The following is a 72,089-nucleotide window of genomic DNA, read 5'->3' as shown; positions in this document are numbered from 1 at the left end:
GCCGATATACCTCTTATGAATGTTCTTTAGTTTCACGAGTCTGTTCAAGGTCTTCCACCTACCCGTCCACCACTATTCCACTCGACTTTCAGTAAATTGTGCTTCTTCGGACGTGTCCTTGTTTGTTCGGATGTCTTTGTGTGCGTGTGTTATTCTTGCTAGCAATCTTGACAGCGCCTCGAAAAGCATATGGTAAAAACCAAGTATGACACCTCATTTGCCATCAGGGAAAGCGTGCAGTCACTTAATTCAGTGGGTAACCCACAGAGCTCGGCATTTTGACTCACGCTAACTCACGATCACAATCATCTGATAAAGTGTGCGCCCATTTCAGTCGCACGCGTAATCAGCGGTGGCTGCTATGGCGTCCGTCATCTCGTACTCACAGGAAACTAATTGCAGCGCCGGTGCGATACTGTACTTACTCAGCCGAGGATCGCTGGTTACCGCAGGCTAAGACGCTTCTAGAAAAAAACGGTGACACTGGTGACTGCAGTCACGCGTTGGCGTTATTATAAAGCGTGATCATGGGGCATTACGAGTGCATTCGTGCGATAGCGATAACAACACACGTGCCACCCCGCAGCGCCAGCTGCTGACGCTGTATCATCTCTGATATGTATTTATTTATTTATTTATTTATTGTCAGTGCCCACCAACAGCTGAAGCCTACACGGTGGTGCGCTCTAATTGACAGAACACCAATACAGTAAATACAACAGATAAAACAGAAAAGCGCTAAGCAACATTAGACGCACAAACAAGAATAGACAGCAGTTCTAAAAACCTTAAAATTAGAAAAAATATCAACATCATTATTTTGTAAGTCATTGTAAAAACACTGCATTCGAACAATCGGAGAGGATATATAAGGGAAACCAGGGTAAAATGTAGAAGGAAACCTAGTTAGCCTTGGAGGGACGTAAAAGCAAACTTCAGACAAAAGTCCAGGAGCATCCATTGTTCCATGAACAAGCTTGTGAAAAAATATCATATCACGCAGCTGTCGTCTGTTACTTAGGGGCATCATGCTCAGCTTAGATAGAATATTGTTAGAGCTGAAGTACCACGTCCGACTCACAAATCTGTCGTAAACAATTCTAACAAGTCTCTTTTGTATAGTTTCCAAATGGTCCGACGATGATTTCGATAAGCTGTTCCAAACTACAGAAGGAAACTCCAATTTGCTTCTCACAAGGCTATAATACAGACTAAGAAGTGAATGCATATTCTTGAATCCCTTAGAGATACGAGAAATAAACCCCAGAGACCTCATACTGGCAGAGTACACATACGAAACATGGTGATTGAACTTCAATGCACTATCGAAAAAGATACCAAGATCACGGATAACCTCAACCCTCTCTATAGACAAGTTATCAAGAACATAATTAAATTGTGCTGCTCGGGTCTTCTTCCGTGTAAACGATACGATTTTAGTCTTGGACACGTTCAGACACAATGCGTTAACTTTACACCAGTTCTTAATCTCTACTGCATCCTCTTGCAGCAATAAACTATCCTGCATAGTTGAGACGGAACGAAATATTTTTACATCGTCCGCAAATAAGAGTACACGAGACCGCTTAACAACATTTACAAGGTCATTAACAAACACTAAGAACAGGAGCGGTCCTAAGTTACTACCCTGAGGTACGCCAGAGACAGAAATGAATGGATCAGATGACGCAGTGCCAACTCGTACAATGTTACCTCGGTCCGAAACATAGCTCTTCAATAACGCGCAGTACTCTTCACATAAACCATACAGTTGTAATTTCGAAAGAAGTAACTCATGATTAACTTTATCAAACGCCTTGGTAAGGTCGAAATAAATTGCTCACTTGTCCACTTGCTCACGGTTACAAATGAACGGGACCGTATAGCTCATAAACGTACACAGATTCGATTCCACAGATCGATTTCTCATAAATCCACATTGCTCAATTTTTCTACAAAAGTAGTTATAGAAACGTTCATAGAGAATAATCTCAAATACTTTCGAGAACGCACAAAGTAAAGACACTGGACGATAATTGTTAACAATACAAGGATCGCCAGACTTGAAAACAGGTACAACAATTGCTGATTTCCAAGTGATGGGATAGTGACCAGAACACAATGAAATATTGAAAATATGTGTAAGACTCGGTAACAGTAAATCCGTGCAACCCTTGACGATGAAGCTGAGAATACTGTCAACTCCTGACGTAGTTTTCGGTTTAAGTTTCTTAATTGCGCGTCGAACCTCATCATCATCAACTTCCTTCGAAGGAAGGCAGTCATTACATTGTATAACTGAAGGCTGCACAGATACAGTTGAAGAAGAAAAACAAGAGCTGAAATGGGCAGCAAATAAATTGCTCACACTGCGGGCATCAGATACTAGACCACCCTGTTCTCTCAGTGTAATGTTATCCTGATGATTGTGCTTCTTGTGCTGCTTAACATATTTGCAGAAGTCACGAGGGTTATGTTCGGTTCATTCCAAATACAAAGCCTTATCTCTTGCAAAGAGCCTCTTAGACAACGCCACACTGAACTTGTCATACCAGTACTGTGTTAGGTTCTTTCTAAACATACGGTGATAATGAAGTTCCAAAGAAAACCAAGCAGGATATTGCTGTGATTGTTGTGATATGGTACAGGAGTGGTTTGTGAGAGAAAAAAAACACTTCATTTTTAGGGGAGAGAGGGTATGTTATCATAAATAGCGACAGTCTGTTGGTTGTAAAGTCTGGCGTAGAGGGGCTACAATAAAAGCGGGCTTCCAGTCCTTTGCACAGGAACAAAAAAAAAGAGAAAGTAAAAGAAGAAAACGACGATAATAATAATAGTAACAATAATAATTGGTGGGTCTTTTACTATTATTAGTAGTAGGGGTTTACGTCACGAGGCAGCTGAGATCATGAGCGGCGCCACAGTGGTCGGTCTGAAGATTGCTTTTGCCCACCCGAGGATGTCCGAGGATGGGAGGAGGGGAGGTGTGATGAAGGCTCACCACACGGCACTTCGTATGTAACGTCCCTCGCGGAAGACGGCGTTTCTAACCAATTTGTACCCAACTACAAAGTTTCTCGGCCGGATTCGACCCCGCGATCTTGTGATCATACGCGAACACGCTACACCGATGAGCCGCCGAGGCCGTTGATGACCAAACGTGCGCAATGTAGAACGACGTTTCATGTAGCAAACTACAAAGACATTGGAGGGTTTAGTGCATCATACGCTATCGCCCTTGCGTACGTAAGGGATAGCGTTGGCCGTTTTGGGCACGCGAAATACATAAAGAGAGTTTCGCGTAGTGCACAGAACCATCATGCTGTCCCTTACGTACGCAAAGACGATAGCCAACGATGCACTATAACTTGTGCCACGACTTTGTCGCCGGCTCCGGAAATGCTGCGCTTCAAACGCTCAATAGTGATTTGCATTCCGCAAGGGACATGCAGGGGAGTTTGTGCACACGCAAACTAGTGTTCTGGCAACAGGACAAATTGTGATTTGCTTGAAGGTCTGGTGAAAGCCGTTATAATAAAAACGTGAGGCTACATAACAATGTAGATCTAACGAAGAACCAATTGTACAATTGTACCCCCAGTACAACAAATGCGCATCGGCATCGATACGGGATACAATGCAGAAGAATAGACCATGCCACAAAAGGATTTAAAAAAAAAGAAAATAAAGTAAGCCCGAGCTGTTTCAGTTTCAAGCAAAGAGCACCGGCCTTCAAAGCGTCGCAGCTTGTGATGGCGCACTCACGAAATCATTACATGAAGCGCGCCATCACGTAGTCCGGTTGTATTGAGATTGCTTTTTTCGCACCGCCGTGGGGCGCCGCAGTGTGATCGTAATACTCGAACCAGCGAGATACGATGACAGCTGGGCGCAACCGTAAGAACTTCCCACCTCATTCATGTTCCATCAACCTTGTTTAAGATAATCGCAAGTGCCTTGCCAAAATGATTACAACCACGTTAGACTCTTCGCTTCGGTGATTGTGAGTGTGGATATCGCGATTTATCGCACTCATGAGTTTTTTTTTTTTTTTTTTTGCCGAGGTCTGGTAACCCATAGCAGCGCCACTGGCGTGCGACCCCTGTATTCGCCACTGCAATAGAACTTTGTGAGCGCTAACCTTTCAATCCTTTAAGCACATCCAACGACCATGGTTCCCGCTGCGGATTTCAGCCCACACGTTCCTATTACTTTTCTTTCTTTTCGGAGATGTACGTGTGTTTTATAGCCAGTGGCACGAATTCCTGCACAAGGGCACATACCGTACGAGCGACACCCCCACGGAATATTCTAGTGGAAGAAAAAACGAAAACACTGCTCACATAGGCCAAGTTCCGACCTGTGTTATTTTGAGCATTCACACGGTGCGGAATATCGGGAGTGGCGAACTGCACATTTAGCAGACGACGCTTAGCAGACGACACCGCCAGCATGTTTTCCTGTCGTCTGCTACGGAATATATTGTGGCTGTGTAGCAAGATGTTCCCCACTGTTAGCGGTGTACATTTAGGCACGACGTTGAGCGCTCACGATCACGTGACAGCAGAAAGTTATACCGCTTCTCGCATCTTCCGCTTCTGGGGGAATGTTACTCGCACGAATACACGGATAAGTGAGTGAGGTGACTTGCCTGGCCTCGGTTGTTCCCTGGGACTGCTCATCGTCGGCAGTAATTTTCCTAGAAATTCACTGCTGGAGGGGAGTGCCAAGCTTTCAAGGGGGGGGGGGGGGGCGTATGCTTGGTGAAGGTTTCATTTACGGAATTTTTCTTAGACACGGAAAGAATCGTGGCATAATGGTGATATATATGTACAGCTTTCCCGTTTTATTTGTACGTGTTAGAACACAGTACATTAGAATACATATTCATTATGAACGGCATTTCAACATTAAGATGCATAATGACACGATCGACAAAGAAAAAGTACTGGCACCCTGTCTCACGAAGCTCAATGAATACGTAGCAACCAACGGTGAAAACCTTAGACGAAAAAAAGCAGAATACCTCGCTCGATTGAGTTGGGCGCAAATGGTTCTTGATGATCTACATTGAGTTTGCGTACCAGCACACATTTTTGCTAGTATATGCGCACAATATATGCAATGAAACAGTCCTTTTCAAATGATTTTGGACAAATGCACGGTACGATCATCTGCATGGCTGTGGTCCTACAGCCCAAGTTTGACAGTACAGGATGTAATTTGCTGCGCCGGGCTCACTACAAGCTAGAACGTGCTGGTGCCCGAGCTGGTTGAGGTCACCTGAGAAATTTCGGGGGGAGGGTGTTGCAAAAATGCAGGGAGGGTGGACACCACCCTGAGGGGGGGCGTAGGGAAATCCCTGAATTCGTCGGCACTTGAAATGGTCATCGAACCCGGTTACTCACACGGTTATTCACTCTGGAAACTGGTAATTGAGAGGAACTATACTTCATATTACAATGTCAGTAGCTTGAACTCGTCAAAAAAGGTCAATGCAGAGAAATCTGAATCGTCCTCTCACAGGTCGCGACGTTCCGCTCTTCAGGTCCTGAAGAAGTCGTCAGGGAATAACAGAAGAAATACGACTCCTCGCTGCTGTCCGATTGCTAAATAAATGTTGCTCTCTCTCTCTCTTTGAAGGAACGCGTTAAAATTACAGCCGTGATATTACTGCAGAGCTTCTGAACTACCTGCGGTATACCTCAGCAGCCTCTGACAGTGTGGACGGCGGAAACCCTCCGATACCACATCGCTTGTCTCTGACTACCCCGGGAACTTGACTGCCCACTAAGAAATTACCTATTAATGATAGCATTAGAGTCCTCGCTACGAAAGAATCGCGGCGTGGTCTGTCTGTAGCCAAGCCGCGGTGCGCAAGCGCGGTGAGTGGAGAGGGATGGAGGGAAGGATAGGGCGCGTGGAGAACACGACACGCGACGCGTCGGCAGTGCAGCTGTAGTGGTCGACAAGTTCAGACGTGTTTGCGTGGGCGTGCCATGGGTCATGAAAGCTGTGCGGAGGAGCGGCGGCGAAAGAAGCCTGAGGCTGCGAGGCGGCGCCGCCAAGTTGAATCGGAGGAAGCCCGAAAGGCTCGTTTGCCTGCGGATGCTGTCTTGCGTTAGCGTTGTGCACGGTCGTGTGAAGGGTTGTGTAGCGTGGTGAAGGGGAGTCCCCAAAGGGTTTTCAAGTTTTAATGAACGCACTTCTGTTAAATCCACCAATGGCCGATCAATCATGATTTTTATTACCCTCAGGGCAGAATCATTATTGAGGGGAGCAGGACATGTGAAAAAAAATTACAGAAACCACGTAGACGAACCCCTGACCTTGTTGGCGCAACCTCAAGGAACCTAACCCCAACTATCCCAACACTACCCCAACATCACGAAGACTCGTGTGTACCTTTTGTAGGAATCCATAAGGCAAGCTCGACTCTGTTCAGAACCTCTGACCTCTGACCACGATTCAGAACCATGACGACAAACAGACCTTTCTCCCCGCTTCGAACTTTGTCAACGTCTTCTGATTGTGTGACTGTGCGTGTGACTTTTCAGTTTCAGTTTTGTTTTCTGCCGTTCCTTTCCTTATCTCCCTTGTTTTCTCCTTTCCTTTTCTTCTCTTTCTTTTCCTTTTCTGCCCTCTTCTTTAGTCCCCTTTTCTCCTTTCTTCCCCTTTCCTTTCCTTTTTCTTTACCTTTTCTTTTTCTCCTTTTCCTTCCTGTTCCCCTTTTCTCCTTTCTTCTTCCCCTTTCCTTTTCTTCTTTTCCTTTCCCTTTTGTCTCCTTTTCTTGCCTTCTTCCCTTCTTTTCCTTTTTCTTTGAAATAGCAAGCCGACATCCTCTGGCTGATCTTTCCTTTTCTTTAACTATTTACCATTTTTTCTTCTTGTTCCTTCCCCTTTTCTCCCTTTTCTTCGCATTTTCTTCTCTTCTTTTCCTTCCTGTTTGCCTTTTTTCCTTTCTTCCCTTTCCCTTTTCTTCTTCTTGTTCCTTCCCCTTTTCTCCCTTTTCTTCGCATTTTCTTTTCTTCTTTTCCTTCCTGTTTGCCTTTTTTTCCTTTCTTCCCTTTCCCTTTTCTTCTTTTCCTTTCCTTTTCTTGCCTTCTTCCCTTCTTTTCGTTTTTCTTTGGAATACCAAGCCGACATCCTCTGGCTGACCTTTCCTTTTCTTTAACTATTTACCATTTTTTCTTCTTGTCCTTCCCCTTTTCTCCCTTTTCTTCGCATTTTCTTTTCTTCTTCTTTTCCTTCCTGTTTGCCTTTTCTCCTTTCTTCCCTTTCCCTTTTCTTCTTTTCATTTCCTTTTCGTCTCTTTTTCTTGCCTTCTTGCCTTCTTTTCCTTTTTCGTTGGAATAGCAAGCCGACCTTTCCTTTCTTTTTCTTAATAAACATATTCCCCTCCCCCTGACGACAAAACAGGTGACACGAAGACAACGTTAAAGTGCCACTACGGACTAAATCTCGTGTCTTCAGAATCCTACCAAAGTCCTGTTACTAAGATCTTCTCGTCTCACTTTACATTCCTGCAAAATATTTTGGCTCTACGTATTGCGAAAGCTAGAGTAAAGTAATTTTTTATTTTTGAGAACTGTGACGTCATAACATGAGAGAAACGATGTGGCAGGGAACAACACAGAAGGGACAAATACATACAAAGCATCAAATTGCCTAAGGAATTAACGATGAAGGAAGAAAGTCACTGAAAAGCTTAACCAGCTGTAGGACTCGAACCCACAGCTTCTGGATTACCGGTCCAGGGCTCTAGGACATCAGTTATCTCATGTTCAACAGTTGGGGCTTGCGTCGACCCGTCTTATAAATGTGTGTATGGGTGAGCAAAAATGTAAGAGTGAAAGCAGAATAAGTGAGGAGAAAGTGGCAGAATTGTCCCTTCAGATGACGCTCCCTTGGAAGTCGCTGGGGGTGGTGTGTTAGCTTAGCTCGAGTGGTAGAGCCTTGGACCGCCAATCCAGAAGACGTGGGTTCCTACAGTCCTACAGTTGGCTAACCTTTTCAGTGACTTTCTTCTTTCATCGTTTGTGAAGCCATGTTATGCTCCGACGGAGCGTCCGGCCCTCACCTGGCATCGTTGTTGCCCTTCGCGTCTTCCGGAGGGCTCACTTTTTGCACTCCGCCGCGTGACGTACCCAACCGACCGCTCCGACCTTGGAGAAAACTTGAGAACACAAGAAGGGAGAAGCCACCTCTCCCATTTCCTCCTCTTTCGATCAGCGTCACGTGACCCCCCCCCCAGACCCTTCTCTCCTGCTACCATTTCCCGTACTGCTAAAGTATCCCACTGCGAAAATCTTATCATTTCTTATCTTTTCATTACTGCTGGTGTGAAACAGGCCCCGCACACCCCTAGCACCGGGCCTGCTCCCTAGTTGTACTGTATTAACTCTGAAGTGAGAATAATGTAAATGGCAATGTTGTGAAGACCAGTAGGGCCTCAGACAAAAACGCAGACATCTTCGTCGGGACAAAAGTTTGTCCTGACGAAGACAGTGCCACTGTCGAAACGTCGACCATTCTCTTTTTTTAATCTATGTGCTAAATTACCCATTAAATAAATTAGTCTTTGTTAACGTTCCTGTAATCCTGTTCTGTAGTCCACGTCTTATTATTTCACTTTCATTCAACTTCGTAGCCGTCTGATATAATAGCCGTCTGACGGGACATGGAGCGATTCATTGTACCGTTTTACCTTTGTTTGACAAAGCACGTGTGCTGCCCTCTCCCCTTGTACATATTCCCCTCTCATTCTTTGGAATTGTCTTGCATCACCATAAAATTCCATTCCTGTTGAAGGCAGCGCTGCTGTCGAAACGTCGAATACCCCTCATAGTTTTTAATAACGGCCCCTTTATACTTTGTCGTGTAAAAGCACTGTCTCCGCTTCTCATCCTTATTGAATATCTTTATTACCTGGAAGGGTGACTGAGCACTCCTCAATGCCACAGTGCAAGAAAGTGAATTATAAATTCATTAGAGAGACATTAAAGAAACAAGTAAATGACACTAAACGTGTTTGAAATTGTGGCATTGAGGAGTGCTCAGTCACCCTACCCTCACAGGTATGTATCGCTCGCTGAGCGACCCCTGGTTTGCCAATTCCGAACGATGCGCAGCTATCCGGAGCTGACGAGCCGCAAACACGGCGAAACACGTGTCCTCTGGTGCTGTCGCATTGTTCCATGAGTATCTGTTTTTCTGCGTGCAGCCATAGAAGCCATCTTAACCTGCAATTTTGAATTTGAAACACGTCCAGTGTCATTTACCTGTTTCTTTAGTGGCTTTTTTCCTCATTATAATTCACTGGCTTGCACTGTGGCATCGAGGAGTGCTCGGTCACCCTCCCATGTGGATATTGCTAGCTGAGCGACCCCTCTTTCGCCGATTCCGAGCGATGCGCAGCTACCCAGAGCTGACGAGCCGCAAACACGGCGAAACACGTGTCCTCAGGTGATGTCGCATCGCTCCATGACTATCTGTTTCTCTGCGTGCAGCCATAGAAGCCATCTTAATATGTAATTTTGAATTTCAAACGCGTCTAGTGTCATCTACTTGTTTCTTTAATGGCTTTTTTCCCTGCATTAAAAAGCTGAAAAGATATGTTCGCATTTAGCTGAGGCACACGCAGAACCGACGATAGAGAACGTCTGAGTTCAAGGGGATCGCGAAGTGTGCAACACGTATCGGTTAGGACACTCAAGAAGGACATGTAAGAAGGACACAGGTGCGGGTCCTGACAGAGAAATTGAACTGATAAATCAGTCTACTATTGAACTACCCAGAACCGACGTGGAGGAAGTCCCAGTTAAAGGGGATTGCGACATGTGCCCCATGTACCACCTAGAGCATGTAACAAGGACACAGTGTGGGTCTTGATAGAAAAACTGGATTGATATATGAAAGAGTCTACTACTGAAGCACCAAATTTAGACCGCCCAGAACAGACTTGGAGAACGTGTTAGCTCAAGTGGACTGCCAAGTGTTGCACATGTACGTACCATAACATGCGGCAAGGACAATGTGTAGGTCCTGGCGGAAGAATTGAACTAATGAATGGAAGTGTCTACTTTTGGGGCACTCACAACCGACTTAGAGGACATATTAGCTCAAGAGGATGCCAAGTGTTGCACACGTAGTACATAGAACATGTTGCAAGGACGCAGTGTGGATCCTAGCAGAAGAACTGGGCTCATTAATGGATGTGTCTACTTTTGGAGCACTCAGACCCGACGTGGGGAACGTGTTAGCTCGAGGGGATTGTCAAGTGTTCATATAGAGCATGCACTAAGAACACGGTGTGGATCCTAGCGGAAGAATTTGACTGATGAATGGAAATGTCTACTTTTGGACCTCTCGGAACCGACGAGAAGAACCTGTTAGCTTAAGGGGACTGTCTAGAGTTGCGCTCGATGCACCTAGTACATGCAGCAATAAGGACACGGCGTGGATCCTTGCAGAATAGATAGATACGATTGATAGATTTGACGCGACTTTCGTTCCTACTTTTCTTCCAATGGGAGGCAGTGAACAAGTGCCCGCTCGTGGAACCCAGCCCTCCCCTTCCGCATTGTTCCGGTTTCATTCTGTCTACCAACGTCATGACGGCATTTCTCTGGCATAGGTTTTGTGGTGGAAATAAAGAGGAGGAAGGCATCTGCCAACCGTCCTCATCGACATCACTGATATCACCCTCAATTACGCGCTCAGTCGTTCGCTCGATCACTCGAAGATATGCCACCCTGATGCAGGAGCCTCTCTTTCGTTCTCATTTTGGTGCCGAAACCCGAGAACCCCGTCGGATTGGAAGAAAAGGACACCTCACGATCCTGGCGCACCTGCTATCTATTGGATGGAATGACCTGGACAACAACAACCTGGAACCATCCGTGCTGTCGTAATTCCTGAAGAGGTCAGCCACATTGTTCGTCCTCCTTAATTCATTGACCCAGAAGAGACCGATACCTCTTGCGACGTCCTGCTTACGGATCCGGATGGTGACATAAACATATCTACCCAACCAGGCCAAAATTTCAGAACTTCCGGCATTATTTACTGTCGCCAGTCATGAAATATCGACGCGGATGACTGCCTCATGAATTCATCACCAAATGACCATCGAGATCATTACCTTCTGTCTGAATTCGCATGCCTTCATCAAATTGTTTCACCATTTCTGTCGCCGGGAGTGTGTTGTGGATATAAAGAGAAGGAAGCCGTCTGGCCAACACTTCACTCATCGACATCACTGATATCACTGTCAATCACGCGCTCAGTCATTCGCTCGATCACAAAAAGATATGCCACCCTGATGCAGGAGCCTTTCTTTCGTTCACAGTCTATTGGACTGATAGTGGAAGTGTCTACTTTTGGAGGATTCAGAACGGACGTGGCGAACATCTTAGCCCAAGGGGACTGTGTTGTGCACGTAGCACCTAGAACATCCAGCAATAAGGACACAGTATGGATACTAGCCGAAGAATTGGACTGATGAATACAAGTGTCTACTTTTTCGAGTACTCTACGAATCGAGTTGGAGAACGTGTTAGCTCAAGGGGATGCTACGTGTTGCACACGTAGGACTTAGAACATCTAGCAAGGACACTGTGGATCCCAGCGGAAGCATTGAACTGATGAATGCAACTGTCTACTTTTGGAGCACTCAGATTCGACTTGGAGAACGTGTTAGGTCAAGAAGATGCCAAGTGTTGCACACGTAGTACCTAGAAGATGTAGCAAGGACACGGCCGGTCTGGATCATGGCGGAAGAACTGTACTCATTAATGGAAGTGTCTACTTTTTCGAGTACTCGAGGCATCGAGTTGGTGAACGTGTTAGCTCAAGGGGATGTCAAGTGCTGGACACGTAGTACATAGAAGATGTAGCAAGGACACGGCCGGTGTGGATCATGGCGGAAGAACTGTACTGATGAATGGAAGTTTCTAGTTGTGGAGCACTCGGAACCGACGTGGAGAACGTGTTAGCTCAAGAGAACTGCCAAGTGTTGCACACATAGGACTTAGGACATGCAACAAGGACACTATGTGGATAGCAGCGGAAGCATTGGACTTATGAATACAAGTGTCTACTTTTTGAGTACTCAGAACCGACGTGGAGAGCGTGTTAGCTCAAGGGGATGCCACGTGGTGCACACGTACGACTTCAAACATGCAGCAAAGCCAGTGAAATACATATACAGGAGGAAAAAGTAGTTCAGGAGCATGTACAACATTGCTTACAAGTCCCAGACTTTGCCACACTACCACTGCACAGCTGTTTCGCTCTCATTGGGCCTCATCAGCATTGCATAGGCGAGCAGCGCTTGAGTAGGTATCGCAAGAAGGCCACGTGAAACGTCAAGTCCACCCGTAGGAGTGAAAAACTCACCACCGAAAGCCCAGTGGAAAGCCAGTGAAGCACATATACAGGAGGAAAAAGGTAGTCGAAACTCATTGACTGCAAGTACGACATGTGCTTACAGGTCACAAACGTCTCCACACCAGCACTGCACAGCTGTTTTGGCCTCCTTGTGCCTCTTCAGTAGTGCGCTGGTGGACAGCATTTCAGTGGGTGTCGTCAGAACGTGAAGTGGAACGTGGTATCCTCCCGTCAGAGCGTGAGATTCACCACTAAAAGCCCAGTGAAAAGCCAGTGTAATATATAGAGAGAACGAAAAGGCAGTCGAAGCTCTTCGGCTGCATGTGCCGTATTGCTTTCAAGTCGAACACGCAGCCACAGCCGTACTGGACATCTGTTTCGGCCTTCCTGGGCCTCTTCAGTCGTGTACTGGTGGACAACTTTTAAGAGGGTGCCATCAGAAGGTAAAGTGGAACGTGATGTCTTCCCGTTAGGGTGAGGAGAGTGTCACCACTGAAATCCCAGCGCAAAGCCAGTGAACTGCATTCATAAAGGGAAAGGTAGTCGAAGCTCTTGGGCTGTACATGCAACGTGTTTTTTCAAGTCCCAAAAGTCGCCACACCAGCAGTACACAGCGGTTTTGGCGTTCGTGGGCCTCTTCAGCTGTGCATAAGGCGGCAACGTTTGAGTGGTTGGCGTCAGAAGGTCTCGTGATATGTGATTTCCCCTCCTCAGGGTGACGAAAGATTCAACGCTGAAAGCCCAGTGCAAACCCAGTGATTTACATAGCTTTTTGGGTGTACTTGGAACATGTTTTTCAAGTCCCAGACGTCGCCACACCAGCACTGCCCAAGCAGAACGCGAATATTGGACCCATATGGACTGTCAAATTACCAGTGTTAGTCCAGTATGGGCTGCCGATATGGCACCAATATAAGGAGTGCAACCAGGCTCCATACTGGACCAACATTGGCTGCCCATACTGGCAATCCTATTTTGCCCATATTGCGCCAATATTTCCGTGATGACTCCAACAGAGTCCGTGTAACAATAAAGCATTATCTGGTTTAATATATCAACCACTGATATTACTTCTCTCTTTTTGCTTTGCACGTTGCGTAGCATGACAAAAGCAACATTGCATCGTCCCTAAAATCGAAGAACAGGAGCTACGTCCGTCTCGCTGAAGGACCCAGGCAGTCCCACGGAAGTGCCAATGACATCCCTAGACGACAGAACCAATGGTGTCGTCTACTGTGTAAGCCTTACCTTTTCACGCTCTTCGGTTATATCGCTTAAAAACGACAATGATTAATCCAGATGGCACTGGGATTGAATTGTATATCACGTGGATTATTTCAGATAGCACCTGGACTAAATCAGATGGCACTTGGACTTGTATGGGCGGGAAAACCTGTAGGTAAAGGATGAGGAATGCGCTGATGATTTATAAGCTGAAACACTTATAGTAATGTAGTAATAGTGATGCAACTGTAGAGTAGATTCGTCTTCACTACAGGACACATTTAAAATACTTGAATATTGGTTAGCAGGAGAGATTTCTCGTTACCTTTTGATTTGAACAAATATATGCGGGTTGCATTTCGGGGTGTCCATCAGTCAGCAGTTCCTCTGTATAGTATTTGCAAAATAAAGTACGTTCGGAAAGAAAAAAATGCTTGCAAGCGAACATAGCTTGTGAAGGACCGATACGTCGTTGTGTCGCGATTTGTTAGTTCGATGAAGAAACCTGCACTTCAGCATAATGGCATAATGCGATTGTGAAGAAGACAGCAGCACTGTAACAGATTAATTTTGAGTGTTGAGCACGGAGTGCAGAAGAAAAAAAGTATTCGAAGTAGGGCACATTACAGAAAAATTACTTTGATAGAAAAACGTTGTTCTCAGTACAATCCTCAACAGTATGTACAGCATAATAAAACCCTGATTGTGAAGGGGCTCATTATTTCATTCCCCACGGAGCGATAGGTAGCGATGAAACTTTGTCTTTCTTTCTTCTTTTTCCTTATTTTAAGGAATAGCAAGTCGACCTATATGCCGGACTAACCTTTCCTCCCTCTCCTTTTTTTTTCAGAGTTGTTGTTGTTGACCACTGATCTCGATTGTAAAAGGCTGGATCGCGGATAGGGAGCGCGAGCGTGAAGAAACCGGCCGCCATCTTACGGTGCTCACAACAGTCGCCGCAGCGATCATGGCAACTTCTTGCAATTACGGTCGTACCAACCGTACTGGCAAGGTTACAGGGCCTAAATTTATACAGGTGAGTCACTCTTCATCAAGGAATAAATAGGCGTTCATTCTGTATATTTAGTTGACCATTATGAAGTGTTTTTTTGTCCAAAACGAGCACTGGATGCAGGTTCCTTGATCGCTCTTCCGACGTTCAATCGAGCACACTTGCATTTTACCCGGCGGCAAATACAGTTTGAGTGCATAATATGCTTAAAAGAACATGTTACACTACACAGGTAGTGTTGTCATCAATATGTGCGAACACTCGAGCGCTTTTTTGCATGCATTGCTAGCATGGTACACCGTGTTCTCTGCGGAAGCAAGTGCCACATTCATTTCTTTGAATTACCTTCGCGCACAAGTTCGGTATTACGTCATAATGAGACCAAGATTGTCACCTTTTTTCATGTATTGGTATTGTTTTGTGCCTTGGTTTGATTTGTGACAAAGAATCCTACGTAACGGTGGTGTGGCGCGACTTGAATAACGCCTTTGTGTCTGAGCTGTATCGTCAGCTTGTTACGATAGTAATAATCTGTAGCGTGTCGTGCTATTTGTAGCAGTTTTTAAGGCAAAAGTGGTCTCTCAATACAGGTTTCGTCGTGAGGGCTACCCAGTGAATAATCTGTGTAGTGTGATACGGCTGGGTGTACAGGTAAGTATCACTTTCCTCATCCACTGGTCTCTACTTTACAGGTAGGAACAACCTCAGTGCACGCACTGTGGTTAGCCTCTCTCAGTTTTGCATATTTTCTTACATGTTCACATAAGAAACACACCTTACACTTTAGGCTCCTTAACCCAGCAATATAATAATTAGAGATTATAATTCTTTTTAGAAGAGTTCCCCATATTCTTTTTAGAATAGTTTTTAATCTTTTTAATTATTAGAAGATACAGGGATTGTAAACCATGTTTTAAACTGATGTTTTAACATTTGTCCAATGCATTTATTAAACAACATATTCATTTTTAACTGGTTGCACCCAAACCAATGTTCTGATGTATTATTTCCTTTGTTGTCGATGCACCATAAAAATTGGAATAATCATCATCAATGCAGGTTACTTCACAGCTGCCTCGACATACTCAAGAAATGGGTGCAGAACCTGCGTAATGCCGACAAACTTTGACTACCACAGCATCTCCAGAAAGTAAAGGAATATGTGTCACATGTGATTTTTAAAGGCATTCACAGTATATAATACCTTGTATGAACTGTTGTAGATCTAAGCAGCTTCTACAGTACACTCTCAGAAATTAAAACTTGTCAGGGAACTGTGATAATTGTTTCAGTTAATAGGCATGCACATATACGCTATAAGAAGACAATTATTTATTGAGAATGCACTTCTCTGGCTACTCATGTTGTTTACATCTACTGTTGATCACATTCATTTATCACATATTATATTCTTATATACTATTATTATATTATCACATATTCGATCACATTAAATTTAAAATTTAGCATATATGAGAAAATATCAGTGGGGAAGTTGCTATTCATTGCTCATTCCAACCTAAAATTGAGTGCTACAAATTTAGAGAGCGTACCTGACCATTGTCATTCCTAAAATATATATTGCCATTGTAGCAAGGTCACAAAACAATAAATGTAGCCTTTTGCGACCTCCCTGCACGTTCATTGTATCCTGAAATGCATAAGTGCAAGAAATAAATCTTGAACTTGAATAAACTTGATGTTGTATAAACTTGACATAAAATGTTGAATAATATAATGAATGATGTAAAATATTGAATAAACTTGAACTCGTATATTCTCTTTACTCATCATCAGTGATCTTCATTACAAAAGCATATCGTGTTAGACTTTTTTGTTTGCGTTTCACAGACTGGGTACACGAGGGCCAAAATGACAAAATCACAACTGTTTCAACCTCCAAATAGTCCTGTTGCAATTTGAAGACCATACGTGGAGCTGCATTGTTTGGAACATGCTCCACATAACAAGCATGACAAAGTCAGCACTGGATAGCAGGACCCCGTCCCCAAGCAGCTTTTCTCACGCTGAAGTTGTATTCAACAAAAGCATGTGAGTGCTGGAGAAGGACATTCAGTTTGGCACAACCGCGCCTGCAAATAATCAGAACAAATAAAGGAAGAAGCGAACAAACATAGAAGGGCTGTACTTCAAAAAGAGATAAGTCCTGTGTCTCAAGGAGGTGTTACCACTTTCTAAGTAACTTAATTGATTAAGCTTACATCACTACCTGATTAACTGTCCTAACGAGCGTGATCTAATTGCGTGAAGTATTTAGGGCTGCTTCGGTGTGTCCATATTTGCGAGGCAAAGCACCGCTGTCGTTTACTAAAAGACTGTTTCTGCGGCAATGCTTGATATAAATCATACTAAACCCATACACGACTAAGACAACGGCTGTGATTCTACAGTACGATCTCTTTCTGCCATGCGAGTATATATCATCCCGGACCGTTCTTTATGGAACAATTTTTGTCCAGAACGCAGCACGGGATATTACATACATGGTTGTTGTTAACCTCACATCGTTTCTTATTGAAATATTGGCTGGGAAACGTACTGTAGTACAATCCCCAGCGCTGCACTGCCGTGACGGTCTAGTTTCGGAATGCAAAACATAACGTAATTAAGAATCGAACGACAGGACACCCGTGAAACACTGTTAGGATACATCAGTATACTGGCACCTTACAAAATTGTGTGATGACAAACAACGATCAACGCCTGCAGCGCAATAAATACTCACAATCTCCGTTGCCTCCCATTGTTTTCAATGGGCGCACACTGCGTTTTAGGGCCTCCCAACATGGCGGCCCGAATGCACGCCTCTCCCCCACGAGCCCCTCTCCCATGCGCGATCCAGCCTTTATACATAGAGATCAGTGTTGTTGACTGTCGCGCGCGCTGTAGAGGGCGATGGTATTCCTCTACATGAGCCCCGACCGGCGATGATGGTATGCCACGGAGAGGCGATGACGGTGGCCTACCTCCATGGCCGCGCCGGTGGAACTGAGGCACGTGCTCCAAGCGCGTGGCCATCGTTGTCGTCGTTGTCGTCGTCCAGCGTCCGCTACAGGGGTCCCCCGGCCGTCAGATGCGTTGCGGACGCATCGCAAGAGCAGGAGTCCAGGTAACGCGTCTGGGAAAAGTTGCAGTTGAGGGCGACCGTGGTAGACGTGCAGACGGGGTGACGTGTGGTCTAACAGGGGCACGGCACACGTTGGCGGCATTTCACAGAGGATGAAGACGGGAACAGCGATCCGTCAGGTAGAGACGAGCGAGAGAGAGTGAGGCGCTCGGTGGCGAGGTCCTGGGGTGCCGCGACCGGCACCGGAGCCGAAGCTCGAGAGTCCCAGGTGAAGTGAGTGAGGTGCCGAGACGGGCTGAAGCGTGCCAAGGCGTCGGCTGCCGCGACTGCCGCAACCGGCAGGTGAGCGCAAGGCTCGAGTGTCGCGGCCGGCAGTGAGAAGCGTGAGAAGAGGAGTGAAGAGTACCGAGATGCGGTAGGAGTGAAGGCGGGCCGTGTGTGCCGGAGGTAGTGCTGCTCGATGGTGTCGTCACAAATTTGGGATGGTGAAGGGCCGAATTGCTCCGGACGTGATGTTCTTCGTCCGGGTCACCAAATGTAGAGGACGATGGTCTTCCTCTACATGAGCCCAAACCGGCGATGATGGTATGCCACGGAGAGGCGATGACGGTGGCCTATCTCCATGTCCTCGCCGGTGGAACTGAGAAGCGGGTGCTCTACGCGCGTGGCCATCGTTGTCGTCGTCCAGCGTCCGCTACACCCTGTGTCGATAAAGAGATTAGGCGAACCTGAACAGGGGAAACCTCATAGGGGTTGCTGATTATGACATGGTCGTTATAATCTAGCAGGTCGTGGGTTGGACTTGGACCGTCGCTCGAGAAACCTGAGAATGTGCCCTCGTTCGCAATGCAGTGTTCGTGACACTGCGTTTGGAGGCGGCTGTTGACGGCTATTCATATATTCTATTTTCAGTGAAATGAATACAAATGAACATTCATCACGCCATTGCAAACTTATGCTATGCTGTAAATGGGGATTGACACACTTTGTGTTCTGTTCACTCGGTCCTACATCGTTTCCTTCAGTCTCCCGGATTTCTGTCACCGTATTCTTTGTACGTGCCCACGTGCGCCTTCAGGCTATAGTAGTTTTCCCAAGGTCCGGACAGCGCAAACGAATGTCCATGGAGGCAGACGGTTAGTGACCCGTGCCATAGCCTTCTAGATATGGAAGTATACTGGTGGCTATATGCCCGTTCGCTTTACGAAATGCTGCTCAAATTCAAACTGTGCACGTTTCTTGTAAAAGTGACATAAAATCCCCTTTGTAGAAGACTTCCACTGATGTTAACATTGCCTTGAGCTTAGCTTGCCTGCTCCTACTATGTTCATCAAGACTTCCACCACTCGTGCTCTCAGATGGTGAGGTGAAACGCGAACTGTAGTCTGCATTCGCCTTGGATTATGGCTGCCATTTACCGTACTACAATACGCATATGATGCAAAAAAAACCTGGCCGGCCATAATATATGCTTAATATAATAATAAGAACATTTATTCACAACTCTCGTGGATGGAAGTTGGGACAAAAAAAAAAAAAAAACCTAAAGGACTTCACAAGGGCGCCAACCCCCGGCAGCATTATAAATACACCAATAATAAACACATTTAGAAACCTATGTACAAATCATAGGGTACAACTCAAAAAGAACAGACCGAAAGGCACAAAAAACGACATTCCGCAATTATACGAGCAATATACCCTACCCTACCAATACCCCCATTTACCATGATACCAATATACCCTAGTATAGTGTCCAAACCAGTTCATTATTAATCAAGATAGATAGTAATCAAACAATTCCGCTTTCGGTAATAAACATAGCGCGTAGATGCTATGAACAGCTTGACTGCATTATATTGTAATGTTTGGTGGCTGTATGATGTTCTAAACTGTGGTATCACGTCATCATCAATCAATTGTGGTATTGGGTGACGATAATTGTACGTGTGGCTTTTAGAATGTAGATCGATCATAGTTAGAAAATCTGTGATGTTTTTACGGCTCCTATGTTATATGAACATAGTGAGAGTCTGTAGTTGTACAAGTTGTGGATTTTATTTATTTTGTGCTTTTCAAATAGGCCCCTAGTTGAGCATAATGTACATTCTCTAAAGTGCGCAGGAATTTCTTCTGAAGCGTTAAAAGGTAGGTTCGACAGAGATATAAAACATTGTTACATATATTATGAGAATGTATGGCACCCCACTGCGTAGTATATCACATTCCTGAAAGAGCACATTTATAGATCTATAGCAATAATATGTGCAGGTTTGAGAACATCCTGTGAATATCCAAATATCCCGAAGTTGCGTCTCTGGGACGTTCGTGGAATGTGGAAAAAGTGGGACAGACCATAGTCGCCAGGACATACATGCGACGTCTACGGGCTCTCTGCAATGATCCATGGGATAGATATCCAAACATCCAATTTGGGATATCAGGTGGACATCTCCTGGATGTCTATGGTTTACCGGGGTCTTCCACTACCAATTGCCTGGGTTCGCACTGTGGGACACCATGACCACCACTGAAGTTCTACCTTATTCAGGCGAATGGACTGACTGCATCTTTCATTCGAATGGTATCTGCGACTGCTCTCTCTCTCTCTTTCTCTGTTAAGGGCAACCTCCATGGAGCGAATTTTTTGCAACGAAGTTTGCGCGGCAGACTGGCACGCGCGTCCGCCGCCAGTTTTTCGCCGTCAACAGCTCCATGGAGCGAAAAACCAGCGGACGGCTCATGCTGTGATGTCACTGTTGCCAGGGTATAAGGTGAAAGTTTAGTGAAATCAGTTGCTCGAAAAATTGTATTTAATGTCACAAATTTTGCAACTAAATGCAACAACTGTCTGAAAAGGTGCGCCCAGTAACGTATCGAAAGGCATATTCACTACTGCGAAAGGAAAACATGTTTCTTGGCAGAGTGCCTCACGTTCTAACAATGCAGATGGCGAAACAGCGAGCAGACGACAGCACCCAGTTGCAAGAAGAGGACGATGACGATGATTCACGAGAGCAGACGACCACGTGCAGACGATCTGGCGTAGATTCGTAGCGGAAGAGCACTTTGATTGGTTCATCTGCAGTTGACGCTTCCGGAATCGCGGACGCTGGGCGAAAATATCTGGCATGGGCAGATCGGCGGCGGACGCTCGCGCAGGGCGTCCGACGCTGAGCGAAGTTCGCAGCTTTTTCGCTGTACATTCGCTGCATGGAGGTTGCCCTTTATCCAGTTGGAGAGGAAGCGCAGCTACCGATGTGAAAGATGTTTGGTAGGCCAAGGTTCCCAATAACGTTACGATTAGCCTTGGCACGGGAGCTCGCGGCGATCCTTGGTCAGGTTGCGCATTAATTGTGCGTTATGGAATAGGGCCGAGACTAGGGCCCCCAAACCTTGGAGCGGCCTGTCCATCTGAATATCTTGTACTACTGTACTCTCGTACAAACCCCATCCGGCAGGGCCTGGAGCGTCAGAAGAACTTTGCTCCCCACTCCAGGTTCGCCTTGACCTCCGATGTGAGCGTAACCATGCTCTCGTAAGAACCCTGATCCAGAGCTTGGTTTACGAGAGGTTTTAGAGACATTAGGTGACTATGTGAAAGAGCTTTGATAGCGCGCATGCAGCAAAAACGGTTTTCATCCTTCCCTTTCCAGTGATCCAGATGCTGAACTGACTGCACCCCACTGACGTACCCTGTCGGCAACAAAAGTATCATGCAGCATCGAGCTAGGGTCACAATAAATAGGGATACAGAGTATCGCATTCCTTTTCTTCGCCGGAGCCGCCGTTCGGTGTCCGCGATTGGGCCGATCGTGTCACGTGGTTTCTCCTTCGAAGAACGCGCCGTTCATGTTGGGTCACCACCACGCAAAACCGATTTCCTGGGTTGCGAGCTGGATCGACTGCGCATTCTTCTTCACCTGAGAAGGGGGAGATGGGCGTCCCATTGCTAGGCGACGCAGCCGCGCCTGATACAAAATGTCGGACTCGCTGGTCGTCGGCGTGGCTGAGTGTCGCTACTCTGCTCCCTGTTTAGTGACTCTACATCGAGCTGCTGCAGCGTGCCGCTTAGGGTCGTCATCTTGGATCGGGAGCCCATCGAGTGTCTTCCAATGTCCACTCCTAGGATGTCATTAAAGTGCCACTACCAACTATGCGAACATAATCTCGTGCCTTCAAAATCCTATCAGTTATGTTGCTGAAAAATTCTTGTCACACTTTACATTCCTGCAAAATATTTTGGCACTACGTGAGCCGAAAGCTAGAGAAAATGGTTATTATTAAGGACTCTGACGTCATGCTAGGCTCTAACGGAGCGCCTGGCTCTCATCTGGCAACGTTGTTGCACTTCGCGTCCTCCGGAGGGCGCACTTTCTGCACTCAGAGGAGCCCCACGTGACACATCCTCCGACCGCCCCGACCATCGTGAAAACACAAAGGAGGGAGAAAACATCTCTCACATCTGTCAATCAGCGTCGCGTGACTTCCCCATGTGAACCTCCCCAGACGCCGGCGTCGTTGCTAGGAGACAAGTGCCCTCTCCAAAACATGACATCATTGCAATTCGTGGGCATTTATGATTACTGCACCCGCTCCTCGTGTCATCGAAACTTGTGGAGGCTCAGCAGATCTTGAAAAGCTGACGGAAATGCACAGGATTCGTACAGGATTGAAATTGTGCCTATAGAATCCTTGAGGCACCGATTTTTTTCATGGACTAAATAAGATTAACTCTGTTTTCCAGAGTCCGGAGCAGTATTTAACAAATTGTAATGGATTCAACGACAGATGCTCGTGACACAAAAGGTAATTTTCGGGAGTGTGGTTATAAGTTGAAAGATGAAAGTCACTGAAAGAGTGAGCCAGCTGTAGGACTCGAACCCACATCTTCAAAATTTGAGGCTTTGTTCGTATTTGTCCTTTCTATGTTCTTCCAGCCTTGCAACATCTGTTCTCTCATGTTGGTTAGAAGTTGTTACATCTTGCAGAATATACACATATATTTTTAAGTTCTTCGGGTTTATTTATTTATTAATTTCATCAGTTTTGTAGACGTAGGGCAAAAATAAGTAAAAATAGATGAGCGTTTGACCAGATAATAATGAAAGAAAGGGGAATAATTTATTCATCGAAATAAACCCGGATTGGCAGTTTAGAGCCTGCGTGGTGTCATAATGCATGGCATCTACAGTGTATTGAGGCAGACGTATACAAAACGTCCGGCGGACATTTCTACATGCGTTTCAGACATACACCCAGGATATCCTCCGCAATGTGATCTTGACAAGCATTTGATTCGTACGTCTTTTCAGCGTATACTGGACATATCCGGATATCTTATGGACACATTAAATATCCTAATCAAATCATCCTCTGGACGTCTAAAGGACATCTGTGCTTTATTGGGCCCTGAACTCGGTCCAGGACGTATATCCCCCTGCCCCTCACTCCTTCCTGCTGTCCTTTCTCCACCTGTGTTGAGGTTGAGGACACCCAACAGAAAAGAATCGGCAGCACTTGTACAGCTCCTGTCCCAAGTGTGTTGTGCTCACTCACTAGGCCACAGGTCCGTGATCTGCTGGTCCTCCGGCTGGTGTGTGTTTGTGCTGTGGCTGAACTCTGCAGGAGAGAAGTTGCATTTCCTCATGCCCATGAAGGTCCACTTACAGCAACCCTGGAGGTTTGTGCTCTACCTCAAGTTTATAGCACAGAGACACTCGTCTGTGTGTGTCCACTTGTATTGCCCCAGGTCTGGACTGTGGCTAAATTCTGTCAGACAGAGGTAGCACTAGCAGGGTACCTTGCTCTGTGTCTACTTGTGACACCGCAATTTCGTGCTCTCGATGAACTCTGCAGGACAGAGATCGCACTTATAGGGCTTCTTACACAAGTGTGCCCACTTGTGGCGTGACAGGCTCTTGCTACTGCTGAATTTTGCGGTACAGAGATCGCACTTATAGGGCTTCTCACCTGTGTGTCTTCGCTTGTGGCGCGAGAGGTCAGACCTCTGGGTGAACTCTGCAGTACAGAGATCACACTTATAGGGCTTCTCGCCCATGTGTTTTCGCTTGTGATACAATAGTCTCGTGCCCTGGCTGAACTCTGCAGGACAGAGATTACACTTGTAGGGCTTTTCGCCCGTGTGCGTCCGCCTGTGGTGTGTGAGGAGTACCCTACAGCTGAACTCTGCAGCACAGAGATCGCACTTATGGGGTCTCTCGCCTGTGTGTGTCCGCTTGTGGCTCAACAGGTACGAGCTACGGCTGAACTCTGCAGGACAGAGATCACACTTACTCTGTATTCACGCGAGTCAGTTTTCTGCCGGCTGACGCTCAGGCGTCAGGAAACGTCACCGCTCTCTGGTGCCACGTGACCGGCGCTCTTCGCCACAACACCACTTTCTGATCTCCAGAGCGGCAGTTGGAGGCAGCCGGATATCTTGTGCTCCAGGCACAGATTCTGACGACCGGCGGCGTCTGCTGTCGGCTGCAGGAGGAGGTGACGCAACGGATACTTATCGCGCTTGCTTTTTATTTCATCGGGATTGTTCTGCATGTGTCCCATACAACGGCATTCACTGTACTATGGCAAATTCTGAATTGGAACGCCAACGATGCTTGGCTTTACTGCGAAAGTGGTGCAATGACACACCAGCGCAGCAGCTTCGGAACAATTATGCAATATATAGAGAGATACCTACAATGTAGTGTTGCATAGTAAGCTTTTTCTCTACGTGAGACGAAACAGACACGGAATACAAGCATGAATTTTATAAACGCGGATATTTCTTTCGCTGGACAGACGTTGACTACACATAATCGTTCGCATGCACGTTTCCAATACATGTATAAAAACATAATAATTGGAAGCTACTCGTCCTACCGAAAGGAAAATAAATTAATTTAATTAATTATTGACTACCTGTAGTTCGACACCACAGCTTCATCGCCAGTCCATCACTTGTCGGCACGCTGTCGCGCCTATATTGATGCTCAGCATCGTGATATGCTTCATTAGTGGAAAATAAAACCGAATGTGACAGCGTCTATTCTCAAAATACTCCGACAGGCGTTTGGGTCGTCCACATGGAGATTTGGATTAATGCTGTTTTACATTCTATAGCGCTTCTTCGGAATCTATCCTTTGGCCCATATCCTGTCCCGTTTCTCACGTGAATGCACTCTGAATCATCCACAAGGAGCCCAAGCGCAATAAGTTTTTTCTTTCATTGGTCCATCCTACGCTAGACACAGACGATATGCAATCACGAATACAGAAGGGATCGGAAAACTGACAGCCGCCGGGAAAATGACTCGTGTGAATGCTAGAGAATGAGCGGGGGTCTTCAGACGCGTAGTGACCTCGTTTATCTCGGATATCCTCTCACTCCTTCCCGACTTGCTGCCGGCAGAAAACTGACTCGTGTGGATACAGGGTTATAGGGCTTTTCGCCTGTGTGTTCTCGCATGTGATGTGACAGACTCTTCATGTGGCTGAACTCCAATGCGCAGACAATGGCTTCTTTCCCGTGTGTGTTCGCCTGTGAGACCGCAGGTCCGCCCTCTCGCTGAACTCTGCAGGACAGAGATCACACTTATGGGGCTTGTCCCCCATGTGCGTCCCCTTGTGGCGCAACAGCATCGAGCTGCGGCTGAACTCCGCAGGGCAGACGTCACACTTGTATGGCTTCTCTCCCGTGTGTGTTCTCCTGTGACGCTGTAAGTCGTACCTCTTGTTGAACTCTGCAGGACAGAGATCGCACTTATGGGGCTTCTCGCCCGTGTGTGTCCGCTTGTGGACATACAGGCTAGAGCTATGACTGAACTCTGCGGGACAGAGGTCACACTTATAGGCCTTCTCGCCTGTATGTTTTTGCTTGTGATACTTCAGCATCGCGCTTCGCCTGAACTGTGCAGGACAGAAGGTGCACTGGTATAGCCCCTCACTCATGTGTGCTTTCTTGTGATTGCGCAGCTTGTACCTCTTGTTGAACTCAAAACCACAGAGATCACACCTGAAGCTCTTCTTGCCCACGAGCGTGCGCTTGGGACGCTGCAGGCACATACTGTGGCTGGACTCTGCAGGGCTGAGATTGCACTCGTGTGCGCTCGATGCGCATGCAGGTGCACTTACGTTCGACTTCTGCGAGCCTAGTCCCGTGCAATGTCTTGCGTGCACTCGCAGAGTTGATGCATGACGGAATGTCACTGAACACTTGTCGCAGGTAAGTGTCTTTGTTTTGTGAGTTTTGGCATGAACCTCCAAGTGGCCAGTGTCGATGCATGCGTCTAAACAAATGTTGGACTTATAAAGCCTGTCTTTCTCATGTCCGAACGTCGATGACTTGCTTGCCACTTGAGTCTCGCTCTGGTCTGAAGATTGCTCTGTGGGTCGACCGTCAGTGGTGACTAATGCATCGTTTTGGCACTGTGGTTCAACTCTTGTTGTGCCGATCTCGAACTGTGCACTTGAAGAGGAGAGACCTGAAGATGCGTGATCGCAGGTGCCTCTGAACTCGTCCTTGATGTGAAGTCCATCGCTGCTTTCTTTTGCTCCTGAAATTGCAGAATGTGGACATTGAGAGCGCAGACAGTTTTGTAGTCGACTGACATAAGCATAACGTTTGCTCACGGAGCTAAGGCACAATATTGCACAAAAATATAGGGCCATATCAGAGGCCACATTATTTACGAGAGAGCGAAACCAAACAGTCATCTACCATTCATCCCACCTTCTCCCACCAAAGAACGGCAGTATCGTCAAAAACTTGTTTTTTCTTGCATTGTGCAGGGCCCAGTTTTTAAACTCTGTCAGCTGAGCCCCAAGACTTGGCCCAATCGTGTGATTTTTGAGTGGGTGGGCAATCGCTGCTGTATGCCGGCAACAGTTCGGCTGCCTGTGAGCATGGTTTGAAACGGGGTTTCACTTCCCCTATTCGCAGGTTTGATGCTAGGTGGTGGTTACCTTGCTGCTTTGCCTCGTGCGAAACAGTGTTTGCCGACTGAGATTCTGACGAGACCATCCACTCTTAACAAACAAACAATACCCACGAGAGTGCCCAAGGCAGGGCTCCCTCGGGATCCTTTAAAAATGTATTCAATATATCATGCCACACAAGGGACATTTACCTACCGCTATACATGAGTAACGCTCCTATAGCAATATACACGGTCAAGGAAGGCAGTGCAGCATCTAATATTTCTCAGCAACAAAAGTGCTCCTCGTGTTTAAGATGTTAATAAAAACACGTTGATCAACGTGTCCGCCTCTCCATCGGAGACATTTCCTCCGCCAAGGACAAACAAAAATTTGCACACTGGCACTTGATGTATGTGGAATGGGTCACGATGGTTGAGTGGGTGTTGAGGAAACAATAATTTTATTGACTTCACTTGCATGACTCTATCTAGAGGGAGTTGCGGAGATGCAGGCTGCCCGGGAGAACCGCAGTGTCACTCCCAAATTTTTCATCAAAGGAATCACTGAATCACTGCTGCACGTACATGTGTGCTGTGGCTGAACTCTGCGGGACAGAGGTTGCACCTCGCACGCCCACGTAGGTCCCCCTTGTGGTAGCCCTGGAGGTTTGTGCTCTCGCTCAAGCTCGCAGGAACTGAGATTGAACTTGTAGGGCTTCTCGTCCGTGTGTGTCCGCTCGTGACACTGCAATTCCATGCTGTGCGTGAACTCTGCAGAACAGGGGTTAGGGCTTATCGCCTGCGTGTTTTTGCTTGTGACGCCGCAGCGTCCTGATATGACTAACTGTGCAGGACAGATTGCACTTGTGTCGCTTCTCGCCCATATGTGTGTGTGCACCTGTGGCGCAACATGATCCCACTACAGCTGAACTACAGACACCGCACTTGTAGGGCTTCTCACCTGTGTGTTTTCGCTTGTAGCGAGTCAGGCTGCCCTTCAGGGTGAACTCTGCGGTGCAGAGATCGCACTTGTGGGGCTTCTCGCCCACACGTTCTTGCTTGTCACATGACAGGCTTGCGCTCTGGCTCAGCTCTGCAACACAGGGGTCGCACTTACCGGGATTCTCGCCAGTGTGTTTTCGCTTGTGATACGACAGCCTCTCACCCTGGCCGAACTCAGCAAGACAGAGGTCGCACTTGTATGGCTTCTCGTCCATGTGTGTCCGCCTGTCACGCCGCAGGCCTGCCCTTGTGCTGAACTCTGCAGGACAGAGGTCGCACTTGTGCGGCTTTTCTCCCATGTGTGTGTGCTTCTGATGTGACAGTGCCGTCCTGTGGTTGAACACTGCAGGGCAGAGATTGCACTTGTATGGCTTCTCGCCTGTGTGTGTCCGCCTGTGGCGCGCGAAATTCGCGCTACAGCTGAACTCTGCAAGACAGAGGTCGCACTTGAAGGGCTTCTCACCAGTGTGTTTACGCCTGTGGCACGACAGGCTAAAACTCTGGGTGAACTCCGCTGTACAGAGATCACACTTATAGGACTTCTCGCCCATGTGTTTTCGCTTGTGATACAACAGGCTCGCACTGAAGCTGAACTCTGCAATACAGATATCCCACTTGTAGGGCTTCTCACCCGTGTGTTTTCGCTTGTGACACGTCAGAGCTGTCCTATGACTGAATTCTGCGGGACAGAGATCGCACTTAAAGGGTTTCTCGCCTGTATGTTTTCGCTTGTGATACTTGAGCATTGTGCTTGAGGATTGAGATCGCACTTGTATGGCCTCTCACTCGCGTGTGTTCTCTTGTGGTCTCGAAAATTTCCTGCTTTTGCCGAACTCTGCAGGGCAGAGATCACATCTGTATGGCCCCATGCCTGTGTGTTCTCGCTTGTGATGTGACAAGCCCACGCTTTGGTGGAACTGTGCAGGACAGAGATCACACTTGAACAACTTCTTGCCCATGTGTGAGTGCCTGTGATGCCGCAGGCGCATATTGTGGCTGGATTCTGCAGGGCAGAGATCGCTCTTGTGCGTGCTTGATGTGCACGCAAGTACACACATCGTGGAATCGTGGAACCATTCTCCGGCGCAACACTTTGCATGCACCCGCAGAGTTGATGCACGACTGAATTTCGCGGAACACGCGTCGCAAGTAAATCTTTTTGTTTTACGAGTTTTGTGATGAAGTACCATGTGGCGAGTGTCCACGCATGTGGCGAAACAAATGCTGCACTTATACAGCATGTTTTTCTTGTGGTCTAAAGTTGATGGTTTGCCTGCCTCTTGACTTTCACTCGGTCTGAAGGTTGCTCAGTGTGTCAATCGTTGGTAGTGATCGGCGCAGAGTTTTTGAGTTGTGATCCAACTGTGGTTGTGCTGATCTCCAACTGTGCATTCAAAGAAGTGACACCTGGAGATGCTTGATCGAAAGTGCTCGACCTTAATATGGAGCCTACCACTCCTTTCCTCTTGCTACTGAAATTGCAGAAATCTGGCATTAACAGCGCAGACAGTTTGATACAGTCCACAGCCGTTATTATGCCACTCGCTAGTATGATTTTAGGATTTAGGATTTTTAACGAGCTGCCCAATGAAATTTTCACCACCCAACGCAAGCAAGACTTGACAGCACATTTAAGAAATCTCCATTTCAGGTAGCCTTTGTGAAGTTTTTTTTCCCGTGTCTGAAGACAGTTGCTGGGTGCTTCAATTTGCTTTCATTTAATTTGTTTCGCTCCTGATCATCTGGAACATATGAGGTCAATCGTGCCGGTTTCATATATTTTATGTAACATACAGCAATATCACGTATTATAGTTTTCATGCTCCAGGTAAGCGCTGCTGATGTCGGTCCCTGTGTCACAAGCCCCACAGACTGAGGCGGGCCTGTTAATATAATGTTGTGTACTAAGTGAGACCTGATGAATAAATGAAATGAAATGAAAAATGAAATGAAGGTGACGTCCTCACTTTGTGACTGCTTTTCTAGGGAACGATTTCCTCCCCACAGGCGCACCGTGTATTTCTCCCTCATTATCATGACAAATTGTAAAGGTCCGATAAAAAAAATTTAACACCTACTATGTTTTACCTTTTTCTTTCAGAGTTACATTGAGACTGAAAGGTCAAGCCCACAACACAGACCTGCAAATAAATACACGTAAAATAAAGGTAATATAACATATTATAACCTTTATCTGACTGTGACCAAACTTTTGAGGATGGATCAGGTACAACGTGTATATTCTGTCCCCGTCATTACGACCACTGACTGACTTTCTAGACGAATGTCGGCACAGTTCCCCCTGAAGTCGGCCCAGGATGCACACTAACCCCCCCCCCCCCCACACACACACACACTCCTTTCTGCCCAGCTGTCCTCTCTGCATCTGTCCACGTCTGTTTCATCGCTCATAGCCACAGTTGCTTTGATGTGCTGACGCGGAATTTTTTAAACAAAATGTTGACCACTGAGTGCCGATCTCACTGGCTATGAACAGAGTCTTGAGGACGATCAGGGTGCGAACACTAGCGTTGTGCTTCTCTTATGATCACTGACCTTGCAGCCACTGCGTAACACAAAGTACAGTTGGGGGGCCAATGCGATGCGTGTGTGGATAGCATCATCCACAGCACAACCCCATTTTGAGGTGAACCCATTGTGAGACACAGCTGTTGCACTGAAAGCAGCATGTATTAAAGGGACACTAAAATGCAAGAACAAGGTTGCACGGTACGCCGATTTCGTGCACGTTACTACGCTACGGAGCCACAAAATAAATTCCACCGGACTCTTTATTGGTCCAGTGCCAAACCTCGTTTCAGCTCATGCATCAGTGTTTTTAGACCATTCTGCGCGTGCAAGTGTGTGTCACACCAGGGAGCAGTCCCGTCGAAAAATGTGGTGCGCATTGAAAAGCAGACGGGCATCGCTGTCCGAAGATATATGTCGTCAGTCGGACATTTGCGAGAACTGTTGCGGGTACCATTCAGGGAATCGGTACTGAAAAATGAGCAGTGCACACCATGCCACTCATATACACAACACTTCAACCAGACCAGTTCCAAATACACGCACCTACAACACATATGCGCCTGCTTTTCCTGCTGCCCCTCTGCCAATCCTTGCCTCCTGGGGATACCATTCACTGACGTTCTGCTTTCATTGCGTTTTCTTCTAAACAGTAGCGCTGTGTGAACTAATCTTTCTGGCATTAGACTAATTGAAACACTGACATTCTTTCGGTATCAAGTTTTTGCATTTTGGTGAACCTTTAAGAGTACAGGACCTTCGGACACTCGACCATTGTGGTCATCATCGACGCAGGTAGCAGACTCAGCACGGCAGGAACGAAGAGCAAATGGACAGAATATGCAGTTGATAACACATGCAACATGAGGGGTGGGGGAGGAGGAGAACAGGATTTTCCGGCTGTTCCTCGTTTGCGCGACAATTCGCTCTCCGACCAAAATCTGCGGGAACGGACTTCGTTGTGTCAACGAGTTCAGGCCGCAGCAACGTCGTACAAAAATGTGGCGCGTGCGTTGGAGGTGGCGTTATTTATGGATGATTGAAACCCAACAGTCATCTACCAATTCGTTCAGCCACATACAGAACTGAAGCATTCCTCGAGGCAGTCCTTCGACCGAATCCCGCCCACTCCCAACAGGCGACGGCAGCACTTCTGAAAAATTGCATGCTTCGAATTCAATCCCCTGGTGCAATCAGTGACCCCTCTCACCTGCACTCTCCTTGGTGGAAGAAATATCTCGAGGAAAAACATTCTCTGCTGTTTCTCTCGCTCACGTGCTCTTGCTGCGAGATTAAGAACCATTTTGCTGCCTTTTGTCACGCTTTTCCATGAAGATGTTCTCCATTCATCTGTCTTTCCTCTCTCCATGTTGTTCTTTTTCCTAACAGCATGAGGTTCGAAAAACATCATGTATCACTTGCGCATTTTGAATACCACCTGGTAAACTTTCTACGCTTCGTAGCTGAGCTTATTTTTTTTTAACTCAGTGCACGCTGACAAACTGGAGAAAGCACAACGCGCACGAATGTACTTTTAGGGAAGGCCTCGTCTTTATGCGGTCTTTTGTGCCGTCAAGATGGTATCGCTCGAGTGAAGGTGAACTAATTAATATGCGTTCCTGCACAGGCAGAGAGGAGAAGCTGCTAGGGTGCCGACAATCTTTTATGCCGTTTCACTTTTTCTTCTTGAGATATTTTCCGCTCCTGTCACTAAGACCCCCCCCCCCCCCCCACTCAAAATTGAAGAGGCAATCCGCTTCTGAGGCTTTCAAATAACTGGAAGATAGAAGCAGGCACAACAAAACAAATAGGTGGGCCATCTACATTTTTTACCAACCATGTTTTGGCAACCACGCACCAGCCAACTGTCTAGAACGGAAGTTTATGTGCTAGATAAAGCAGGAGTGCACGATGAACAGTCCAAAATTTTATTTGCGAAATAAACCAGTTAGTGAGTTTTGCCTTCGACTGTTAAAACAAAGCACGGTCAAGCTTCGTTTGCATGCACGTGCTGTAGTGCTTAGTCTTGACCTCCCTCAAAGCTAAGAAAAAGTGCATGAAGTTCGGTGCACCTCCATTTTTAACGTCAGCAGTCGCAACCCCTCCTCTTCCTCATCCGTGGCGCTGTCCGCAGGTCCATCTTATGACACTTTAGAACTTCTTATGGTAGTTTAGAACAGACAGTTCCCAAGCATCTTGGAGCACGTCGCGCATGGCTGCAGTAACTATCCCTTCTGCCTTGACGTCGGACTCCTGTCGGGTGTGTTCATCCACACTTCGTCAATGAGGAAAAAAGTTTGTAATTGTTGCTGGACTGACTTCTTGAGACTCCGTGTTGTGTCGGTCCCCTCGTGTTCCCTAATCTCGGGGTTTAATATTATGCACGGACTGACCTGCACTCATGCGCGCACACCAGCATGTGCAACGCAATGAGCACTGTCTCCGCACTCAATACTCCACTCGTGAGCTAATAAGCGACACTGTGCACGTGGAACGATGACAGCAACGCAGACACGATCCCGAAAAAAGAATAATGGCCCTTCGTAAAGAAGGGAAGAGGAGGAGAAGATGCATTCCGTGGTGTCTGCTGATTGGCAGAAATAGTACCTTGGTGCACAGTTTGAACCTGGAAAGCCGACAACGGCAGCGTGCAATTGTGGGCGCACAGTTCAAATTATCCGTAGCGGAGCTGATTTGTACACCGTACTCGCATACCGTATTTTCACGCGTATTAGCCGCGGCTTATGAGAGATTTTTTGTTTTCGCGGACGCTCTGCGGCTTATGCGTGGGTGCGGCTTATCTGATGACTATCTTTCCTGGTATTTTCCCAATACCCTGGATGAAACGAAAGGGCAGACAGTGCGTCATGTTTTTCGGAACAGGAACGCCCTGCCAGTGCACGAACAATACCGAACAGGGACGGGTCCATATTCAAGTGGTCCGACCTTCCGGATACATTCCTCCATGCAGCTTTAACGAAAGGGGTGACAGTGAATCATGTCTCCTGGAACATGTCTTAGTGAGCCGCTCTGTAATATTTCTGATGTTAGCCTTTTTTTCTGTCGAATAAATGATACCCGTTTTCATAGCGATAAAGTCTATTGATTTTGTATGTGCATCACTAGTTTAGCACACAAAGCAGTCGCGTCGTATTACCCGCGGCTTATCTGCGAGTGCGGCTTATCTTTAAAAAAAAATTCAAAATGTATCTAAAAACGAGTCCTGTGGCTTATCTGCGGTGCGGCTAATACGCGTGAAAATACGGTACATTGATGTATATGGCGGTACCATGATAACTTTGCTTCCTCCAATTTGCGACTTTGCCTCGCAGTCTTTGCAGATTTTGAAGTCAACCATGATGACTTTGCGAATTAACCAGCAATTCAAATTAATGAGGTGCAAATTAACGAGCTTTTACTTTATCTCAATGCCCCCCCTTACCTCGAATTCCCCCCCCCCTGTCTTCTACAATGCAGTAAGCGTAGTAAGCAAGCGTAGTAAGCTAGACGTTGTAAGCCAGCGGAAGGGTTCACAAAAGACGTAAACTGTCTCGAGCGAGGAGTCTGGTTCGCTTTGTCTGTGGATGGAATGTATTGCCAGGAGCTGTGAAAAACTTCTTGAGGGCACAAAAGCCTGACTCGCTGTAGCATTCCACGAAAAATAATTGGTGGAAAATCCAGGTTCATGGAGCCTTGTTGTCCAAGAGAACAAGAGGGCTTATATGGCAAAATCTCCGTGTGATCACAAAGGGCTGGTTTGCTTTGGTATTTTAAGAAGAATGTGTCTGCTTAGGTATGCATAGCTATAGAACTGTGAACTTCTTGTCAACGGTACGGAGAACTCAGGTTGAAAGACCCCCGTTGCCCGAACGAAGATGTGACCCTATATAAGGAACTGGGGAAAAGCATGGACCGTTAGCTACCAGCTACGCGTAGGTTGGCAACGATGGCTGCGATGAGACGAACAATTTTGGATGGCAAGTTTTTCACCGTGGTCATCGAGGATGGAAAGTCCGTGCAAGCGCGATGCGAGTCGTGTAGAACGATCATAAAAGGCTCATATTCAGCAACATCAAATTTCAAGCTGCACCTCAAGGTATGTATACAAAATTCCTTGTTGTGTTTACTCTTGTTGCATATTCAGTTTCACTGTGAATGTGTTATGTTTCAAGTGATTAAAAGGTACTAATTGGGTTTCTTGCCTTCCTTCGACACAGCGATCACACCCAGTGCTCTTGACCCAGTACGAAGATGCAGTAAATGCCAGGCCGAAACGAAAAATTAGTGATGTCAGCCATCTCGATGGGCCCAAAGAAGCAAAACAAGCATGAATGACAGAATTTTTGCTCAGGCCTGTCACCCAGCATGATTTCGACAGCCTGTTGAAGGATTTCATTGTAACAGGCCTCCAATCCCTCCAGCTTGTGGACCAGCCGGAGTTTCTGCGCTTTATTCGAGGTGAGTTCATGAAAAGTGAGAAACAACACGTACCACATATTAATATTGCATTGGACCTCCTTTTCAGCAATTTGCCCTTCTGTGGAGGTCATGTCCCGGAGAACGTTGGGTCAACGGATTGATGATGCCCACGTCATGCACTTGTCAGCGGTTAGAGAAAGACTGCAGAAAGTGCCTTTCGTGTGTCTTACAGCTGATGTGTGGTCCACTACTACTAAAAGCTACATGGGAATGACTGCTCACTGGGTATGGTGCTCGATCGGCTCTGTCGTATTATGACAGCTTCCACATTTCGCCCTTCCTTCTCCGTTACAGATCGAACCTCTAACCCTAGCCAGGGGCTCGTGTGCGCTGGCATGCAGGCGATTTACTGGGATCCATTCCTACGACAGAGTGGCAGAACTGCTCCAAGACATCTGTGAGGAATACGGCATTTCTCTTGAAAAGATCTCCTCGACGGTAACAGACAATGGCTCCAACTTCGTCAAGGCCTTCAAGGAGTACGGCATTCAGATACGTCTTACTGACGACGATGGTAACCACAACGCTATTTGTTCTTACTATGTAGCACGCAGCTGTTGTAGTATACATGCCTATGCCGCATCGTATATTAGTTAAGGGAGTTATTTGGTCGTCTGTTCCACGCAGATGATGGTGAAGAACCCGCGGCGGAATTCGAAGACATCTCCGAGGCTGTGCTATCCCGTCACATCAGGTGTGCCTGTCACACACTGAGCTTGATCGCTACGACAGACGTCAAGCGGGCCATTGCGCAAAACCCTGCCTGCGAAAGGCTACACACCTCGTGCATCGCAAAGTGCGCGAAGTATTGGGCTGCCTCGCATCGTCCTAAGAGCGCTGAAGTTCCGAAGGAAGTTATCGGCCGGGTGCTTCCGACGCCATGCCCTACTCGCTGGAATTCGTTTTTTGATGCCCCTGCAAGTCTGCAAGGAACGGCTCCCAGAGGTAGCTCAGCGCCTGGTGCTTCTGTTGTTCCGTGAAGCGGAGATGGACTTCGTGGACGAATATCACCGACTGCTTCATCCAGTTGCTGCTGGTTAGTTACGTAGATGCTTTCGTAGCGGAACACCATGAACAATGTTGATTACCTTGTCTTTTTATGATTGGTTAGAATCAGTACCAAGAGAACGAGCTTTGCTAAATTGCGGTAATGGTGTTATCTTATTTGTAGTAATGTCTTTTTTTTTTCTCTCTTTGCTGCAGCGCTTGACCGGCTTCAGTCCAGCAAAGACTGCTTTTATGGGGAGTTTCTCCCCATCATAATGACATTGAAAGCAAAGCTGGACGCCTTCAACTGCAACGTGAACCTGAGCGCTTGCCGACCGATTGCCCACGCACTTGTACAGGGTCTTCAAACAAGGTTCTGCAACTTCCTCAACTTACTGGATGACACATCAATCGTCGCGGCTGCCTCGCATCCGTTTTTTTTAAGACAAGGTGGGTATCGAACGATGGAGCAGAGCGCAAGAGGAAGGTGACGGAGCTGCTTCTGAGAGCTGCGGAGCAGCAGGCTGCTACCATGGAAGGTGAAACGGAACGTGCGGAACCAACACCTACTGAGGACGACTTCTTCAGCTTCGACGAAAGCTCGCCGAAGGAAGATGGCGATGGAAACAGCACCCACCTGGAGGTTCTGCGTTACTTAGAGGATCAGGATCCCAGGACAGACATAACAATGCTGTCGGACTTCCCGGTGGTACTGGGCGTTTTCGTGAAGCATAACACCAACCTCTGTTCTTCGGCTCCTGTAGAAAGACTATTTTCGTTTGCAAATCTCGTACTGCGGCCTAACAGGAGACGTCTTGAGGATGGCATGTTTGAGAAGCTGCTGGTATTGAAATCGGGCAGTGATGTCAAAATAAAATAAAAGTTGATAATGATTTGACGTTACAAGTAACAAAATAAACGATAACAAACGTGGTACAATTGTGTCTGCTTGCGCTGACTGTAGTTAAAATGGCACTACTTGAATTGGCGTGATCCCTTAGCTTGATCACCGTATTTACGCATGTAGATACAGTATTTAAAATACTGTATTTATATCTTGTATTTAAATACACGAAAATTGAAAGTATTTTGTATTTATATTTAAATACGACGAAATCAATGGTAGTTTGCATTTATATTTAAATACATAAAAAATGTATTTATGCCCATCCCTGGTGTCAGCACTGCCGCTGCCTAAGAGGATTAGCGCTGGGAGGCAGTGATGGCCGGTAGTCAACTACTGGTTAAACTACGTGATTGTAGTTAAAAAGTTGTTATCAACTACTTGCAGAAATGCAGTGGCAACTACTAGTTAAACTACTATTTCGAGTAGTTAGCTACAGTAGTTAGGTTACTGCAGGCGCCGACGACTTCCGATTCTGTCGCAAGCTTTACGGCACGATTGTGCTTCCGACTTTTACCTCGAGCTACTTGTTTGATGAGAACGGAGGTGCAGAGCAATTGTGCCATGCATGGTTACTAAATCTTCACGTTTATCACTGCTTGTGGTTCACACTTGGGTGTCCAAGAACACTACAGAATGGGATTGGTGTTGATGGTCAACGTTAAGTAGTTACAGATGTTACATTGTAAAATACATTGCAGTAGTTTTAACTACCTCCCTGAAAAGTAGTTGGGCTACTACTTAACCTACTTCATTGCAAAGTAGTTAGTAGTTATAATTAAACTACTGTAGAATAGTTAGTGGCCATGACTGCTGGGAGGCCACAAAATAAACTTAGAAAAGGACCTGAAATGTCACTAAAATGTGAGAACAAGTTCATTTCAAATTAAGTTACATGCCACGTTAACTTCATACTTGTCATAAATAGAAACTTGGATTCCAACCAATTCCGTTACGAAGGATTCCGTTACGAAGCCACAACCATAATTTTACCAGATTATTTTTTGCTTCGCCACTAAGCAGTCAACGTTCCTTTAACTCGCGCATCGGTTGCTCTTAGTCCACGCTGAGTGCGCCACGCCGTGGAGCAGTTTCGGCGAAAAACATGGCGTGAGTTACAAAGCGGGCTTACGTCGCTGTCCAAAAGACGTTGCCAGTGATAACTGTCATGAGGATTCCGTAAATCAGTATCGAAAAATGTGAGACTAAAGCATGCGTACGGAACAGTACAACTGGCCCCATTACAAATCCATACGTGCACAACAGACAGACACGTGTTTCTCGTACAGTCTCATTGGATGACGCCAAAGACAGTTCTTTTCACTGCATCTTTCTTCTAAGCAGTAGCGTTGCGTGAACTAGTTTTGCTTACACCATACTAATTAAAACACTCGCTCTCATTTGAGAGCAAGCTGCGTTTGCATTTTAGTGCACCTTTAATAGATAAGATGAGAAACAAAAACATCCCATAGCCCACGGATGCCCAAGTGATGCCGATTTCTCCCCAAATTGAAGACAGCGCCAGATTTTTACTGAAAAAATTCACTGCCCAAGTATGAGCGAGCATGACAGGGAAGATGATACGTGCTTGAGAGGAACCTCTCCAAAGCATATCTGTTGCATCACACTTTTTTGTAGATTTTTTTTTTGTGACTAAGTTAACCAATCGTTTTGTATCACCTTCTGACGTTGAGTCATGGCTGTATCCCACCTGGTCCAAAATTGCAGTGTTGTAAGGCTCTGTCTTCACTTCAATGATCGGATGTTCGTCCGAAGATTCCTCTCGAGGTTCTTCTTTAATTTGGATCATCCCTCGAGTTGCCCCTAAAGTTAGACAAAAATGGTATTAGTAAGTCACGCAGCAAAGCTTCAAGCCACGTGATATGTAGTCATCTCTGTCCCCTTTCTGAATCTCATTATGCTCTGTTACAACTCATGTGTACACATCACACACAAAAACACCAGTCTGGAAAACCTTCCTCGGAGCCTTTGTTAAAGGGGCTATCGGATATGAGAACGTACGCAAAACCCCGATACGGTAATGCTTGTCGCCGCTTAACAGCCAACTTGGTCGTGTCTCTCTTCCGAAAACAGCTTCAATAGTATTAAACGAACGAGTCTTAAAAACATGTCCTCCTGCAGCTAGGCACACAAATGGGAGCAGGCGATTATCTCTGAAGTCATCTGCTCAGCTTTTGCTTCGCAATATACTAAGTGGAGAGACGTCAGTAAATACGCTGACTTTTGCTCACCACTGCGAGTTCTTAAGGGGGAATCACTTCTGTGCGAGACAACAGAGAACGTTTGTTCGTACAGTGCTCAGAAACGGCGTAAAATATCGTCAAAACAGAAGCACTTGCGTGTTCTTTTTGCTTTGCCCTTGTCAATGACGCATCTTGTAGAGTTCCGAGACTATCCGTCGATTTGTATTGAGCCCGAATTTGCAAATATTTTAGTTCGTGACACTCTACCGAGATGGCAGCACACGTTCGAGACGCGCCAAACTTTAATTTATTAAAAATCAACGGCTCAACCTTGTCATATAAAAACACATAATTGACTAGACAAAAGCTAAGAGAACACGCCAGTACCAATCTTATGATGATAACTGAGTATTCACGTGTCTTGTGTGAACGAAAGTCATCCATAGATTTCTGAGGAAGTGATTCCCCCTTAAGTGACTTTGCTGTGTGGAACAAGCTGTGATGCTCTTGGCTTTTATGAACACGTCCGACACCATACACAAACAACAATACACACGCGAGCCGATCACAGAGCAGACGCCATCCACTAGTACTCCAGCTACTCCAACTGTACAGGAACGACACCACCATTTTGTGTCGGATTTTTCCCGTTATTATCAACGACAAACGCGGAGTAAAACTGCACTATAGTTTTAGAATCAACCGGGACGGATGCGACGGCCCCTTTAAATGATGTGAGACAGCCAGATGTAAGACATTCACCAGAACATTTAGTCTTAGTAGCACAATGCTGGACAAAAGTTTACGGAAAACACTCCGTCGCCTTCCTTCTTCAAAGTGATACGGCAGCAGAGGATGGAACCGTACGGACTTGCAAACAGGTGACCCTGTTACCTAGGCAAATCTCCGTAACTCCGTACGGTCCCATTCACTGCTAGCGTGTCGCTCTGGGGATGGAATGCGCTGAAGTGTGTTTCGTAAACTTTTGTCCAGCACTGTACATAGTTTGCACTATTCCATGTTCCTCAGGAATATTCCAGAAAGCATTCACCAACTGAGTACAATGTCTACAAAAATTTTACCGTAATTGTTGTCTCCCCATGAAGACTCGTTACATTCCTGTTGCTGGCCCTGTTCTGGTAGGCTAGCGTCAAGAGGCTCCAATTTTACTTTTGTGAGTTGACCAACGAACTTTAGGGAGAGCTCCATCTCTCGGGGTTGAAAATCCCGAGGGCTGGAACTCGACGTCCCAAACACGCAGATCTCTGTCTCTTCGGGTTTCTGTTAAAGAGAAGCCAAACTGTTGCCACCCTTTCCAAAAAGAAAAGAACATAAACAGTTGTCACACGTTCACAGAATGGTAGAGATGTAAGCTTTATGCAACACCAGTGTGGCATATATCTAACCGCGATCAAAGTACAGCTGAACTTTTGGAGCACTCGCAACTTCATCTTCTGTCCGAGAGATCTCAAATTGCTAGATTAAAGTTCTTTTTCGTGTTGTTGGGAGAAAACAGTAAGCTCGAAGTGCACAAATATGTATCTTACCATTCAACAAGAATTCAAAGAAACAAACATTCTAGGCATATTACACCCATAAGCTATCGCAATGACTGCTTCAGGTACTCTTACTTTGTACGGGTTATTAATGAATGGAACGAATTACCGGACAGTATTGTCACGTCCCAAACGGCATCTGCTTTTGTTTCAGAGCTTCAATCATATTTGTGTAATCTGTGAATGGCCATCTTAGCCAAGTATAATGTATATATTTTGATGTCATGTGTTGTTGTTGTTGTTGATTTTTCTATCTTTTTTCTTTCTTGACGATACATGTTGTTTCTCAATGCTTCCACTCCTACAATGTCGTGCTTAGGACGTTAGTAGTATCTGCAAATAAATAAATAAATAAATAAATAATCTATATTGGGGAGACACCCAGGGAAGGATAACGGACATATTTTCATTACAGTTTCCGTTTTTGCTACTGCTATATTTTCATTTCCATTATCCGTTTCTGATACCAGCTTTTGAATTTCGTTTCTGGTAATGGAACGGCTGTTACACAGCTGCTGACAACACCCTGTTTTACCCTAGTGCTACTTCGCTGCCACGCGTACACAAATAATTTTACGTCGTTGGGACGAGTACATTTTGCAGGATTTTTCAAAGAAATCTAGGAACATGGCTTCAGTCACTCCGAGTCCAGAAACCCAAGATGGGCGTAACCTTCATCCAATGTCACACTCATAGGCCGACCCTTTCGGTAGCAAACCATACTGCCATAACCACGGCAAAATGAAAAAAATGTAAAAAAAGAGATAAGGAAATATAGGCTGTCATCCTCGTGCTATGGTGGAGGAGAATGCGTGGAGTCCATGCTGCATCTCGTATATGTGTTGATGTCATGGAGTTATGAGGACTAGGAGGAGTAGGTAAGCGATGGATGCACCCTAGAGATCCAATATTTCTCTTCGTTCCCACGATCTCCTCTAGTATTTAGAGAATTACAGAGAATAAAGCCATCAAAATACAAAAATAAACTGAAAAATCACTGAATGATATCGCACAACAGGAACAGCCATTACCCGAATTCAGTAGTGGACCATAATTTTCGCTTCCGGTAACGGAGGACCGTGGAATGCGTTTCCATTATCGCTACACCTGCAGCAAAGAGGATCACACACACTTACAGACAGGTGGCTCGCTATTCTATTCAGTATTCTGGGCCCACTTGCGTTCCCTGCTAACGTGTCGACCCAATCGAGAAATATGTCACTCTGGTGTTCGGTAAACTTTTCTCTGGTCCTGTAGGGCAAGAGTTCTGCGTGGTACTTGTTCACGCACGAAAACGGGCAGGGTCACAGTGTCACGCGGCCGTGGTGAACTCTGAACGATAGGTTTCGTGACCGAAGGGCAGGGCTATAGCCAGCCTATGAACTAGTACATTTTTTGCACACTAGAAATGACAATGACATTATGTGTGGAAGGCTCGTCAGCATGCCCGCAAAATGTACTGTGATTCTTCGATATAGTATACTATAAAATAAAATTTGAGAAACTTGATATTTTTGCATCGCTATCACTCCGAGTTATGCAGCCCAATACGTTTAGACAAAACAAGAAGTGTTTTCCAGACAAAGCCTGGTTTTTGTCACTTACCTAAGCATGGGGGTCTCGGTTTCCTCCTAGAACTTCTGCTCGGGGTTCTTTGGTTCCAATTGGCTTGGAGAATCGACATTAACGGCAAGAAACAAAGGGTCCCGTCAAATGGTGGAGATCCCAATATTGTCTCCGCGGACAGAGCACCACTTTTCAATGTTCAACGCTGCAATATTTACGTTCGCTGTGCGCGCCGCCATGTACGGAGGAAGGAAAGAAGGAAAGAATGATGGCGGTGTCGTTGCGTGGGTTAGTTCGTTAAAATAAATAAAAATATCGTTACGAGCCTATGAGTAAGAAAATCGCGGTGTGTGGAACGCACTTAATTATCGGATTAGAATTTAATTATCAATACAACTGAATATGTATTTAGTTTCATACGCGCAACACAAAAAGCATGATGATGATAGCATTTCATGTCCACGCGTCCTCTGCTATGACCGTTCGCTGGAGCACACTCGAGTTCAGTTTCTACGTTCAAGTTCTGACTGGCGCGAGCGGTGAAACGCGAAACGACGCTCTTACACTCCCTTACCCTTCAATGAACCACACCAGTGAAATACGTCCTTTTGCACTTCGCCGCGACAGAAATATGTAAACCGAAACCGATCGACTAATTACTGCAGAAATTACTCACTTCTGTTCCACATTCTTCTCTAAACGGTGTCGATAAAAAGTAAACGACAAGCCTGAGAACAAGCGAGAGCGGGTGTGTTCTCGTTTCTTGTCTGCGTCTCGGTTTTACAATGACATGGTGTTCCTGAAACCTTAGGAAGTTTGAGAAACATCTTGGTAGTCCAGTAGTTACTGAATGAAGTATTTACTGACGCCGGTTAAAGGAACAGTGCTGGGGAGCCCCACAACAAAAGCAGCAACAAACTATTTACATGAGCCAACGTTTGCTCTTGACATACATTATGTGAAGTTTGTATTGTATCACTATATACAAGGCAACATGATCCAAGGGCAAGTGGGTGAAATATTTAGAAACTATAAAACAATGAAAGGATGCTCTATATAATATATACATTACTGTAGTAGAGCAGAGTGGTGTCGAGTGTACAAGCAACATGTTCAGGCTGAAGATTCCAATCACTAATATCGTTAGGAAACAATTACTTCAGAAAGGAAGTGATATTACAATGAGGAAGCTTAATCACATGGATGTCGTTCAGACGAGATGAAATGTAGTTAAAAAGCGATAGAACTTGCGTCGTCTGTTTTGTCTGTCTGTGTCCCCTGCACTGGAGTTTTATCGCTAGTTAGCAGGGACTAGGAGACGATCGCCAGCGTTTGTGTTGTGATACATTTTATGGAAGAGACACCGCCTGACTAACAGTCTTGACTTGAAGATCAACCTCGAGGTTTTTCTTTATACGCTAACACTCGCGTCTCTGGAATAGTTAGATGTAATGAAGCACATTTTGAACTGACTCTAATGCTTGAATTAAGTACTCTTGATGGGGATCCCATATGGCCGATGCGTATTCGAGTTTGGGCAGCACGAATGCACGATATGAAAGCAGCTATGAAAGTGATGTGGTGGGAGCACAAGATGGCTGCGAAAATTTAATTTGGTAACTCTAAACATAACTCTAAAAACAGCACGCCATCAATGGTCCCACATCGGTCCAAAATTGGCAGCCAATATAAGTTACGTTGGTCCAGTATATAGGCCGTGCAACAAAGGTCTGGTAATACGCCAATCAAAACTGCCAATATTGGTCCAATGTTGCAAGCACGTGGTGAGCCAATGAAGAATACGAATGCCCTGTAGCTATAGTAACTGCCACTCTGGTCTAGTTTTAATTGGTTTGAATGGCAGCACGACAACGGGAAGGCATCACAGTACAATACATTCTTTTTTTCTCTTTTGTCTTTTCTCTTATATTTACCTGGGTAGGTACTGAAACACAGCCATGGGTAGCACAGTGGTGAGAGTAGGATAAGCCAAGATAACACCACTTATTGCTCTTCATTGGCTTGATTGGCCCTCATCAGGCTCACTAGAACCGAGACAGTGCCAATATTGGACCAATATTGTGTGCTGCTCGGGTAGTTAGAATCCGCAAAAGTAACTGTAATAACAACTAAAGCACGCATCCCAAGCTTTCACAAGCTGGCCATAACTATAACTTGCGTCCCCTCGAAACACGTGTCCTTGTGGCTGCTATGAGGCCCTAGGACATGTCCTGCGCTGTGTGCGAGCTGCTAATTCTGATTCTCGCTCATGATGAAGAGGAATAGCAGTCTCTGTTCGAAATATATTGGCGGCTCTCCTCCTGGGACACTTCCCTTCATCTTTGCTTACCGGTTCACTGAATTTTCTCCCCATCTGCATCTCTTGATGACATCTAAGTGGACACATTACTTCCAAGGACAACTGCATTTAATCATCATTTAATCGCACGTACACAAATCCAATTTGTAACAGGCATATTTGAGTCAGTCGAGGTTCCTTTACACGAACCTTGATTACTTCAAAGTAATATGTTCCGTAATCTGTAACGATAACTGGAAAAGCAATTTGGAACCCTTACATTTATTAGGTCGTAATAAAAGTACGGCTGTATCGCACATGTGTTTCGCTCGACAATATTTACTTTACACAACTCTGCAGCGAAGTGAGCGCGAGTTCCAAAATAATTTGAATTAAACCTTCTCCAATGTGCGAAAAACACTTTTGTTCATTTACATTTGACATTTGGGTATATACATTTGACACCAAACATAATCGCACGCAGCCGTATTCTAATACTGTGGCATATCATAGCTAACCATATTACTAGCACATTAGGAATAGACACATTTTTTACACATTTTCAAATCACCTTAGAACCTACTACGGAACGGTACTTTGTAACATAAGGAATAAGAAACAAAATGCGTTAGTCATAATCACAATCACAAAAAATCAGAAAAGTGATCTTTTTTTCTTTCATTTTGACACTGGATGAATATTTGTGCTTTCTCGGATGAAGGCAAGGACTCAGTATACTGCTGTTGATACCTCTATTAAAACTTCCATATCGTCTTCAGAGCTCGTGTCCATTGACAGCTCGGTGCCACTTGGTGCTTAACCACAACCGTTGCCAACAATCGTCAGCATCATGAATGAAAGTCACTCAAGCGAGTCCATTTCTGAAGGAAGCTAACTAATTTGGGATATTTCCTACTTCGGAGGGCTCCTTGTAATAGTTTCTTGCCTTCATAATCCTTAGCAGAAACATTTGTATGAGGAAGCAAGAGAGGAACATATTTCAGGCGTAGTGATATCTCAGTCTTTGTTGGACGCCAGAATGAATCACTCTTTCCATAATACTCTCGAATGCGGCTGAGTGTTGCACAGAACCACTTATCTACTGCCTTGACATCTGAGTGGAGTACCATCAGTTTCAGACAAGACGTAGCTTTCATACTCATATCGCGCATACGAAATGACAGCGGGAGAATAGTCAATAAACTCGCTGCGTCATAATCACAAGAATATGGCAATAACGTCACCAGCTCTTCTCTAATATAATGACTTGCACAGATTTGCGTAGGTGAATAACCAATCCCATTAGGACAGTTCATAAGAGAGTGAGGGATGAGGCATCTCAGAACATTCATTCTCCTTCTTTCAGCGGAAAGAGCGCAGCACGTGGAACCGAATATGTCGCGCATATTAGGGAACGAGTGGGGAAGAAGGAAGTTCACGATATCAACGGCACCACTTTCACAGGCAAAGTGAAGAGATGTCCTTCCAAGCTTGTCACGGGAACTCATTCTAGAGCGGAGTAATAATAACTTTACAACGTTCAGGTGTCCATATAAGGCACAGACATGCATGGGCGTTTCTCGATACACATTGATCACGTCCACTGATGTATAAAGAGGAATGAGAAGCTTCACCACATTTGTGTGTCCCTCCCTCGCGCTCAAGTGCAATGCAGTGTTCTCTTTTTCATCTGTAATGCACACGGATGAATGGGAGAGGTGAAGTTCCACAGCTTCCACATTACCTTCCTCTGCTTCTATGAGCAACTTCATACTGCCATCGTCATCGACCATTTCCGTGTCGACATCGTCAATGTGGGGATCATCGGTGTTATTCATGTGCGACCATCCCCGATATAAGGTAACGATGTCCTCATTTTTTACTCCACGTCCTACATAATCCTGCTCACTGAGATTTAAATGCGGCAGTAACAGCTTCATGTAATTAATGAGATTTTCTTCTTTTATCTTACGTAGCTTGTCCTTGGCCACATTATGTAGCAGTTTACGGCTACAAGGATCACCAGCGATGTCATCTAAATGGAGGAAGAGAAGTTTCAGACACCAAATTTCTTCTTTGAAATCCTTGTTCACATCCACAAACAGATACAGATAGCTTCTGCTGATCCTCTGTGCATGCCTAGGGTCACTGTGTCGCAAATAAGGCCATAGAGTTTGCATCACTTCCCTTCCATCACATTCCCCCCAGACACACAACGGTGATGAGCCGAACGTTTCAGGTGAGTTCACGAGCGAGTGTGGGACGAGACATCTCACAACGTTGGACTCCGAACTCGACAGATATTTCCAACTTGTCCAAGCAACGTCTAAGCACGTTTCTCCTTTGCAGTTAAGCACGTGCGCATTTGTGTGAGGTAGAAGGAACGTCACAGCTTTAAAGGATTGATAGTCAGAAGCCACATGAAGCGTTGTGTTCAGTCTGATGTGATGTGCGTCATATGTCCAAGTGCGAAGGAGTAACAACTTCATGGCCTCCAAATCATCTCTCTCTGCACATATATCCATCGGAGTTTGTTGATAAGAATCGAGAACATTCACTGAGGAATAAAGAGGAAGAAGTAGCCTCACAATCTCTGCATCTCTACTCAAGTGCAAAGGAGTTTGAAAGCGTCCATTTCTATTGTTAACGGATAAATGTGCGAGGTAAATCTGTGTTGTCTCCAGATTTCCTTCTTCCGCGCTAATGTGCAACATTGTGTTTCCGTGCTTATCAAGAATTCCCATATCGCAGTAAGGAAGGAGCATGTCGCAAACAAGCTCAGACTCTGCGTAAAAAAGAACAGTTCTATTGCTGCTGTCTGTAAAACTATCCAGGTTTCCAATTACCGAAGACTCTGCAGAACATCTCACGCTTCGTTCCTTGTGTGATTCTAATTGGTCCAGGATGTCTCTGTCTAGACCTACTGTACTCTCTCTCGGGGACACATAGCTCAGATACACGTCTAAAACGCCTGGTAGATTGTGTATCACGGCTGTGAATATAACTCGCTCGAGAAAAAGTCTTTTTTGCTCGAAGGTTTCACATGTGCGCAGATTTTCGGTAGAATGTTTCACTGCTTGCTCACTGTATCGAGTGTACAATATGTTGAGTCTCTCTCTCACAGCTGAAGTCCCAGTCCGCAAACAGTCCCTCCACACTCCATCGCGTTTCTCGTCCCATGGACAGCTCAGCTCCGGGTACCCAAACGGTAACAGTTGAAACAAATCATTCTGAATTAGTGCATCGTCCATTGGAAGCCTCTTCAATGTTGCTTCATCAGAATGCAGGGCTGCTACGTGCAATGGCGTCCTTTCGAGCTCATCCATCTTCGACATGTCCTCTCTTTGGATATCATGTTGCTTAAAATATGAAGCGTCGTTGTTTATCACAGCAGAGTGAAGTGGACAGGACGCCGACGCCAGTCCATCGAACAACTGCATTACATCCTCGTAGTCTTCTTTACGATACAATTCTAGGACTTTTTTCCAGTAGCTCGATTCTGTTATCTTTGCCTTCTCCAGGAGATAGTGAGCTACGAAAAATTCGGCGAAAGTCTTGTGAGCGAACTCAGGAATTCCTGCGTCGTTAATTCCATTCACAAAACCTTCTTTCAGACAACTGTCACCAGCGCCCTTGATCAATCTTCCATCAGGATCTAACTTCCTTAATTCCTCTTCATTCAATAAGTCCTTCAATATATACTGAGGAAATATACACTTCATAGCGAGGAGACAATGGTTTGCGTAGAATGAAGACTTCGCGTCATGGTTCTCCCCTCGCACAGCACTTAGGGAGATGTTTTCCTTCATTTTTTCTTTTCTGTGTACAAGGTGCTTGTATTCGGCAAACATCTTGTACACGTGTATAACGTATATACTCCTGTCACCAGAAATGCCAGCAGTATTAAGAAGCGAAGAGCAATCGTCAAACTCTGCAATTTCCCCATTCTTCATCTCAGCCATCATGCGAAGTAGGAGAGGGGTTCCTAGGATTGTTTTGTTTTTCTTCTGCAAAGAGTCATACATTTGTTGGAACATACGCAAAAATTCATCATTCCTGGTGCCTGAAGTTTCTCTTTCGCCCCTATATTTTGCGAGGAAGTCATCCTGGTTGTTATCAGAAAAAGGATCAAGTTCGTATGACACCGTGTGGAAGTTATCTTGTGCTTGGCGTTGAAACACAGTGCGAGTAAAAACGTATATCTTGTACACTTTGGTCTTAGCCACAAACAGTATAAGATCCAGCACGCACTTGCGACATTTCTCGTTGATTTCGTCGAACGCATCTAAGATGAGAGCAACTTCGAAAGTGCTTTCATTGTTCAAGGTTTCCTCGAACAAGACAAACTCCAACCCATCTTTTTGTACTTCGCACAGATCCGCCAGATATCCCAGACTGCCATTCTCTGAGGAAGGTCGACGTAGAGCACCCACCTCTTCTTGTCTTGACTTTTTAACTCTGTGCACAACCGAGATGCCAGCATACTCTTTCCCATACCTGGTGCACCAGAGACTATGACAACCTTCTCGTTTACGTTTAACAACGCGTCCTCCGTGTAACTCTCACTTCCCGTCATTGGAAGGTGACTGAGACGACCATTTGATTTGGTCCACGAGAGTCTCTTACGAGGTTCGTCGAACTTTAGCAGGTGCACTACTTTGTCTCGGAAATGACCATCTTCCAGGAGAGCTTCGTAGTCACATGGCTCTTGGACGAGTACGAATTTCTCGAAATTCTTTAAATCCTTCTTGGCCTTTGCCTCACAACCGCGAGGTAGAAGTGTTGCGACCTGATTGTGTGGACAGCCCAGAAATGCGAATGCCTCACCGTCGTCTTTTAGATTGCATTCTTTCAAGTTAATTTCTAGGGCTCTTCTACACTCTCTTTTCACGTAGTAGTTCTGAACACGTTCTTCTAGTTCATGAAGAGGAGGTCCCAGCTCAATGCTCTCTGACTCGCATAGCTTTAGGAAAACAGCGGTGTCTACGCAGTGTAAGAAGGTGTCGATATTCATTGCCTCTGGAAGCCGTGAAACATATTGACCTTGAAGTTTTACGACAGAATTTTTGAAAACTTCTTTTTTGCAGCTATCCGTGACATGCTCAAAGCTTGCTTCGATGATCATGTGAACTTTGTGTCTCTTCGCAAAGAATGCATCTTGTTGCACTTTTTTCATCAAGTTTTCTTTCTCACTGTCTTCCACGAGCAAGATGACTTTTGATCCAGTGACACAGGATACTTCACTGAGAAGTTCAATGATCTTTCGGACGTCTTCGTTTGGATGGACGGATACTAGCACGAATGCACATTTGTAGTCTAGTAACACATCCCGCAGAGTGGAGTCATATTGGTTCGCTTCAAAAAACAAGTATGGCCTTCCCGTAGATTTCACAGCGTTGTGAACCATTATTTCGAGAAGCCTCAGTTCTGGACCCGTAATTACGTGAAGTGACCCCTCTTTCCAGACACTCTTCTTTAGTGGTTTCTCGAATTGGACTTCGAGTTTGCCAGTTTTTAAAGCTTTGTTGAGTCTCGCGTTTTCTATTTCTATCTTAGTTGCATCTATGGTTGGGATTCCATTCTGAATGTATTCCCGCATGTCCGGGATGACATGTTCCTCGAAAAAATTTCGTAGTTCCGGTACTTGACTTTGAATAACGCTATCACTTTCGTCGCAACCATATTGAGCCAGTATGTGAGGGATCCGTACAATTAGCTCTTCTTCTTCGTTTCCGAAGAATGCTTGTTGGATAAGAAGATTCAGCTCTTCTTTCCTTCGTTTTATGTCAGTCAGAATGGCTCCATATTGCTGTTCTCTCTCCGTATCCCCTCGGAAATAAGGCTTGCAATCATTATTATACACTAGGCAAAGCGCCACGTGACATAACTCGTGAATGAGCGTCCCGCGGGTTTCTGCTTCTTCAGTGCTGGCCCCGACGAAAACTCTTTGTTCTTTGTAGAAAGTGAGACCGCGGTTGTGTGTACCCGAGCATCCCGTAGTCCGCTGAACGCTTTCACTCTCGAAGTCGAATAGTACGTCTAGGTGCAGTGCTGTTGCAGCCACTTTCAGAATATTCCTGTTTAATTCGTCACTGGAGAGGTGCTTGAACATCTTCTCCAATCGCTCATTGAAGTCATCACATATGGTGACGCTCCGTGATTTGCTTTTCAGATAGTCGATGTAAGAGTCCCCGCATTCTGTGGTGTAATACCGCTGCCGTCGAATTTCAGCTCGTCCAAGAGGTGTGAGACGTTCGTAACACGATGATTCTCCTGTGTCCTTGAGTAGACATTCACGCGAGACTAGCAGACCATGAATGCGGAAAGCTTTCTCTTCAATAGCTTTGTAGCGAGCAGAGACATCTTCATCGGGGTCTAACCACACTTTCAGGGCAGGCACAGCATCCAGGCACTTCAGAACACGGGTCTCATCTCTGTCCGCTATGGCTCGATGCATTTCCTTCCTGATCTCCTTCCATTGTTGTGAACTTTCCATCTTCAGATCAAGTTCAGACGATGAAGCCATTCTTCTTGAGAAGAAACGACAAACTCCTGCAATTTTGAGCGGAAGTTAAAAACACGAGCACATTCATCGAAATAATTCATCGAACACAGACTGGCAATGTATGATAGTTACGTAACATGTTACAGCTTACTCCCGTTGTAACAATCCAACAGAACGTAAAAATGCCTTCTTGGTGTGACTTATAATACATTGTTTTGTGTTGTTGAAACATAAATGAGATTGTTGTCGCATTTAACAGCGAGAGGTGAGCGACACTTGATGCAAAAGCTACAGGACCCGGGGGTGAAAATTTATGACTAAAGCTAGGCCTCGAACACTTCTTTGACCATGATTAGTCCTGTGGCTGTGATGATACAGCACGTCAAAAATAAAAGGTATGAAAAGCTACAGATAAAAAGTTGCAGCTAAACTCAGTCGATAATTTTTATTTTAGCAGGAAGTCGCTAAGACTTTGCTAAGTCGCTAAGTAACTTTGGAACTGACACAGCAACAATAATAGGGTTCATATAGTATGTCCTGCACTTGAGACATTACAGTGGAAACTTATTTTGGGTATAGCAGTGAGAGGTGGAACAAAGTGCAATGTCATATAGGAATACAGTTTTCGAAATGAGAATAGTAACCTGAATTTCAACCAGAGGAAATTCAGACCTAACACTGAAATAGATCAATATCAAGCGTAATCAAGTTATGGGAACGTGTGAATGACACTGCTCTCAAAGCAAAGTGATTAATTAGTGGGAGTGATTAAATTAATGGGCTCGAAGGCAAGTATTTCTTCAGTTTGTACGGTGCCAATATAAGTTTTCCTCTTCGCTTTCTGAACAAATGTATGTGTGTTGTACAAATGACGGGCCTTACATGGGATTGTGGACGTTGACGTCATCAAAGAGATCTATTCACGCCAACTAGGCTCACGGGGAGAGCCACACAAACCGTTCTTGTTCCTTTTAGTTCTCATGGACTTGCATACACACAAATTAATATACGCGTGCAAGCTGAGAGGACGACAGAAAGCAGCAGACAGTGAAGAGATCGCGATAATAAATAGAAAATAACGTACCGTACAATAAAGCAAAGAGTCACAACACCTTGAACAACTTGAGCAGCACAACACATGCAGGGTATCTGGAACAAGACAAACAGAAAAACAGTCTTATCAAAGAGGCATATGCATGGTGCATTTTGAGTCGTGCAAGAGAAGTTATTTCTTTGCAGATCAAGAAACTGACATTTAAGGCAGATTCACACGGCTGCGTTTATGGCTGCGTGCAGCGTCTTACGTGTATCTACGTTCTATCCTGAAAGATGTTCCCTTGCAACAATTCGCTGTCAGCTTACGTAACTTGCAAGCGCAACCGTAAGCACAGTAGAGTGAATCACCCTTTAGGATTGGTTGTCCGTACCCTACCTAACGAATCAACAGCCACTAATCAAAATTTTTTCCCTGAATGGAATTCTATCACTTCGAAATTCCAAAATACGATGGCATCCTAAAAATTAGCAGTCTCGCTTTTGTTGCAACAAAGAGTAAAACGATAGCAACATTCGAACTTCCGCGAAAATGCGGGGGTAATTTTAAATTGAACGAAATCGTTTGCAGATGTGGTTGCAATCGAGGAGCGTTGCGGGTTATCGTGCCAGAAAGGGTCAGCGGGGTTTAGCGCGAAGAAAAACGGGCCGTGAGTACCTTAGGTGTCTCATCCACATAACCATCTCGCATCGTATAGTTGGCCGATGTGAAAGCGAAGGAATCCCGAGCCCGCGATTGGTCCCCTAACGATAGTCCTTCCAATCACTAGAGGTGAGTGCGGGTAAGCAAATTTGGACCCGGAAACCCGCAAGAATTTAATCTGGGCGACCCGCACCTGCAGTACTGTCTGTATACCCGCACTGGGACCCACAAGGGGAAGTGAGCGGTATACTATACCGCCAGCTCAAACGCCCGTTTTCTTGTTGACCCTCTGATTCTGCATGATGATGACGACGATGCGGGCATTCCTTCGGGATGCGTTCCTTCTGTTTGTTATTTACATCGGTGTTGAGGATTGAATATCCGACTGAATTACAATTTCCTGGAACTACAAGCAATTATTGTTTGGTAAGTACCGTAGGTATGTAAAGTACAGCTCATTCTTCCTGCGCACGGCGTTCAATTTCCCTCCTCGCCACCATACCTTTGGCAGCACGTATCCGTTTTATGTGATGTCCGCACTGTTCTAGTAACATAACATCATGGAGACTTGATAGCTATCGTACAAACAAGTGAACCTTGTGATGGGAAAAGGCAAGCTTAAAAGGCATTGCATTAGTTTAAGTGCATTCCCACCCCAACATGAATTAAGCCACGCGTTGTCGTGGGCCATTTTCGTTTCTCGTCCACTTTACCGCTGTTTCTATTTTGAAACAATGGAAATTCTGAGCGTTGGCTACGTGTCTCGGGCGGCTTCAATCGTATGCCAGTAAAACTGCAATTCAACAGAGAGCCATATATGTCTGCATTAATAATCCAACTCGCCCGCCAGCACTTGCCTGCTGAAGTCTGGCACATGGATTTATACAGCCAACGACATAGGGCACTGCAGAGTAGTGATGTGTTGTTCGCGGAGGAACAGTTCGGAATGAACGAATCCCGGGCACAAACTGAATGAATTCTTTCACTATCGTCGATCGTACTCGTTCACCAGTTCACTTAGACGTCCCCGTTTTGTCAGGTTTCGCTGCGTTCGCCTTCTCAGTTCCTAGTTTCTCCACTCTCCTCCAGTCGATGGTGCGCGTGTCGCCATCTATGTTCGCCGCCGTAAAGCAGTGTTGAACGCATGCGCAGTAGTTAGCCAGGCGAAGCTCAGCGCGCGTGGCCCGAATATCTGATGTGTTCGTTCAAATCAGTGAACATTAGGGACTCGTTCGAAAGATTCGTTTGCGAATCATTGACGTTAGTGGGTCATGTGATCATGATCATTACTAGTTTTCTATGCGGAGCCTCTACCGTAGCCACTGAGGCGCCAAATTCGAAGTAGGCAGGCACCAGGGGACTGGTTTAAGATTTCTAGGTACTGATCATTACTAAATACGTACATGAAAAATATGTACGCCATCTCACATACTAGCCAGAAAGGGCCTTTTCCGGTACACCTGACAAATAAATTGGATTTATCGAGTGCAGATCACCACCAGCGATACGTAGAGCGAGCCGATCATAAACAAAAAATCTTAAAATACATTTTTGATTCTGAATATTTCCACCCATACGACGTCCGCCACAAAGCTCGGTATCAACGAGACGTAGTGAACCAACACTAAGATTCCAAAGGAGACCAGCAAGAACAACGCAATTGTGCGCAGCGAGTCGCGGAGAACCGAAGAACCCATGAACCAGTGCGCCATTTGAGAGCAAACGATTCCGTTGCTCTTCGATTCAGCTCGAGAGTGAACGGTTCTCCTCGTTCTCCTATTCCTTCGATTCAGTTGAGTTCGTTATCGTTCTTTCCCGGCTTTGCGACTCGCTTCAGTGCTCTCCGATTCACCCCAGATCGTGGGGCTTGGCGAATCACGAACCGGTAAGCTCTCAGTGTGGCCAATCGAGCTCGTGGCCTGTCATATTCAAGCTGCGGAGGAATGCCGACAGATGGCGCCCGCACCAGCGCTCACCCAGAGCCGTATATTAAAAGGAAGTCTGGCCATTGGGAGGAGTCACAAAAAGAGGCTCGACCTGTCAATCACAGTTTCGCTCCTCTGATTGGTTTGCTTTTTACCAAGGAGGTCGCCATGACACCATGCCACCCAAAATGGCGACGAAAACAAACACAGTGAAGCGGGGATTTCGTGACAAAAAATTTTCACAGACTAACCTGATTTTACGCTGCAAATGTACATCCTCATATACGTTTCTCGGAAATCAGTTTCAACTTATGCTCATCCACCGATATCTAACTGAAAATAATACGTTTTGTCGCCGGTGTTAGGCCTAGTGAACACGGCGCTCATAATGAAATCATAACAAAAACGGCAGTGTGCTGTACAATCTTATATTTAATTGCTGGATTTCATAGATATAAACATTCTTGCCTTTTATATTCCAACTATTCATGTAGATATGTTTAAAAATCATACCGGCAACAGAATGTGTCCCAGCAGGTTGTTCTGCCGGCAGCGGTACAACGACGGAAGCAGACGACAATTCCCGACGTGCCTTACGCTCCCTAGGTGGCGTTCATCAAATTTGCACCAAAACTCCACTAGTTTTGCAGATTGCGAGAGATATCCATTTCAATCCCATCCAATCCACTTGCCACCCAAAATGGCGCTGCCCATGTTGGATACAGGGACAAATAGTGAGGATAGGTTTATTGATAGCGCCCCATATTTCAAGACTTCATTGGTCGGAAAGCTGAAAAAGTGGGTGGAGCTTCAGGTATAGGCATGACCCATTAATGGCCAGACTCCCTTTTAATATACGGCTCTGCGCTCACCCAGAGCCATATATTAAAAGGAAGTCTGGCCATTGGGAGGAGTCACAAAAAGAGGCTCGACCTGTCAATCACAGTTTCGTTCCTCTGATTGGTTTGCTTTTTACCAAGGGGGTCGCCATGACACCATACTGCCACCCAAAATGGCGACGAAAACAAACACAGTGAAGCGGGGATTTCGTGACAAAAAATTTTCACAGACTAACCTGATTTTACGCTGCAAATGTACATCCTAATATAAATTTCTCGGAAATCAGTTTCAGCTTATGCTCATCCATCGATATCTGACTGAAAATAATACGTTTTGTCGCCTGTGTTAGGCCTAGTGAACAAGGCGATCACAACGAAATCATAACAAAAACGGGGCGCTGTGCTGTACAATCTTATATTTAACAGCTGGATTTCATGGATATAAACATTCTTGCCTCTTATATTCCAACTATTCATGTAGATTTCTTTAAAAATCATACCGACAACAGAACGTGTCCCAGCAGGTGGTTCTGCCGGCAGCGGTACAACGACGGAAGCAGACGACAATTCCCGACGTGCCTTACGCTCCCTAGGTGGCGTTCATCAAATTTGCACCAAAACTCCACTAGTTTTGCAGATTGCGAGAGATATCCATTTCAATCCCATCCAATCCACTTGCCACCCAAAATGGCGCTGCCCATGTTGGATACAGGGACAAATAGTGAGGATAGGTTTATTGATAGCGCCCAATATTTCAAGACTTCATTGGTCGGAAAGCTGAAAAAGTGGGTGGAGCTTCAGGTATAGGCATGACCCATTAATGGCCAGACTCCCTTTTAATATACGGCTCTGCGCTCACCCAGAGCCATATATTAAAAGGAAGTCTGGCCATTGGGAGGAGTCACAAAAAGAGGCTCGACCTGTCAATCACAGTTTCGTTCCTCTGATTGGTTTGCTTTTTACCAAGGGGGTCGCCATGACACCATACTGCCACCCAAAATGGCGACGAAAACAAACACAGTGAAGCGGGGATTTCGTGACAAAAAATTTTCACAGACTAACCTGATTTTACGCTGCAAATGTACATCCTAATATAAATTTCTCGGAAATCAGTTTCAGCTTATGCTCATCCATCGATATCTGACTGAAAATAATACGTTTTGTCGCCTGTGTTAGGCCTAGTGAACAAGGCGATCACAACGAAATCATAACAAAAACGGGGCGCTGTGCTGTACAATCTTATATTTAACAGCTGGATTTCATGGATATAAACATTCTTGCCTCTTATATTCCAACTATTCATGTAGATTTCTTTAAAAATCATACCGACAACAGAACGTGTCCCAGCAGGTGGTTCTGCCGGCAGCGGTATACAACGACGGAAGCGGACGACAATTCCCGACGTGCCTTACGCTCCCTAGGTGGCGCTTATCAAATTTGCACCAACAATCCACTACTTTTGCAGATTGCGAGAGGTATCCATTTCAATCCCATCCAATCCACTTGCCACCCAAAATGGCGCTGCCCATGTTGGATAGGGGGAAAATAGTGAGCATAGGCTGATTGATAGCGCCCCATATTTCAAGACTTCATTGGTCGGAAAGCTGAAAAGTGGGTGGAGCTTCAGGTATTGGCATGACCCATTAATGGCCAGACTCCCTTTTAATGTACGGCTCTGATCTCACCAACTCCCCATAGAGCCCAGAGTATAGGTAAATTCACGCAACACTGGGCACACGACCAATGAGAATGGAGCGATTGCTCCCTCAATCCTCCAATCAGTCCGTCTGGCTCACAGCCCAACCGGTTCTGGCTGTTGCTGACTTCTGCTTTCCATACTGGCTTCTACGGGCTACTCCTGACCTCTAAGTCTACTAGCTTTTATGCACGCCGTTAAGTTATTCCATGATTCCCAAACAACTGTTAAAAGTGTCTTATTGAACAGTCATTATACTGACACAATCGGCAGGTTGACGCATATACATGCACTCAGCGTACTGTGTCCATTGCGTAGCGCTTCCTAGCACACTGGAACAAAGTTCAAACTTGCAAATCACGCATATTGACACAGCTGATTCCCAGCAACAAACAACTGTCACATACTTGGGCACAAGTTCTTGATCATCAGGTCCTTGCCTGCTACACGTCAAACATAAAATGCTACTGCTTCATGAATCCTATTTTCTTGTCGTCGTTATGCAGATCTGACGGCGCTCGAACATGTTCATCGAGCCAGAATTCACGACAACACTTCAGTTTGAAATCCGAATGGCTGTTCGTAGACCGATGCTTTTGTCGAGAAACAGTACAATACGGTCAAAGACACCATAACACACGGATAAGACGGCGAACGCACTTGCCTCCCAAAGAAAAGACACCGCCGACCCGGCGTCCACCGTTCACATTTCAAATGAAACCGCCGAGGGAGTACGCAGCACGCAGGCGAGGAAGCGCGAAGTGCCGTTTTCAAATTCCGGCAACCAATCCGAACACGCTTGTGGCGTCCGACCAATAGAGAGGCACGGATTGCTCCGTGCGCAGGAACACGCATTTTGATACAGATTTTGCGAGAGCTGTGGGGGGCTGCCCGCACCGGAATAGTTGAGTGTTGATTCACTCGACCGCCGGGAACGGCGGAAACACTACCTCGAGCGGGAAGTAAGCTCGATCGTGGGTGGCTTTCGATTCTTACATTCCTACTAACAGGTCGCAGTGAGTCTCGCTGTTTCCCGTATACTAAGTTCATTATTTTCGAAATAAAGTGCTGCACCGGTCCATCACCAGTTCTTAAATACCTGCGAGGTCCATGACAAAAAGAATGTGAGAGGGTTGCACTGCTTGAACTAGTTCAGGGCCGGGGTGCAGGCGAAAAGAATGGACCTACCATGAAGGGGACCAAAAAGTAAATATGAAAGTGAATTTGCGTGACCAAAGAAAGCTCTGCCGAGAGGCGGAAGCAAGCGGAAAGTGGACTGAAGAAAATGTAAACTACGAGAGAATTACAGTGCGGCAGAATGAATTGTTTATTTTCTTCGTGACAGCGAGAGACGGTCCCATAAACATGCATTCGCTTATCGCAACATATGACCAATATGGCCGGCAGGTGACTGTCAGATTTAGCGCGGTAATGTGTTGTACGAACACCCATCATGGAACACACTCGCCCACAAAACAGAACTCTGACTCAGTTACTGTCTACAACCCTGCACACAAGTAGATGCCGGTTCGCCGTTGATCACATGATGTTATGACGTCACAGAAAGATGAACGAAAGAACGAATATTTTGAACGGTTCAGTGAACCAAACTGGACTGTAGTGCCCATCACTACTGCTGAGCTCGCGTGTGACAGAGAGGGATCACTTAGTTGGCCATGGAGTGAGGGTAATGCGGGTACACCCGCATTACCCGTGGTCGCATTGCGGGTACACCCGCTACCTGCAGCGATCGCGAATTCCTACTCGCAGGCGCGCTCAGCTCTACCAATCACTTTCTTTCAAAGTAGGAATACTTAGCCTAAAAAAATATATATATATATATAAAATAAAGAAAAATAAAAAATAAAATAAAAAAATTATTTGCATCTGATGATTGAAAGTTGTTTCACAGCGGAAAGGCCAGCGCGCGAGAAGTCAATGTGTTGGCTGCCAGTCGAAATGGAAGCGACTCTGAACTCTTCGACGTCACCGCTTCGCTCGGGAGTGTGTCAGAGGGCTCGCAACACGAAGAAGACTTATTTTTTCTTTCTTTTTCTTTTTTCTTTTTGTAACAGTATTCTGGCGTGCAGTACAATGCGTTCATGACAACGTGAAATGCATTATGAATGTGAACAAAAGACAATTGATGTTCTGAGGCTGGAACAACATAGAAGGGGCAAGTACATACAAAGCTCCTGTGACTTTTTCAGTGACTTTTCTGAACTTTTCAGTGACTTCCATCTTTCAGCATTATGAATGTGTTCCTACCCTTTTAAGAAATCTGTTCTACGTTCAAGATGTTTATCTAGCGTGAGATTATCCAGAACAGATTCCGGCGAACGCGTTCGTTTGTCAGTCGGTCGTTTCTGGTAAGTGGGAGGCTCTGACGGGACTTACCTTATTGCGCGTTACAACCGTGTGCAAGAATGTGACCTCCCTGGGAGCCCTCGCTGTGTTGGCACGTGTTGACGGGTGGTTGAACGAGTACTTGCTACGATTAAAAAAAAAGAAAAGAAAACGTCAAGGAAATGCGGGCTATAGTCCCCGTCAACTATGTTTTCTGGCTGAATGCAATACCACACAATGGAGCGTATAATAGTATTCGAGTCTTACAAACCTTTTTCTTCAGTACTTCTTTCAAGCACCAGGTAGATCACGTGTCAGTCTTTGTACCCTGCGCTCATCGTGCCCTGGCTCCGCCGAACACTTCAGTTACGATCGTCGTCGATGTTCCCACGCCGGACCCATGGCTCACCTGCAATGTGCGATGTGACTTACGAGACATCCTCATGATGATCTTCCATGGTTACGGACGGGACATGACGTCACAAGTGTGGTGGAAACTGTGTTGTCAAAGATTCCATACAGGGCTTGCTGCATGCTTTCTAACAACAATTGGCTTTCATAAATTCATGCTGCGTTCTATTGAAGATCGCATCCACAACGTATTCATAAACTGTCCGTAGTCTGACTTTTAAATGACATGTCAGTAATGTCCTTGAGGGTTAATTTCACCTACAGCAGGGCCCTACAGGTTTAACATAACGAAAACTTTTCTGCCGAATAGAGGACCATCAATGGGAGCTATAGGTTTCAAAACTGCACAAATATAAAAATGTGTATTATAATATGTATCAATTAAGCTAGAAGGGAAAATATATATTGCAACGTCTCTGTGCCCTATGTGAGCAACACTTACACACAGTCACCTCACGGTCACTACGGGAGAGATATGGTTCGAGTGGGTACTTGACGTCATGCCTTGAAGGGCTCTTCTTGTCTTATCAGTTGTTTTTGCGCCTGCAGGCCACCCAAGATGACCTTTCCTAGCGAGGACATCATTAAACTTACACTTGATTTAACGAACTATAAGAAAAAAGCCGACAGCAATTGTCCAGAAAGACACCATCAGACACGAGAAGGGATGGCAAGTGAGATTGTTCCCCACTGCGGATGTTACAGATCGATTGAGACGATAAAAGGGCAATGATGGGCGAACTACGTAGATATTTAGGGATATTAGCATCAATGACGAACATTCGAATTAACCGTAACACACCCGCCGAAAAAGGAAAAAAAGGCAGACGGCACAAATAGGTGGGAATTCTGAGCGACCATCGGTAAGAGTGACGCTTTATATTAATCCAAGGAGAAGCAAGGGCACGTTCCGCGGTGATCCCTGGGGGTTTTAAGTAACCACCTCCCGGACACAGCGTACGTTATTTACTGTGACGATACAGATTAATACACTATGAGTAGCAGAGGAGTTACAGGATCAGCGAAGATAAACGCAAGAAAATCCCGCTTCTAAAAATACGCTATGCAGTTGGTAAAGAACAATTTACAAACACAGTGTGAACAGTAAAAAAAATCGAAACCACACAGTGAAACGCTACAACACAGCATAAATAATAGTGAAAGATATACGCATTGGGGATCTCACCTTACTCTGGACTTCCAGTGATGTTCACTTGATGAGTTGGATATCCATCGGCAACTTGGCGGGGTCTGGAGGGACACTTACGGGATCCCGGCTTATGTGGAAGGCTGATAAGGCGTTACCCGGCCCCCATAGCTCCCCCTCTTCGCGGCTCCGTCAGGCATCATAGTTGATACCCATTGGCCGAAGGACATAGCGCGCTCCGCTATTGGTTGGCAAAGTTTCAAAAGCGCATTCTTTCGCGGGCTGCCTGTCTGGCGGGCAGTTACGAGAAGAGAAGGGAGAGAAGTGGCAGCGGCGTCTCGACTATGTCAGTTGACAGCACCATATGACCGCCTTGTTCAAAGAGAAGTCGCAGATTTGTTAGTGTGTCAGAGTAACTCAGCGCGTGTTGTGATGTTTCCCGACACAAGTATCCTAAGTACGAACAGTCTCTCGAGTTCAGAACTGGAATGCAGTGGTGAGCTGACGCCTGAGGAACACCTGTGAGCGCCGTCGCATTTTCAAATGCAGTAACAACGGAGTCAGGATTCGGTGTCCGTGCGACAAGCATTTCCCTCTTCGTTGAAACCTTCGCACTGCGACCAACGAAAGGAGATGCTCAATGTGAAATCGTACGCACTCGTGCGAGCGTCTCTCGCTTCAGGAAGTAGAGTGTGCGTGTGCTTTGCGAGTTCGAACTTGGTCAACGAACGCAACGATTTCACTCTGTACGCACGGTGAATATTTGTGTCAGACTATTGAGTCAGTACGATGTTTCAAATAAATGTGTTGTTTGTCCAAAATTTGCCTAGTAGTTCTGGAATATGGAATAACGAGCGTCGGTCATGGAAACCAGTAAAAGTAAAAGCCGATGGTAGCCAGTACAGAGCCAAACTGAGAGACTCCTGATTGGCCGAATGGTAGGCATCATAGTTAATTTTCATTGGTTGCATGCATAGTGTTGCCTGAATTATCTCAAACTATGGGTTCTATGGAGAGCTGTGGGAGCTTGGCGTTACTTTCACCGCGCTTTGTTTGTCGTGCGAGTAAGTACGCCTCCTGGTGTGGGAATGTGGGTTTAAAGTAAGACTGAAGGAAAGAGCAACACCAGTGCGTACAAGCAACACGTAAATGATGAATTGTGGCTTAAGTAGTAAACTAGTATAGTATAGTAGTATAGTATGCTTTGGTATATGATACCTTTTAAGTAAATGTAGTATAGAATGTGGTGAACTCACATTCATAGTCTATGCTATGATTGAGAAAACAGATATGACGTCATCGCGTGTGGTTGCTTTGAGGGAAGTATCTTAGTAAATCAAGGTGGTGTAATACGGAATAAATGTAATATAGGAGGGGATATTGTTGCCACTTTTCCCCACACTGAGGGCGAGATTCAACACGATCCCCTTTTAAGGCTTTTTCTTTAGACTTCTGCGTTGAAGATATTACGTAATATCTTTGTTGCAATCCCTGTTGTCTTCCCAGACCTTATGCAACTCTGTTCTACCCTTCCTGGACTATAGCAGGCCAACAGCTTTGCAGCTCCTCTGGCGTTATAGGGAAGATTGGAGCGAGTGGATGTGCTCAATTTGGCCGATAAAATCTCGAGACGAAGTTCGCATAAGGCACAAGTCCGAAGTAGACGGTAATGCGAAGGAGATTAGAAATTTTAAAGTTAACGCTAACCACACGAAGGTTATTCGTTTGTAGAATGCTCCAATAGAGATGATGATGAGTAGAGTTTTTATGGCGCAGCGACTACATCCAATAGAGAACGTTTGAAATGGTGACGCCATATTTGCCTTGTCTCTGTATTATTGACGACGGAAATATTCCTGAAATGATGATTAAGTGATGATATTCGAGGTAAATATGTTTGTAGATTGGGTATTATAATGGAACTGCGTTGAAACCTCCCGGGTATTTGCTTCTCCCTACAATATGTCTTCTGTAGTCCATCATTCCAGACAGCTTGGAGAATATGACTGCAGAACAGATGTCTTCCTCCAACTGGACTACGTCACGGTTGAAGACTTTGTCAAAGAATGTTGTCTGTAAATCCAGTAACGCTTTGTTTTCTGATCCGGTATGTTGTCGTACGATAAGAGTTTGTTTACATGCATCCATTTATATCTGTATGCACGCATGTCGTGTCAGTGTAAGATGTGTTTCATTATTTGTTTCGGAAATTCATTCCTCCCTGCTCCAAAGTCTTCGACCATGCAGATATATTAATAAACTAAACAGACATTCTAGCCAGTCCTACTGTCCTCTCTCTAGTTAAAACCGGTAAAACTGTGCAATCCTCCTCTCTAGTTATCGCCGTCTGTTCCCCATAATGGCAGCGGTTGTTTGGAGTGGTCAGGAAAAATGCAAAAAAATAAAAAAATAACGCGTCAGCAAGGATGGTGCTTATCTATTCTCAGAATCTGTTGCAAATGGCCTGTTTCATGGTCTCTCTCGGCTAGATAAGGTCTCTTGTGTCCCGCGGGCACGAAAGCAACTGATAAAGCGATAAGAACGCACGAAATCATCACGTGCAATACCACTCGAGAGTGGTCTCCTCGTTGAATCTTTTATGATGGACAGCAAAGTTCAAGCTGTGCACAATGGCACCAAGCGAAACAAGGACGAGGACAACAACCAGTAAATTAGGGTAAAATGATAATATGGTAATATGGGGCCAATCTTAAGGCTCAAAAAGCAAACTAAATGTGAGAAAGGGTAAATAGGTAACTATAAACTATTTAGGACTTCGCATTCATATTAGAGATGGGATGAATCCAGATGGTTCCCAATTCGAATCCAAGGAAGCTTCTGCGAATCCACGATTCTTACGAAACTCGAATCTTTCCAGTCCTTTCTTTTACAAAAAGTAAAAAAAAAATATACAGCGAAATGTTTGGAATCAGCATAGGATACATTTGTTTGATGAAAAACAAATTAAATGATAGTTGAATTTCAGGTGAAAAATATAGCCCTATTATCAGGGGTATGTTCTGTGGCTGGAATATTTAGCGGAACGGCTGAAAACACACAAACCTCAAGTGCCTTCAGAGGAGATCGACAGTTCAGACGATATGTTGGTTTCATGCATTCATACTGTTTGCAAGCTTTTTCTAGGGATTATTTCAGCCGGTTAATAGCGTGTTTTCTGAACGTCTGAACTGTATTAACAGAACGCATAAAAGAAAAGTAAAGGAGGAGGTCATTTTTGTAACCTTCTTCGAGACTTGTGAAGTGGGCGCTTTGTTACTATTTGCTTTCCACTATGATGACCTACACAGTGCCTGGAGCCCGGTCACTCACATGGAAAATATCTCTCTGTTCGGATCGGATCATTTCTTGAACGCGATCGATATCAATAGTCTTTCCTTTGCAAACTTCACTTCTGACTCAGTTGCAGGATTGGATTCCCGCACACCCAAAAACTGCTCACCCTTCCTCCTCTCCCTGACAAACCGGGGAAGCGTGTCCTTTCAAGTATCCCGCTTTCGGTGGTTCTGGGCGCTCGGATGAAAATAGCATTTGGGGGATATGGGTCACTGCCACCCGCGTGCCCAGATCAACCGAAAGCCCAGAACCTCCGAACATTTTTTCGGATGAAATGAGCTTACTCGTGGTGTCACAGAAGAACAGATTGGCTTGCTGAAAATGGTTGCCATTGTTGACAGAAGTCTAAAAAAGTAGGCCGAGGACGCCAGCAACTTAGTGGCAGGGTACAAGTTGCTTAGATCTTCCGCGAGGGACGTTAAATACTGGGTGCCGTGTGATGAGCTTTCATCGCACGTTAAAGAACCCTCAGGTGGGCAAAAGTAATCCACAGACCGACCGCTGTGGCGTCGCTCTTGATCTCAGTTATCTCGCGACGTCAACCCCCAATTATAATTATTAGTTAAAAAAGTAATCGATTACTTAGTAATTGATTACTGAAAATTGTAATCAGATTACTTGGAAAATTACTCGCTCACAAAACTAATTGAATACGTTAAAAAATACTGAAAAAGTAACTGATTACTTGTAACGCAATTACTAGTAACGCGTTACGTACAACTCTGGTACGAAAACACCCTATATGGGATGCCTCGTCTCGCCGCAGGGGATCGAGAACGACCCGGAGTACACATACATTGTTGCGTCGAAGTGTCCAAGGTCTTTACTCGAACGCGTCTTACAAAACATCTCGTGGCGAGAAATTTCGGAATACTCATCTTCTCTAAATTAACTCGTTTAAACAAAAATGTTTAAGCAAATACTCGCGAAACTTGTTTCCCTGTGACAGTCGCCATGTCCGGTAACAGTCAGTACGTTAATAACTATATGGCTCCATTTTTATCGCTGTCATCGCATGCAAAATTCGTAAACACATTAATTTCTCGAGCTTAGTCAAGTTGCTTGAGGAAAAATAGTTTTTCCACCCGCTGCAGCACGGTTTTCGGAAAATACTTTTCTTGCGAAACGCAACTGCGTTGTTTCGTTGATGACGTCTTTACCCAAGCTGATAATAACCATCAGACCGATGCCGTCTTCTTAGATTTCCGCAAAGCCTTCCATATGGTGCCTCACCCGAGACTTGTGTACGAAATCTCTCTCGACCCGTATGTCGACCATTGCAGAAACTGAATTTCTTTCCAAGCTTTCGTTTCCATTCTCTCCCGTTGTCAGTCCTTCAACTGTTCCTGTCCTTTCGGGAGTTCCACAGGGTGCAGTTCTTGGTCCCTCGTATTTCATATATTAATGACCATCCTTCATGCATATCACACTATTCGACTATTGACTGCGTTTACTACGGGGAAATCAACACTCCTACTGACCAACTACCCTTACAAAGCGACCTTGCGCTAATTCAATGCTGGCGTGACAAGTGGCAAATGCCCCTGTATACATCTAACTGCTGCATAGTGTCACTTTCTCACAAACGTGCCCCGTTGTCTCCCTCCTTTCCACTACGCAATTCGTGGAGTGCCTTCTCTGTTGCAACTACGGATGGCGGTTTCGTGACGAGGCATTAAGTTTCAACACCTACACGGAAATTGGGATGCTAGGCGGGTACAGCAGCTGCATTGCATTGCTCAATGCAACCGACGCAACGCTGAAATCGTTGGAATGATACGAATACATGGATTGGATTGGATTCCCTTCATTTTCCTCTTGAGCGTTCCTGATGTGATACTGCCAAATGGACCCAGTGTAACCTACTCTGCAGGGACTTCCCTACACCCCCCCTGCATTTTTGCTACACCCCCCTGAAATTTCTAACGTAACCCCACCCATATCAACCACCAACACGTTCTGGTAGTGAGTCCCGCGTAGCGAATTACATCCTGTACTGTCAAGCTTATGCTGTAGGACCACAGTCATGCAGATGATCGTTCCATGCATTTGTCCGAAATCATTTGAAAGTGACTGTTCAATGCATATATTACGCGCATATACGAGCAAAAATGCGTGCAATGCGTGCACACAAACTCAATGTGGATCATCAACAACCATTTGCGCAAAACTCAGTCAAGCAGGGTATTCTGCTTTTTTTGTCTAAGGTTTTCACACTTGGTTCATTAGGTATTCAGTGAGATTCATGAGACATGGCGTTAGTCCTTTTGCTTTGTCGGTCGTGCGATTATGCATCTTAATGTTGAAATGCCGTTCATTGTGAATCTATATCCTAATGTACTGTGTTCTAACGTAATAACATGTACAAATAAAATGGGAAAGCTGTGCAAATATGTCACCATTGTGCCATGAGTCTTTTCGTGTCTAAAAAAATTCCGTAAGCGCAACCTTCACCCACCATACCCCCACCCCTTGAAAGCTGGGCACCCACCAAGCAGTGAATTTCTGGGGAAATCACTGCTACTCTGACTTTCAAAGTGGTCCCAGTTTTACCCACAATGCCCTGGCCAAGCCAACTCTGACTTCGAAGTGGACACCATTTGAAAAAAAAAAGCAAAAAAAAAACGGTTCTATTTCGAAGCTATTTTCTATTCTATTGTTCTATTTTGTTTCAGAAACAGCCTTTAATTTTCGCTTCGACGCATGAAAAATGTGGTGCTCTGTCAATGTAAACGATATTCGGATCTTCAGCGCTTCCATACCATAAATCTAACAAACAGGTTTGACAAACTAAATATGAAAATCGTAAAACCAGACAACGAATAACCATAGGTATGTACTTGAAGGACAAAGCGGGTCAAAGTGTAATCACTTGGCCGGCAAAACGCTTCGAAATAGAACCGTTTCTTTTTTTTTTTTTTTCAAATGGTGTCCACTTCGAAGTCAGGCCCCATATTATCATTTTACCCTAATTTCCTGGTTGTTGTCCTCGTCCTTGTTTCGCTTGGTGCCATTGTGCACAGCTTGAACGTTGCTGTCCATCATAAAAGATTCAACGAGGAGAGCACTCTCAAGTGGTACTGCACGTGATGGCTTCGTGCGTTCTTATCGCCTTATCAGTTGCTTTCGTACCTGCGGGACACAAGAAGAGACCTTATCTAGCCGAGAGAGACTATGAAACAGGCCGTTTGCAACAGGTTCTGAGAATAGATAAGCACCATCCTTGCTGACGCGTTATTTATTTTTATTTTTTTTCATTTTTCCTGACCACTCCAAACAACCGCTGCCATTATGGGGAACAGACGGCGATAACTAGAGAGGAGGATTGCACAGTTTTACCGGTTTTAACTAGAGAGAGGACAGTAGGACTGGCTAGAATGTCTGTTTAGTTTATTAATATATCTGCATGGTCGAAGACTTTGGAGCAGGGAGGAATGAATTTCCGAAACAAATAATGAAACACATCTTACACTGACACGACATGCGTGCATACAGATATAAATGGATGCATGTAAACAAACTCTTATTGTACGAGAACATACCGGATCAGAAAACAAAGCGTTACTGGATTTACAGACAACATTCTTTGACAAAGTCTTCAACCGTGACGTAGTCCAGTTGGAGGAAGACATCTGTTCTGCAGTCATATTCTCCAAGTTGTCTCGAATGATGGACTACAGAAGTCCTTGTAGGCAGAAGCAAATACCCGGGAGGTTTCAACGCAGTTCCATTATAATACCCAATCTACAAACATATTTACCTCGAATATCATCACTTAATCATCATTTCAGGAATATTTCCGTCGTCAATAATACAGAGATAAGGCAAATATGGCGTCACCATTTCAAACGTTCTCTATTGGATGTAGTCGCTACGCCATAAAAACTCTACTCATCATCATCTCTATTGGAGCATTCTACAGAGGAATAACCTTCGTGTGGGTAGCGTTAACTTTAAAATTTCTAATCTCCTTCGCATTGCCGTCTATTTCGGACTTGTGCCTTATGCGAACTTCGTCTCGAGATTTTATCGGCCAAATCGAGCAGATCGACTCACTCCAATCTTCCCTATAACGCCAAAGGAGCTGCAAAGCTGTTTGCCTTCTATAGTCCAGGAAGGGTAGAACAGAGTTGCATAAGGTCTGGGAAGACAACAGGGATTGTAACAAAGATATTACGTAATGTCTTTAACGCAGAAGTCTAAACAAAAAGCCTTAAGAGGAGATCGTGTTGAATCTCGCCCTCAGTGTTGGGAAAAGTGGCAACAATATCCTCTCCTATATTAAATTAATTTACTTACTACTTAAAGGGATAGTCGCATCCGGAAGCGTGTTCCGGAACTGTTATGGTCATGTTCCCTGTCGTTCATAATGTACGCCGGCAAATTTTCTCCGCACAAATCCACTTGGTTGACTCAGAAACGATTTTTAAATGTTCGCGCTTCCGGCGCGCATGGCAATCCCCGCAAGGCGCCGACACTGGATGACGTCACCCGGATAAACCAACCATCTGGAGGCGCTCCTTCCCGCCGGAGTTCTCTGTGTGTCGAGCGCTGTCGAGCGTGCGTCTGACCCTTTTTCTTGTTGTCTTGTCGCGTTTGCTTTGAAGTACTTTGAACCACAGCGTGTGCCCTAGGATTTCACGCCGTTGACGTGCGATTTCACAGCCAGGAAACCGGTGCTACGTGCCCGGGTGCACAAAGACTTATAATGCGAATCCCGAGCTTACATTTCACCAACCTCGCAATAGCGAGACGAAACAAAAGTGGGAGGCAGCGATCGCCAGCCACTACTGTGGTGTAGCCCAAGGAGTGAATGTTTCACGCGTCTGTTCCTGTCATTTCGCCGACGACGCCTATTTTGATGAAGATGTATTGCAAGTTCGGCTCGGGCTACGGCAGAAACAGAAGTGGCTCAAGATTGACGCCGTGCCTACCACATTCGATCAGGAACAAGGGCAGGAACCAGTAACGGAGGTAAGTGACAATCTTGCGTGGTCACAGCTACGCTGCGATGAAAAATATCAGTTGTCACAGTAAATATCATCGCGAACACCTGGCCTCGCCGCCGATTGTAACGTCACAGTCACACCGGCTACTAATGTACACAAATTATTACAATGATTGCAGCATCCTGACGCAATAGTACGCGTACTCTCGAGAAAAAAGATTGGTGTGTTGTTGCTGTGCTAATTGTCGCCAGTATTATGCAGGAGTAACGTAACACTCCCACATCACGGCGTTATTCTAATGTTATTGCAGCTAGTGGATGTTTCTACAGTTCATAGTGTAAACCTGATGGTACCATTCAGGGATGTGGAAACATCGCAATCTGTTTGGCTACGTCCGAGACACTTCACGTTGCATCAGTATTCTACTGCAGCCTTGTTGCTAATTTCTGGCCCTATTTCAGGCGGCAGCAAGCACGTCAACGGAATCAACTGGATTTGGTATGTTTTGTCAAGCCACGAAAATATTGCAATTCTTTTTGCACGTCCCACAACATAATGGATATGTACGAGCCCTGAAAATTGTCGAATCCTGTGAAAGGAATCTTGTGTGATGCGGCTGCCAGCGTTTATAACGTAATGTCGACAGGAAAATAACTGTGCCAGTGAAATAGGGACCGCAAAGGGGAAGATTTATATGCATAGTCATTTTTATGTTTGTTATTGTACTCGCTTGCCCTCAACGTATTCTTTTCAGTGTTAACACTCAAGGCCATATTTCAGATGTGGAGGTCATGGCTGAAGCAAGTGCTGGGGACCCACTTCACGGCGCCTCACAAGGGGGTTGTTATCCCCTGATTCCAGGAAGAGGAAAACAAAGGACACACACTTGCATAGCGTATTAGTACACCGGATATGGATCTGCCAACATGAGCCCTCCTAACATCCCTGTGGCAGCATACCTGTAACCACCCAGACTTCACACCACATTTATTTAGAACCACACCACAACATAATAAAATAGCTTAGGTTTATTTGCCTGCCATACATAATGGGAGGTACTTCTTTTGGACGTCGAAGCACCTAAAGCTCCAGTGAAGCCTGTTACAAGCTATTTTGTTACTCCCACTCCGTCATACTCCACTGTACAATAAATGATACAATTATAGGGTCATTCTTTATTCCCGTCACTACACCGCATTGACAATCTGCACAGAGTTCGAAATATTCCCACCTCGGCACTAACTTAGTGCAGTACAGTCTGGATTTGATGCCAGAGCTAATATCGCCACGTGTAGTAGTTTTTGCTGTACAGACGGGTAGACAGTCTGTTGACTGCAACTGGAGATACAGAGTGACAAGACAAAACATTCCCCACACTGCAATGACGAAAAGACGAAAATTGCTGCAAGACGAAAATTTTGCTGACATAGGCACACTTCGTGCAAGTGAGCCCTTGGTCATCCCCCTTGCCTCCCATCAGAGGTTTTCGAGAACACCACACACCTATAGTACTCTCGAAAACCTCTGATGGGAGGCAAGGGGGATGACCAAGGGCTCACTTGCACAATGTGTGCCTATGTCAGCAAAATTTTCATCTTGCCACTACATGTCTCCAGTTCCAGCCATCAGTATGCACCAGCTTGTCTCCCTTGTCAAGACACCCTTGTTTCGATGGTCCTAACGCTGATAGCCTTGATAAGACATAGACGGGAACTCCCTCCTGATTGCTTGGACAACGCATCCAGGCCATCTTGTGAATGACAAGTACGCCGTGAACCTCAGGCAGCTGGAAAAGACAGCTCCACATGACATTTCTTTTTGTTTAGCATCATAACTTGTGGGCATTTGCACACCTGCCAAATCTCCCGCAGTGTTGGGAAGACAATGGCCAGAACAGACACTATCCCAACCTTGGAGTTCAAAGCCTGTGCATTCTTTCCTTAGTTCCAGGGTTTCCCGCATTTTGAATGTGGAAGGTTGGCAGATGTGCAACATAGTACAACAAAAAAATGTCCGCCTCTTTCAGGATGCGTCCGATCCCAACTGTTAACTCCCTCCCAAACCAGCTTCCCTCCAATTTCGGCAAAATCCAATTTCTCCCAAAATATGTTACTCATACATTCTTCAGTAACATGCTTCCCCCCTTCATTGGCACCTCAAATGCTTCTGTTTTCAGACTTGTAAGACTTTCCTTCAGAGTTTAAAATTCCCACTGGATATCTGCCAATCAATCAGGGATTTGTGCTGGCAATCAGGCCATGGCTAACTGGCATAATTGAGAGCATGTCGAGACTAGCTGAGGCGGCTGTGTTGCTTCACTTTTCCTAATGGAATTGGTGGACCAGGATTCTCTGGATTGTTCTACGGCTGTCGTCCACGCTTATGATTTATGGGGGACAAACTTGTGTAGGCCAAAAAGCTGCTAAGAATAGTCGCCCTTTTGTATACAGCCCTTGTCCACTTTAGGTGCGACAAATTGCGTAACCATCAACACCCGACTAGCACCCGAGTTTACCCTTCCAAATCTTGATGGGGGGGGGGGGTCATTTAAACCGAAAAATTCACTACGGTCGTAATCATATAGCAAACGGGAGAGCACTGCAGCAGGCTTACCTGTGGTCCTGGGGATTGAGTCGCCTAAAATATTGATCATAGCGGCAGAATTGAGGCGCGTACTCCACTAGAAGCTCTCCACTGAGGCAGATGTCCCGGAGTAATGGGCGTTGTGCTATGCACTGCACGGCGGCACTGTTGCACATTTCTACCACCCTGGCAACAGAATGGCAACGCAGGCTCTCGTCGGGCTCCTGTGGATCGCGGACTCCACACAGAAACCTGCCGATTTCAACATTCTAAACTGTTTCGCACATCCGACGGCAACCATGCAAAGAGATACGTCACCTAAAAATGTCATCCCGCGGGTTAGCCGCAGCCACATCTCGTGGATGGTCGGCGAGTTCCAGAGGCATTGGGTCCGCAGCAGAGGCGGAGAGCTTTCATTTTCCCTGGGGGGGGGGGGGGGCAAGGGCGCTCCGCGAAATAAGTACTCTGGTGGGGGGA

At 45.5% G+C, this 72,089-nt stretch overlaps 3 protein-coding genes across 4 annotated transcripts; all 3 read right to left on the bottom strand.

Annotated features, from left to right (window-relative positions):
- Positions 1-23,801: 23,801 nt before the first annotated feature.
- Positions 23,802-42,127, bottom strand: LOC135371351 (zinc finger protein 845-like). Its single transcript, XM_064605417.1, has 4 exons — positions 41,902-42,127; positions 39,823-40,021; positions 38,217-38,360; positions 23,802-26,272 (listed from the first exon to the last, which is right to left on the bottom strand). The coding sequence occupies exons 2-4, from the start codon at positions 39,947-39,949 to the stop codon at positions 25,203-25,205; spliced, it is 1,341 nt and encodes a 446-aa protein (XP_064461487.1). The 5' UTR covers positions 39,950-40,021; positions 41,902-42,127; the 3' UTR covers positions 23,802-25,202.
- A 2,158-nt stretch (positions 42,128-44,285) lies between these two features.
- LOC135371346 (uncharacterized) lies at positions 44,286-48,482 on the bottom strand. The gene has a single exon (XM_064605409.1). The coding sequence runs from the start codon at positions 48,196-48,198 to the stop codon at positions 45,010-45,012; it is 3,189 nt and encodes a 1,062-aa protein (XP_064461479.1). The 5' UTR covers positions 48,199-48,482; the 3' UTR covers positions 44,286-45,009.
- LOC135371347 (uncharacterized) lies at positions 48,344-60,847 on the bottom strand. Of its 2 annotated transcripts, none has more exons than XM_064605410.1 (5): positions 60,766-60,847; positions 59,440-59,577; positions 59,220-59,313; positions 51,751-51,815; positions 48,344-50,713 (listed from the first exon to the last, which is right to left on the bottom strand). In XM_064605410.1, the coding sequence occupies exon 5, from the start codon at positions 50,685-50,687 to the stop codon at positions 48,483-48,485; it is 2,205 nt and encodes a 734-aa protein (XP_064461480.1). In that variant the 5' UTR covers positions 50,688-50,713; positions 51,751-51,815; positions 59,220-59,313; positions 59,440-59,577; positions 60,766-60,847; the 3' UTR covers positions 48,344-48,482. The 2 variants fall into 2 exon arrangements, with proteins under 2 accessions (XP_064461480.1, XP_064461481.1); XM_064605411.1 differs by lacking the exon at positions 60,766-60,847 and adding an exon at positions 60,022-60,165.
- Between the last annotated feature and the right edge of the window lie 11,242 nt (positions 60,848-72,089).

This window comes from Ornithodoros turicata, unplaced genomic scaffold (genome assembly GCF_037126465.1).
Source record: "Ornithodoros turicata isolate Travis unplaced genomic scaffold, ASM3712646v1 Chromosome104, whole genome shotgun sequence".
Classification (NCBI taxonomy): Eukaryota; Metazoa; Arthropoda; class Arachnida; order Ixodida; family Argasidae; genus Ornithodoros; species Ornithodoros turicata.
The sequence above is the reverse complement of the archived record's forward strand: the minus strand, read 5'-3'. Positions and strand labels throughout refer to the sequence as shown.

What these genes read in the sequence shown, in the direction of transcription:
- LOC135371346 (XM_064605409.1), bottom strand. Translation starts at nt 48,198, where the DNA reads ATGTTCCAACAAATGTATGACTCTTTGCAGAAGAAAAACAAAACAATC.
- LOC135371347 (XM_064605410.1), bottom strand. Translation starts at nt 50,687, where the DNA reads ATGGCTTCATCGTCTGAACTTGATCTGAAGATGGAAAGTTCACAACAA.
- LOC135371351 (XM_064605417.1), bottom strand. Translation starts at nt 39,949, where the DNA reads ATGGAGCTCTCCCTAAAGTTCGTTGGTCAACTCACAAAAGTAAAATTG. An exon ending in ATGGGGAGACAACAATTACG is followed by an intron (nt 38,361 to 39,822) that starts GTAAAATTTTTG and finishes GTCTAACTTTAG; the next exon opens with GGGCAACTCGAGGGATGATC. An exon ending in CCATGACTCAACGTCAGAAG is followed by an intron (nt 26,273 to 38,216) that starts GTGATACAAAAC and finishes CTGCAATTTCAG; the next exon opens with GAGCAAAAGAAAGCAGCGAT.